At 44.6% G+C, this 72089-nt stretch overlaps 1 protein-coding gene across 1 annotated transcript; it reads left to right on the top strand.

Annotated features, from left to right (window-relative positions):
- Nucleotides 1–29454: 29454 nt before the first annotated feature.
- Nucleotides 29455–55084, top strand: cnga3a (cyclic nucleotide gated channel subunit alpha 3a; the record flags this gene model as incomplete). Its single annotated transcript, XM_084163920.1, has 6 exons — nucleotides 29455–29561; nucleotides 29769–29885; nucleotides 30277–30450; nucleotides 37353–37454; nucleotides 37603–37709; nucleotides 53694–55084. 6 exons carry the CDS (start codon nucleotides 29455–29457, stop codon nucleotides 55082–55084), a joined length of 1998 nt encoding a protein of 665 aa, XP_084020046.1.
- Between the last annotated feature and the right edge of the window lie 17005 nt (nucleotides 55085–72089).

Here is a 72089-nt window from a genome sequence, read left to right as displayed (position 1 = left end):
AACATTTGCGCATAGGCCTACCACTGTGCACATTGCTGCGCTTAAAATGTGAAGAAATAGGCTAATAGTTTATGAACATTTTAAGCTAAACATTCTGATCTATTCCATTAGCCTTATTACGGTTTAAAACGTTTTGGATGTAACAGTGGTTGTAAGAATTTTAGATCTATTGTCCCAGAACTGTCCCAGAGTCTGTTCTGAACCGTCCCAGACATATCTGATCGACGCCAGGGGAAATAATGTAATGTAATATTTTAAATTAGTTTTTAAAATAACTTAATTTTGAGCCCTGATTAGGAGGCTCAGATGGTGCTCGGTGCCTAATCTGGGATTAACAGGGCCGCTGTATCTGCAGATTGCCCGGGGATTTCTCTGGCCTCTCACAGCTGACTGGGGGTGCTGGGCTGATGTCAGGACAGGTGATACTTTGGGAACCTTGGGAACCAGGCCTTGGGAACCAGGCCTTGGGAACCAGGCCTTGGGAACCGGTGTGTCCTAATCACCTGGATTGCTGGCTCAGCAAATATCAGGCTTCCAACCCAGAAGTCTTGTGATAGTTACATGGATATTTTACATTTACATTTTAGTCATTTAGCAGACGCTCTTATCCAGAGCGACTTACAGTTAGTGAGTGCCTACATTATGTTTACTGGCCCCCAGTTGACAGAGTTCATTATCTACCTAAAAAGTGAGATATTAGATGCTGTTTACTTATGTATTTGAAAACTGCCGTAAAATCATTTCAAGAGATTTAGGGCTCAATTCAATCTGTATTGCGGAAGTTCAGCACTATAACGAGATTGAAATTGAAAGGCAATGTTCCCTCGTTCACAGAGACTGCATTCACGGTAAACTCTGCATATCTCAATCAGAAATGACCTTTACATTTAAATCCCGGATAGCGCTAAACTTCCGCGATACAAATCGAATCGAGCCCTTAAACCCTTTCATCCTAACTGTTTTGTTGTAGTTGAGGTTTCCTGGCTGTTCTCCACTTTCTGAGGTTGTATTGTCTCAATCAGTACCTCTGGCACATTGCTGCTGTCCCTATAGGATTTATGTCACAGGTACTGCCACACTGGAGGAGCCTAGCTCCTGGCTCCTGTCTGGTTTTTAAAGGCAATGTTCCCGTGTGTTTTATTTTTTTTAGTGAATTTTTTTAGTTATATGTCATTTAGCAGAAATTAGGGTTAAGTGTCTTGCTCAAGGGCACATCGACAGATTTTTCACCTAGTCGGCTCGGGGATTAGAAACAGCGACCTTTCGTTTACTGGCACAACGCTCTTAACCACTAAGCTACCTGCCGCGCCGTGTTCACAGAGATCCAATTGACGGTAAACAATGCATATGCCGGCTCAATCGGAAATTGCCTAATTGCCTTCAATTGCCTATAAGCCGCAATGCCTACAACCCGTGATCAGATTAATTGGTTACATCCATAGACACACTGTAAAAAATATGTTGCTTCAATGTACAATTGTAAGGCAACCAGCTGCAATAGGATTGTGACTGCTCAACATTATAGCTTACATACTGTACAGTCTCAACTTTGAATTGTAGGTTGAGTGAACATATAATTCAACTCGAGAATTTATTCTACCCTATTTGCATAAGATTTTATCTCAATGAGACAACCTGGATAAGTAGTTACTCAACAACACTGACCTAATTGACAGAGTGAAAAGAAGAAAGCCTGTACAGAATAAAAATATTTAATAAACATATTAGTTCAAATTCTTGTCCTTTTGAAGTCCACTCAACTCACAGAATAACTCTGATTAAGCAATTGGTTAAGTAGGCTTTTTTTTTTTTTTTTTTTTTTTACAGCGCATACATATTCAGTGTTTATATGAATCATTGGGTACAAATCAGTGGAGGCTCCTCAGAGGAGGAAGGGGAGGACCATCCTCCTCAGTGAAATTTCATGAACATAAAAATAGTGAAACACTAAAAAAGTTATCAATTTTAGATAAAACTATACTAAATATATTCATATGTCACCAAATAATTGATTAAAACACACTGTTTTGCATTGAAGGTCTATAGCAACTTCAACAGCACTCTCTGTGTACAGCACACTGTAGGGTAGCACCATGGTGTGACTGGAGGACAGCTAGCTTCTGTCCTCCTCTGGGTACATTGACTTCAATACAAAACCTAGGAGGCTCGTAGGCCTCACCCCCTTCCATAGACCTACATGGTAAATATGACCACTTACGGAGGATGTCCTCCAACCAAATCGAAGCTTTTTCAGTATGAACTGACATGTTGTCCATCCAATCATAGGATTAGGATCAGAGAATTAACCTAGTGTGTTGTATCGGGGTTGTGCCGCAGAGCATTATGGGGGGGTTCTATGTGTTTTGAAGCTTGGTGAGTTGGTGACATTATTGGATAGAGATTGAAAAGTGATAGTTGAGCATGTTTTGGATATTATACATTCAAATTAGTTTCTTCAAATTACAGGAGGAGGATGTAGGTTATAAATTGTTTTCTTCTTTTTGTGTCCAGTTAGTGCGATTTATTTCAATTTGCCTTGCTAACGTCAGTAGCAAGTAGTCAATAGCTAGCTAGCTACAAGTTCGAGTGTGCACCTTTCGCCGCCAATGCTACCACAAATGTTGTTTACTTTTTGTTGAAGAACCCGTTTCATTCGCTGGGGTACACGGAAAAGGTACGAATTACAGTGGCTTGCGAAAGTATTCACCCCCCTTGGCATTTTTCCTATTTTGTTGCCTTACAACCTGGAATTAAAATGGATTTTTGGGGGGTTTGTATCATTTGATTTACACAACATGCCTACCACTTTGAAGATGCAAAATACAATTTTTTGTGAAACAAACAAGAAATAAGAAAAAAAAAACAGAAAACTTGAGCGTGCATAACTACTCACCCCCCAAAGTCAATAATTTGTAAAGCCACCTTTTGCAGCAATTACAGCTGCAAGTCTCTTCGGGTATGTATTTATAAGCTTGGCACATCTAGCCACTGGGATTCTTGCCCATTCTTCAAGGCAAAACTGCTCCAGCTCCTTCAAGTTAGATGGGTTCCGCTGGTGTACAGCAATCTTTAAGTCATACCACAGATTCTCAATTGGATTGAGGTCTGGGCTTTGACTAGGCCATTTCAAGACATTTAAATGTTTCCTGTTAAACCACTCGAGTGTTGCTTTAGCAGTATGCTTAGGGTCATTGTCCTGCTGGAAGGTGAACCTCTGTCCCAGTCTCAAATCTCTGGAAGACTGAAACAGGTTTCCCTCAAGAATGCCCTGTATTTTGCGCCATCCATCATTCCTTCAATTCTGATCAGTTTCCCAGTCCCTGCCAATGAAAAACATCCCCACAGCATGATGCTGCCACCACCATGCTTCACTGTGTGAATGGTGTTCTCGGGGTGATGAGAGGTGTTGGGTTTGTGCCAGACATAGCGTTTTCCTTGATAGCCAAAAAGCTCAATTTTAGTCTCATCTGACCAGAGTACCTTCTTCCATATGTTTGGGGAGTCTCCCACATGCCTTTTGGCGAACACCAAACGTGTTTGCTTATTTTTCTCTGTAAGCAATGGCTTTTTTCTGGCCACTCTTCCATAAAGCCCAGCTCTGTGGAGTGTACGGCTTAAAGTGGTCCTATGGACAGATACTCCAATCTCCGCTGTGGAGCTTTGCAGCTCCTTCAGGGTTATTTGTGGTCTCTTTGTTGCCTCTCTGATTAATGCCCTCCTTGCCTGGTCATTGAGTTTTGGTGGGCGGCCCTGTCTTGGCAGGTTTGTTGTGGTGCCACATTCTTTCCATTTCACAGATCAGCGCAAACTGGCTCTAGTCCCCTGTAGCTTGCAACGCCAGGGTTGTGGGTTCGTTTCCCCCGGGGGGGCCAGTATGAAAATGTATGCACTCACTAACTGTAAGTCGCTCTGGATAAGAGCGTTTGCTAAATGACTAAAATGTCAATGTAACCAGAATAGAAAGAGGAGAGGGAGGCCCTGGTGCACAACTGAGCAAGAGGACAAATACATTAGAGTGTCTAGTTTGAGAAAAAGACGCCTCACAGGTCCTCAACTGGCAGCTTCATTAAATAGTACCCGCAAAACTCCAGTCTCAACGTCAACAGTGAAGAGGCGACTCCGCGATGCTGATCTTCTAGGCAGAGTTTCAAAGAAAAAGCCATATCTCAGACTGGCCAATAAAAATAAAAGATTAAGATGGGCAAAAGAACACAGACACTGGACAGAGGAAGATTGGAAAAAAGTTATGGACAGACAAATCGAAGTTTGAGGTGTTCGGATCACAAAGAAGAACATTTGCGAGACGCAAAAGATGCTGGAGGAGTGCTTGATGCCATCTGTCAAGCATGGTGGAGGCAATGTGATGGTCTGGGGGTGCTTTGGTGGTGGTAAAGTGGGAGATTTGTACAGGGTAAAAGGGATCTTGAAGAAGGAAGGCTATCACTCCATTTTGCAACGCCATGCCATACCCTGTGGACGGCACTTGATTGGAGCCAATTTCCTCCTACAACAGGACAATGACCCAAAGCATAGCTCCAAATGGCGCCAGAGAAGATGGCTGCCGTTTTACAGCCCTCTAACCAATTGTATTATTATGTGTGTTTTTTCGCATTATTTGTCATTTATTCTGTACATAATGTTTCTGCCACCGTCTCTTATGACCAAAAAGAGCTTCTGGATATCAGGACAGTGATTACTCACCATGTATTGGACAAAGATTTTTTCTTCAACGACTTCCATCAATCCTATTAGCCAATGTTTAATCATTTGAAAACAAATTAGATTACCTAATATTACGGTTATCCTACCAATGGGACATTAAAAACTGTAATTTCTTATGATTCACCGAGTCGTGGCTGGACAACGACATGGATAACATACAGCTGGCGGAATATACGCTACATCGGCAGGATACAACGGCTGACTCCGGTAAGACAAGGGGTGGCGGTCTGTGTATATTTGTAAACAACAGCTGGTGCATAAAATCGAATACTAAGGAAGTCTCAAGGTTTTGCTCGCCTGAGGTAGAGTATCTCACGATAAGCTGTAGACCACACTATTTACCTAGAGAGTTTTCATCTATATTTTTCATAGCTGTTTATCTACCACCACAAACTGATGCTGGCACTAAGACCGCACTCAATGAGCTGTATAAGGCCATAGGAGTGGGACTCTAACCCGGACGCTTATAAGAAATCCCGCTATGCCCTCAGACGAACCATCAAACAGGCAAAGCGTCAATATAGGACTAAGATTGAATCCTACTAAACTTGCTCTGATGCTCGTCGGATGTGGCAGGGTTTGAAAACTATTACAGACTACAAAGGGAAGCACAGCCGCGAGCTGCCCAGTTACACAAGCCTACCAGACGAGCTAAATCACTTCTATGCTCGCTTCGAGGCAAGCAACACTGAAGCATGCATGAGAGCATCAGCTGTTCTGGATGACTATGTGATCACGCTCTCCGTAGCCGATGCGAGTAAGACTTTTAAGCAGGTCAACATTCCGCAGAGCCAGACAGATTGCCAGGACGTGTACTCAGAGCATGCGCTGACCAACTGGCAAGTGTTTTAACTGACATTTTCAACATGTCCCTGACTGAGTCTGTAATACCAACATGTTTCAAGCAGACCACCATAGTCCCTGTGCCCAAGGACACTAAGATAACCTGCCTAAATGACTACTGACCTGTAGCACTCACATCTGTAGCCATGAAGTTCTTTGAAAGGCTGGTCATGGCTCACATCAACACCATTATCCCAGAAACCCTAGACCCACCAATATTTGCATACCGCCCCCAACAGATCCACAGATGATGCAATCTCTATTGCACTCCACACTGCCCTTTCCCACCTGGTCAAGAGGAACACTTACGTGAGAATGCTATTCATTGACTACAGCTCAGCGTTCAACACCATAGTGCCCTCAAAGCTCATCACTAAGCTAAGGATCCTGGGACTAAACACCTCCCTCTGCAACTGGATCCTGGACTTCCTGACGGGCCTTCCCCAGGTGGTAAGGGTAGGTAACAACACATCTGCCACGCTGATCCTCAACACGGGGGCCCCTCAGGGGTGTGTGCTCAGCCCTCTCCTGTACTCCCTGTTCACCCATGACTGTATGGCCAGGCACGACTCCAACACCATCATTAGGTTTGCCGACGACACAATAGCGGTAGGCCTGATCACCGACAACGATGAGACAGCCTATAGGGAGGTCAGAGACCTGGCCGTGTGGTGCCAGGATAACAACCTCTCCCTCAACGTGGTCAAGACAAAGGAGATGATTGTGGACTACAGGAAAAAAAAAGAGGACTGAGCACGGCCCCATTCTCATTGACGGGGCTGTAGTGGAACAGGTTGAGAGCTTCAAGTTCCTTGGTGTTCACATCACCAACAAACTTTTGTGGTCCAAACACACCATGACAGTCGTGAAGAGGGCACGACAAAGCCTATTTCCCCTCAGGAGACTGAAAAGATTTGGCATGGGTCCTCAGATCCTCAAAAAGTTATACAGCTGCACCATCGAGAGCATCCTGACTGGTTGCATCACCGCCTGGTATGGCAACTGCTCGGCCTCCGACCGCAAGGCACTACAGAGGGTAGTGCGTACGGCCCAGTACATCACTGGGGCCAAGCTTCCTGCCATCCAGGACCTCTAAACCAGGCGGTGTCAGAGGAAGGCCCTAAAAATTGTCAAAGACTCCAGCCACCCTAGTCATAGACTGTTCTCTCTGCTACCGCACGGCAAGCGGTACCTGAGCTCCAAGTCTAGGTCCAAAAGGCTTCTCAACACCTTCTACCCCCAAGCCATAAGACTCCTGAACAGCTAATCATGGCTACCTGGACTATTTGCACTGCCTCCCCACCCAACCCCATTCTCCTCTTTTACGCTGCTGCTACTCCCTGTTTATCATTTATGCATAGTCACTTTAACTCTACACACATGTACATATTACCTAAATTACCTCGACTAACTGGTGCCCCCGCACATTTACTCTGTACCAGTACCCCCCTGTATATAGCCTGCCTACTGTTATTGTATTTTACTGCTGCTCTTTATTTTTTTGCTTTTATTTTTTTACTTAACACTTTTTTTATTTTACTTTTTATTTAAAAAACTGCATTGTTGTAAGTAAGCATTTCACTGTAATGTCTACACCTGTTGTATTTGGTGCATGTGGCAAATAACATTTGATTTGATTTGATTTGAAACTATGCAATAACTATTTAGGGAAGAAGCAGTCAGCTGGTATTCTGTCTATAATGGAGTGGCCAGCACAGTCACCGGATCTCAACCCTATTGATCTGTTGTGGGAGCAGCTTGAACGTATGGTACGTAAGAAGTGCCCATCAAGCCAATCCAACTTGTGGGAGGTGCTTCAGGAAGCATGGGGTGAAATCTCTTCAGATTACCTCAACAAATTGACAACTAGAATGCCAAAGGTCTGCAAGGCTGTAATTGCTGCAAATGGAGGATTCTTTGACGAAAGCAAAATTTGAAGGACACAATTATTATTTCAATTAAAAATAATTATTTCTAACCTTGTCAATGACTACATTTCCTACTCGTTTTGCTATATTTCCTTTTCAAACTAATTTTATGTATGTTTTCATGGAAAACAAGGACATTTCTAAGTGACCCCAAACTTTTGAACGGTAGTGTATATATAAAGTTATTTGTTTCTGGACATTTTGATTCTGTAATCGAACCCACAATTGCTGACGCTCCAGATACTAGTCTCAAGAAGACCAGTTTTATTGTTTCTTTAATCAGCACAACAGTTTTCAGGAGGTGATGTGTACGCGGCGAGTGAAGTCAGACGCAGGACACAGAGAATCAGGTTGACTACTTTACTGAGCGTTACGCACAAAACAAACGTCTCCAACACTGGAGGGAAAAACACCATATGCGTAATCCGAAGTAGTAGCTAGGCCGAACATCAACAAGACAATGAACAATAACACACAAAGCCCAAACGTAAAACAAGGGAATTTATATGCTACACAATCAACACTAATATGCAACAGGTGTACTAACTAGACAACACAAGACAAACACCGAAAACATCGATCGGCAGTAGCTAGTACTCCGGGGACGACGAACGCCGAAGCCTGCCCGAGCAAGGAGGAGGAACAGCCTCGGCAGAATCCGTGACAGTACCCCCCCTTGATGCGCGGCTTCAGCCGTGCGCCGACCCCGGCCTCAGGGACGGCCAGGAGGACGCGGAGAAGGGCAAGTGGGATGACTCCGGTGGAACTCCGTCAAGAGGGAGGGATCTAAGATGTCCGTCCTAGGCACCCAGCACCGTTCCTCCGGACCGTACCCCTCCCACTCCACGAGATACTGCAGACCCCCCATCCAACGTCTCGAATCCACGATGGACCGGACTGAGTACGCCGGAGCCCCCTCGATGTCCAGTGGGGGCGGAGGAGCCTCTCGTATCTCATTCTCCTGGAGTGGACCAGCTACCACCGGCCTGAGGAGAGACACATGGAACGAGGGGTTAATGCGATAATCATTGGGCAGTTGTAACCTATAACATACCTCGTTCAATCTCCTCAGGACTTTAAATGGCCCCACAAACCGCCGAACCAGCTTCCGGTAGGGCAGGCGAAGGGGTAGGTTTCGAGTCGAGAGCCAGACTCGATCTCCAGGTGCATACACTGGACCCTCACTGCGGTGGCGATCGGCGCTCGCCTTACGGATAGCCCGCTGCAGATGGACATGCGCAGCGTTCCATGTTTCCTCCGAGCGCCGAAACCATTCATCCACCGCAGGAGCCTCGATCTGGCTCTGATGCCAGGGTGCCAGAACCGGCTGATACCCTAACACACACTGAAAAGGGGTCAGGTTAGTAGAGGAGTGGCGAAGTGAGTTCTGGGCAATCTCTGCCCAGGGGATATACCCAGACCACTCCTCCTGCCGGTCCTGGCAATAGGACCTCAGAAACCTACCCACATCCTGGTTTACTCTCTCCACCTGCCCATTACTCTCAGGGTGGAAACCCGAGGTAAGGCTAATCGAGACCCCCAAGCGTTCCATAAACGCCCTCCAGACTCTAGAGGTGAACTGGGGACCCCGATCAGACACTATATCCTCAGGTACCCCGTAGTGCCGGAAGACGTGAGTAAACAGGGCCTCAGCAGTTTGTAGGGCAGTAGGGAGACCCGGCATTGGAATGAGACGGCAGGCCTTAGAAAACCGATTCACAACGACCAAAATAGTGGTATTCCCCTGGGAGGGGGGAAAGTCCGTGACAAAGTCCACCGATAGGTGAGACCACGGCCGTTGTGGAACGGGTAGGGGTTGTAACTTCCCCCTGGGCAGGTGTCTAGGCGCCTTACTCTGAGCGCACACCGAGCAGGAGGAGACATAAACCCTCATGTCCCTTTGCCAATGTTGGCCACCAGTACTTTTCACTAAGGCAGTGCACTGTCCGGCCAATACCAGGATGACCAGAGGAGGGTGACGTGTGAGCCCAATAAATCAGTCGATCACGGATCTCGAGCGGCACGTACTTCCGCCCCTCCGGACACTCTGGAGGAGTAGGGTCGGTACGTAACGCCCGCTCGATCTCCGCATCGACCTCCCACACCACCGGTGCCACCAGACAAGACTCCGGAAGTATGGGAGTGGGCTCAATGGACCTCTCCTCTGTGTCATATCGCCGGGACAGGGCGTCTGCCTTAACGTTCTGTGACCCTGGTATATAGGTGAGCTTAAAGACAAACCGAGCCAGAAACATGGCCCACCTAGCCTGACGAGGGTTCAGTCTCCTAGCTGCCCGGATGTACTCTAGGTTACGATGGTCAGTCAGAATGAGAAAAGGGTGTTGAGCCCCCTCAAGCCAATGCCTCCACACCTTTAGGGCTTGGACCACAGCTAGCAGCTCCCTGTCCCCCACGTCGTAATTACGTTCCGCCGGGCTGAGCTTCTTAGAGTAAAAGGCACAGGGACGGAGTTTAGGAGGCGTGCCCGAGCGTTGAGACAGTACAGCCCCAATACCCGCCTCTGACGCGTCCACCTCCACTTGGAACGCCAAAGAGGGGTCCGGATGTGCCAGCACCGGAACCGAGGTGAACAGGTCCTTCAGATGTCTAAACGCCCTGTCCGCCTCGGCCGACCACTGCAAACGCACCGGGCCCCCCTTTAGCAGGGAGGTGATGGGAGCTGCTACCTGTCCAAAACCCCGGATAAACCTCCGGTAGTAATTGGCAAAACCCAAAAACCGCTGCACCTCCTTAACCGTGGTGGGAGTCTGCCAATTACGCACGGCTGAAACGCGGTCAATCTCCATCTCCACCCCTGACGCGGACAACCGATGTCCCAGGAAGGAGATGGACTCCTGGAAAAACAGGCATTTCTCAGCCTTCACATACAAGTCATGCTCCAACAGCCTACCCAACACACGATGCACCAGGGCCACATGCTCGGCTCGTGTAGCAGAGTATATTAGAATATCGTCAATATACACCACTACACCCTGCCCATGCAAATCCCGGAAAATCTCGTCCACAAATGATTGGAAGACTGAAGGAGCATTCATTAACCCGTATGGCATGACGAGATACTCATAGTGACCCGAGGTGGTACTAAATGCTGTTTTCCATTCATCTCCCTCCCTAATGCGCACCAGGTTGTAAGCGCTCCTGAGATCCAATTTTGTGAAGAATCGCGCTCCGTGTAATGACTCCGTCATACTCGCAATCAGAGGGAGAGGATAACTGTATTTAATAGTAATCTGATTGAGACTACGGTAATCTATAAACGGGCGCAACCCTCCATCCTTCTTCTTCACAAAAAAGAAACTCGAGGACACAGGAGAAGTGGAGGGCCGTATGTATCCCTGTCCCAGAGATTCGGCGATGTATGTTTCCATAGCCGCCGTCTCCTCTTGAGACAGAGGATACACATGACTACGTGGAAGTGCAGCGCCTGCCTGGAGGTCTATTGCATAATCCCCCTCTCTATGCGGTGGTAATTGAGTCGCCCTCTTCTTACTGAAGACGAGTGCCAAATCATTATACTCAGGAGGAATGTGCAGTGCGGGCACTTGGTTCGGTCTCTCCACCGTTGTCGCCCCTATGGAAAGACCTACACACCGCCCGACACATTGATCAGACCACTCCCTGAGAGCCCTCTGTTGCCACGAAATGTTGGGGTCATGAGATATTAACCAAGGAAGCCCCAGCACCACGGGAAACGCAGGAGAGTCGATCAGATACAACTGTATAATTTCCTCATGACCCCCCTGCGTCTTCATCTTAAGTGGCGCCGTGACCTCCCTAATCAATCCTGACCCCAAAGGATGGCTGTCTAGGGCATGGATAGGGAAAGGCACATCTACTGGTAGGAGGGGAATCCCTAACTTAACACAGAAATTACGATCAATAAAATTCCCAGCTGCGCCTGAATCGACTAGCGCCTTATGCTGGGAATGAGATGAAACCTGGGGAAATTCAACTTGAATACACAAGTGGACAACAGAGAGCTCTGGGTGAGTTGGGCGCCTACTCACCTGAAATGACTCATCAGTGCGTGACCTGTTGCCTCGATTCCTAGGAGACCCTCCCCAGCACCGAACCGCAGTGTGTCCTCTACGGCCACAGCTGGTGCAGGGGACGGCCTCTCTCCGGGTCTCTCTCCTCCTCTCTCTAGCACCATAGTGCTCGGCTCGGAGGTGCTGGGGGATGGAATGGACGGCCCCAACTCCGGACGTCCGCGGGTAGCCAGCAGGGTATCCAGACGGATCGACATGTCCACCAACTGATCGAAGCTCAAGTTGGTGTCCCTGCAGGCCAACTCTCGGCGAACGTCCTCCCGTAGGCTGCACCTATAGTGGTCGATGAGGGCCCTCTCATTCCATCCCGCATTGGCCACCAGAGTCCGGAAATCCAGGGCGAAATCTTGCGCGCTCCTCTTCCTCTGTCGGAGGTGGAACAGACGCTCCCCCGCCGCTTTCCCCTCTGGGGGATGATCGAAAACCGCCCTGAAGCGGCGGGAGAACTCCACATAACTGATGGTGGCGGCGTCTATTCCCCTCCATTCGGCATTGGCCCACTCCAATGCCTTGCCGGATAGACAGGAGATGAGGGCGGAAACGCTCTCGTATCCCGAGGGCGCCGGGTGAATGGTTGCCAGGTAGAGTTCTACTTGAAGCAGGAAACCCTGACACCCGGCTGCGGTGCCATCATAAGCCCTCGGGAGCGAGAGCCGAATCCCACTGGACTCCGGAGATGGAACGATGGGTCTGGCCGATGGTGGTGGTATTGTAGGAGGAGGTGTGGGCAAACCTCCTCTTTCCCATCGGCTCAAAGTGTCCATCACATCCTGCATGGCGGTGCCGAGTCTTCGGATCATGGCGTCTTGGCTGCTGATGCGCTCCTCTAAAGACTCCGTTGGTACCGCTGGTCCTGCTGACTCCATGGTGGTGTGTTATTCTGTCAGGAGGTGATGTGTACGCGGCGAGTGAAGTCAGACGCAGGACACAGAGAATCAGGTTGACTACTTTACTGAGCGTTACGCACAAAACAAACGTCTCCAACACTGGAGGGAAAAACACCATATGCGTAATCCGAAGTAGTAGCTAGGCCGAACATCAACAAGACAATGAACAATAACACACAAAGCCCAAACGTAAAACAAGGGAACTTATATGCTACACAATCAACACTAATATGCAACAGGTGTACTAACTAGACAACACAAGACAAACACCGAAAACATCGATCGGCAGTAGCTAGTACTCCGGGGACGACGAATGCCGAAGCCTGCCTGAGCAAGGAGTAGGAGCAGCCTCGGCAAAATCCGTGACAACGTGCCATTGGAACACAGGACTGATGGTTGCTGATAATGGGCCTCTGTACGCCTATGTAGATATTCCATAAAAAATCAGCTGTTTCAAGCTACAATAGCCATTTACAACATTAACACTGTATTTCTGATCAATTTGATGTTATTTTAATGGACAAAAAAATTAGCTTTTCTTTCGAAAACAAGGACATTTGTAAGTGACCCTAAACCTTTGAACGGTAGTGTATATAAACGGTAAACACCTGCTTTAATCCAGCCCGGTCTATGCGGATGTTGGCTAAAGCGGATCTGATTGAATTGAGCCCTTTATCAACAGGTAATCCCAGCCAGCTGCAAGGTGGAGTGATGGAAGCAGAGGAGGAAGAGAATAATGATGAAGAAGAGGTGAGGAAGAGGAGGTGGAACTGAAGCGGAAAAGGATGAAATAGAAGAGGAACTAGAGCAGCTTCCCTTCTTCTCTGATACCAGTTCTAGAGCAGCTTCCCTTCTTCTCTGATACCAGTTCTAGAGCAGCTTGCCTTCTTCTCTGATACCAGTTCTAGAGCAGCTTCCCTTCTTCTCTGATACCAGTTCTAGAGCAGCTTGCCTTCTTCTCTGATACCAGTTCTAGAGCAGCTTCCCTTCTTCTCTGATACCAGTTCTAGAGCAGCTTCCCTTCTTCTCTGATACCAGTTCTAGAGCAGCTTCCCTTCTTCTCTGATACCAGTTCTAGAGCAGCTTCCCTTCTTCTCTGATACCAGTTCTAGAGCAGCTTCCCTTCTTCTCTGATACCAGTTCTAGAGCAGCTTGCCTTCTTCTCTGATACCAGTTCTAGAGCAGCTTGCCTTCTTCTCTGATACCAGTTCTAGAGCAGCTTGCCTTCTTCTCTGATACCAGTTCTAGAGCAGCTTGCCTTCTTCTCTGATACCAGTTCTAGAGCAGCTTGCCTTCTTCTCTGATACCAGTTCTAGAGCAGCTTGCCTTCTTCTCTGATACCAGTTCTAGAGCAGCTTGCCTTCTTCTCTGATACCAGTTCTAGAGCAGCTTGCCTTCTTCTCTGATACCAGTTCTAGAGCAGCTTGCCTTCTTCTCTGATACCAGTTCTAGAGCAGCTTCCCTTCTTCTCTGATACCAGTTCTAGAGCAGCTTGCCTTCTTCTCTGATACCAGTTCTAGAGCAGCTTGCCTTCTTCTCTGATACCAGTTCTAGAGCAGCTTCCCTTCTTCTCTGATACCAGTTCTAGAGCAGCTTGCCTTCTTCTCTGATACCAGTTCTAGAGCAGCTTCCCTTCTTCTCTGATACCAGTTCTAGAGCAGCTTCCCTTCTTCTCTGATACCAGTTCTAGAGCAGCTTGCCTTCTTCTCTGATACCAGTTCTAGAGCAGCTTGCCTTCTTCTCTGATACCAGTTCTAGAGCAGCTTGCCTTCTTCTCTGATACCAGTTCTAGAGCAGCTTGCCTTCTTCTCTGATACCAGTTCTAGAGCAGCTTGCCTTCTTCTCTGATACCAGTTCTAGAGCAGCTTCCCTTCTGCTCTGATACCAGTTTTAGAGCAGCTTCCCTTCTTCTCTGATACCAGTTCTAGAGCAGCTTGCCTTCTTCTCTGATACCAGTTTTAGAGCAGCTTGCCTTCTTCTCTGATACCAGTTCTAGAGCAGCTTGCCTTCTTCTCTGATACCAGTTCTAGAGCAGCTTCCCTTCTTCTCTGATACCAGTTCTAGAGCAGCTTCCCTTCTTCTCTGATACCAGTTCTAGAGCAGCTTGCCTTCTTCTCTGATACCAGTTCTAGAGCAGCTTCCCTTCTCTCTGATACCAGTTCTAGAGCAGCTTGCCTTCTTCTCTGATACCAGTTCTAGAGCAGCTTCCCTTCTCTCTGATACCAGTTCTAGAGCAGCTTGCCAGTTCTCTGATACCAGTTCTAGAGCAGCTTCCCTTCTTCTCTGATACCAGTTCTAGAGCAGCTTGCCTTCTTCTCTGATACCAGTTCTAGAGCAGCTTCCCTTCTTCTCTGATACCAGTTCTAGAGCAGCTTGCCTTCTTCTCTGATACCAGTTCTAGAGCAGCTTCCCTTCTCTCTGATACCAGTTCTAGAGCAGCTTGCCTTCTTCTCTGATACCAGTTCTAGAGCAGCTTGCCTTCTTCTCTGATACCAGTTCTAGAGCAGCTTGCCTTCTTCTCTGATACCAGTTCTAGAGCAGCTTGCCTTCTTCTCTGATACCAGTTCTAGAGCAGCTTGCCTTCTTCTCTGATACCAGTTCTAGAGCAGCTTGCCTTCTTCTCTGATACCAGTTCTAGAGCAGCTTGCCTTCTTCTCTGATACCAGTTCTAGAGCAGCTTCCCTTCTTCTCTGATACCAGTTCTAGAGCAGCTTGCCTTCTTCTCTGATACCAGTTCTAGAGCAGCTTGCCTTCTTCTCTGATACCAGTTCTAGAGCAGCTTCCCTTCTTCTCTGATACCAGTTCTAGAGCAGCTTGCCTTCTTCTCTGATACCAGTTCTAGAGCAGCTTCCCTTCTTCTCTGATACCAGTTCTAGAGCAGCTTGCCTTCTTCTCTGATACCAGTTCTAGAGCAGCTTGCCTTCTTCTCTGATACCAGTTCTAGAGCAGCTTGCCTTCTTCTCTGATACCAGTTCTAGAGCAGCTTGCCTTCTTCTCTGATACCAGTTCTAGAGCAGCTTGCCTTCTTCTCTGATACCAGTTCTAGAGCAGCTTCCCTTCTGCTCTGATACCAGTTCTAGAGCAGCTTCCCTTCTTCTCTGATACCAGTTCTAGAGCAGCTTGCCTTCTTCTCTGATACCAGTTTTAGAGCAGCTTGCCTTCTTCTCTGATACCAGTTCTAGAGCAGCTTGCCTTCTTCTCTGATACCAGTTCTAGAGCAGCTTCCCTTCTTCTCTGATACCAGTTCTAGAGCAGCTTCCCTTCTTCTCTGATACCAGTTCTAGAGCAGCTTGCCTTCTTCTCTGATACCAGTTCTAGAGCAGCTTCCCTTCTCTCTGATACCAGTTCTAGAGCAGCTTGCCTTCTTCTCTGATACCAGTTCTAGAGCAGCTTCCCTTCTCTCTGATACCAGTTCTAGAGCAGCTTGCCAGTTCTCTGATACCAGTTCTAGAGCAGCTTCCCTTCTTCTCTGATACCAGTTCTAGAGCAGCTTGCCTTCTTCTCTGATACCAGTTCTAGAGCAGCTTCCCTTCTTCTCTGATACCAGTTCTAGAGCAGCTTGCCTTCTTCTCTGATACCAGTTCTAGAGCAGCTTCCCTTCTCTCTGATACCAGTTCTAGAGCAGCTTGCCTTCTTCTCTGATACCAGTTCTAGAGCAGCTTGCCTTCTTCTCTGATACCAGTTCTAGAGCAGCTTCCCTTCTCTCTGATACCAGTTCTAGAGCAGCTTGCCTTCTTCTCTGATACCAGTTCTAGAGCAGCTTCCCTTCTTCTCTGATACCAGTTCTAGAGCAGCTTCCCTTCTTCTCTGATACCAGTTCTAGAGCAGCTTCCCTTCTTCTCTGATACCAGTTCTAGAGCAGCTTCCCTTCTTCTCTGATACCAGTTCTAGAGCAGCTTGCCTTCTTCTCTGATACCAGTTCTAGAGCAGCTTGCCTTCTTCTCTGATACCAGTTCTAGAGCAGCTTGCCTTCTTCTCTGATACCAGTTCTAGAGCAGCTTCCCTTCTTCTCTGATACCAGTTCTAGAGCAGCTTCCCTTCTTCTCTGATACCAGTTCTAGAGCAGCTTCCCTTCTTCTCTGATACCAGTTCTAGAGCAGCTTCCCTTCTTCTCTGATACCAGTTCTAGAGCAGCTTGCCAGTTCTTCAGGATTGAGCCAGTAGCTCATCAGAATGTCAAGCTGGTGTCAGCAATTATGGAAAATATATGTTCACTATCATAACTGTAATTTTAACTTTATGTACAGTTTATTGTTTTCTCTTGATCTGCCTTGTCGGTAAAAATGCATAGACCTTTGTATTGTGAGCACCAAAAAGGAAAAGGTCAGGATGGATCTAATGCTTGGGGTAGTAGGCTACATTCATAAACCATGAGAAGAGGTACCATGAGTAGGAGTAGAGGTACCATGAGTAGGAGTAGAGGTACCATGAGTAGGAGTAGAGGTACCATGAGTAGAGGTACCATGAGTAGGAGTAGAGGTACCATGAGTAGAGGTACCATGAGTAGGAGTAGAGGTACCATGAGTAGGAGTAGAGGTACCATGAGTAGGAGTAGAGGTACCATGAGTAGGAGTAGAGGTACCATGAGTAGGAGTAGAGGCACCATGAGTAGAGGTACCATGAGTAGGAGTAGAGGTACCATGAGTAGGAGTAGAGGTACCATGAGTAGGAGTAGAGGTACCATGAGTAGGAGTAGTGGTACCATGAGTAGGAGTAGAGGTACCATGAGTAGAGGTACCATGAGTAGGAGTAGAGGTACCATGAGTAGGAGTAGAGGTACCATGAGTAGGAGTAGCAGTACCATGAGTAGGAGCAGAGGTACCATGAGTAGGAGTAGAGGTACCATGAGTAGGAGTAGAGGTACCATGAGTAGGAGTAGAGGTAGCATGAGTAGGAGTAGAGGTACCATGAGTAGGAGTAGAGGTACCATGAGTAGAGGTACCATGAGTAGGAGTAGAGGTACCATGAGTAGAGGTACCATTATTAGGAGTAGAGGTACCATGAGTAGGAGTAGAGGTACCATGAATAGGAGTGGAGGTACCATGAGTAGGAGTAGCGGTACCATGAGTAGGAGTAGAGGTACCATGAGTAGGAGTAGAGATACCATGAGTAGAGGTACCATGAGTAGGAGTAGAGGTACCATGATTAGAGGTACCATGAGTAGAGGTACCATGAGTAGGAGTAGAGGTACCATGAGTAGAGGTACCATGAGTAGGAGTAGAGGTACCATGAGTAGGAGTAGAGGCACCATGAGTAGAGGTACCATGAGTAGGAGTAGAGGTACCATGAGTAGGAGTAGAGGCACCATGAGCAGAGGTACCATGAGTAGGAGTAGAGGTACCATGAGTAGGAGTAGAGGTACCATGAGTAGAGGTACCATGAGTAGAGGTACCATGAGTAGGAGTAGAGGTACCATGAGTAGGAGAAGAGGTACCATGAGTAGGAGTAGAGGCACCATGAGTAGGAGTAGAGGCACCATGAGTAGGAGTAGAGGTACCATGAGCAGAGGTACCATGAGTAGGAGTAGAGGTACCATGAGCAGAGGTACCATGAGTAGGAGTAGAGGTACCATGAGTAGAGGTACCATGAGTAGGAGTAAAGGTACCAAGAGTAGGAGTAGAGGTACCATGAGTAGGAGTAGAGGTACCATGAGTAGGAGTAGAGGTACCATGAGTAGGAGTAGAGGCACCATGAGTAGGAGTAGAGGCACCATGAGTAGGAGTAGAGGCACCATGAGTAGAGGTACCATGAGTAGGAGTAGAGGTACCATGAGTAGGAGTAGAGGTACCATGAGTAGAGGTACCATGAGTAGGAGTAGAGGTACCATGAGTAGGAGCGGCACCATGAGTAGGAGTAGAGGTACCATGAGTAGAGGTACCATGAGTAGGAGTAGAGGTACCATGAGTAGAGGTACCATGAGTAGGAGTAGAGGTACCATGAGTAGGAGTAGAGGTACCATGAGTAGAGGTACCATGAGTAGAGGTACCATTATTAGGAGTAGAGGTACCATGAGTAGGAGTAGAGGTACCATGAATAGGAGTAGAGGCACCATTTGTAGGAGTAGTGGTACCGTGAGTAGGAGTAGAGGTACCAAGAGTAGGAGTAGAGGTACCATGAGTAGGAGTAGAGGTACCATGAGTAGAGGTACCATGAGTAGGAGTAGAGGTACCATGAGTAGGAGTAGAGGTACCATGAGTAGAGGTACCATGAGTAGAGGTACCATGAGTAGAGGTACCATGAGTAGGAGTAGAGGTACCATGAGTAGGAGTAGAGGTACCATGAGTAGGAGTAGAGGTACCATGAGTAGGAGTAGAGGAACCATGAGTAGAGGTACCATGAGTAAGAGTAGATGTACCATGAGTAGAGGTACCATGAGTAGGAGTAGAGGTACCATGAGTAGGAGTAGAGGCACCATAAGTAGGAGTAGAGGCACCATGAGTAGGAGTAGAGGCACCATGAGTAGGAGTAGAGGTACCATGAGTAGAGGTACCATGAGTAGGAGTAGAGGTACCATGAGTAGAGGTACCATGAGTAGGAGTAGAGGTACCATGAGTAGAGGTACCATGAGTAGGAGTAGAGGTACCATGAGTAGGAGTAGAGGTACCATGAGTAGAGGTACCATGAGTAGGAGTAGAGGTACCATGAGTAGGAGTAGAGGTACCATGAGTAGAGGTACCATGAGTAGGAGTAGAGGTACCATGAGTAGGAGTAGAGGTACCATGAGTAGGAGTAGAGGTACCATGAGTAGAGGTACCATGAGTAGAGGTACCATTATTAGGAGTAGAGGTACCATGAGTAGGAGTAGAGGTACCATGAATAGGAGTAGAGGCACCATGAGTAGGAGTAGCGGTACCATGAGTAGAGGTACCATGAGTAGGAGTAGAGGTACCATGAGTAGAGGTACCATGAGTAGGAGTAGAGGTACCATGAGTAGGAGTAGAGGTACCATGAGTAGGAGTAGAGGTACCATGAGTAGAGGTACCATGAGTAGAGGTACCATTATTAGGAGTAGAGGTACCATGAGTAGGAGTAGAGGTACCATGAATAGGAGTAGAGGCACCATGAGTAGGAGTAGCGGTACCATGAGTAGAGGTACCATGAGTAGGAGTAGAGGTACCATGAGTAGAAGTACCATGAGTAGAGGTACCATGAGTAGAGGTACCATGAGTAGGAGTAGAGGTACCATGAGTAGAGGTACCATGAGTAGGAGTAGAGGTACCATGAGTAGAGACACCATGAGTAGGAGTAGAGGTACCATGAGTAGGAGTAGAGGTACCATGAGTAGGAGTAGAGGTACCATGAGTAGAGGTACCATGAGTAGGAGTAGAGGTACCATGAGTAGGAGTAGAGGCACCATAAGAAGGAGTAGAGGCTCCATGAGTAGGAGTAGAGGCACCATGAATAGGAGTAGAGGTACCATGAGTAGAGGTACCATGAGTAGGAGTAGAGGTACCATGAGTAGAGGTACCATGAGTAGGAGTAGAGGTACCATGTGTAGAGGTACCATGAGTAGGAGTAGAGGTACCATGAGTAGGAGTAGAGGTACCATGAGTAGAGGTACCATGAGTAGGAGTAGAGGTACCATGAGTAGGAGTAGAGGTACCATGAGTAGGAGTAGAGGTACCATGAGTAGGAGTAGAGGTACCATGAGTAGAGGTACCATGAGTAGGAGTAGAGGTACCATGAGTAGGAGTAGAGGTACCATGAGTAGGAGTAGAGGTACCATGAGTAGGAGTAGAGGTACCATGAGTAGAGGTACCATGAATAGGAGTAGAGGTACCATGAGTAGGAGTAGAGGTACCATGAGTAGGAGTAGAGGTACCATGAGTAGGAGTAGAGGTACCATATGTAGAGGTACCATGAGTAGGAGTAGAGGTACCATGAGTAGGAGTAGAGGCACCATGAGTAGGAGTAGAGGTACCATGAGTAGGAGTAGAGGCACCATGAGTAGGAGTAGAGGCACCATGAGTAGGAGTAGATGTACCATGAGTAGGTGTAGAGGCACCATGAGTAGGAGTAGAGGTACCATGAGTAGGAGTAGAGGTACCATGAGTAGAGGTACCATGAGTAGGAGTAGAGGTACCATGAGAGGTACCATGAGTAGGAGTAGAGGTACCATGAGTAGGAGTAGAGGTACCATGAGTAGGAGTAGAGATACCATGAGTAGGAGTAGAGGTACCATGAGTAGGAGTAGAGGCACCATGAGTAGGAGTAGAGGTACCATGAGTAGGAGTAGAGGCACCATGAGTAGGAGTAGAGGTACCATGAGTAGGAGTAGAGGTACCATGAGTAGGAGTAGAGGTACCATGAGTAGGAGTATAGGTACCATGAGTAGGAGTAGAGGTACCATGAGTAGTAGTAGAGGCACCATGAGTAGGAGTAGAGGTACCATGAGTAGGAGTAGAGGTACCATGAGTAGGAGTAGAGGCACCATGAGTAAGAGTAGAGGCACCATGAGTAGCAGTAGAGGTACCATGAGTAGGAGTAGAGGCACCATGAGTAGGAGTAGAGGTACCATGAGTAGGAGTAGAGGTACCATGAGTAGTAGTAGAGGCACCATGAGTAGGAGTAGAGGTACCATGAGTAGGAGTAGAGGTACCATGAATAGGAGTAGAGGCACCATGAGTAGGAGTAGCGGTACCATGAGTAGAGGTACCATGAGTAGGAGTAGAGGTACCATGAGTAGAAGTACCATGAGTAGAGGTACCATGAGTAGAGGTACCATGAGTAGGAGTAGAGGTACCATGAGTAGGAGTAGAGGTACCATGAGTAGGAGTAGAGGTACCATGAGTAGGAGTAGAGGTACCATGAGTAGAGGTACCATGAGTAGGAGTAGAGGTACCATGAGTAGGAGTAGAGGCACCATAAGTAGGAGTAGAGGCACCATGAGTAGGAGTAGAGGCACCATGAATAGGAGTAGAGGTACCATGAGTAGAGGTACCATGAGTAGGAGTAGAGGTACCATGAGTAGAGGTACCATGAGTAGGAGTAGAGGTACCATGTGTAGAGGTACCATGAGTAGGAGTAGAGGTACCATGAGTAGGAGTAGAGGTACCATGAGTAGAGGTACCATGAGTAGGAGTAGAGGTACCATGAGTAGGAGTAGAGGTACCATGAGTAGGAGTAGAGGTACCATGAGTAGGAGTAGAGGACCCATTAGTAGAGGTACCATGAGTAGGAGTAGAGGTACCATGAGTAGGAGTAGAGGTACCATGAGTAGGAGTAGAGGTACCATGAGTAGGAGTAGAGGTACCATGAGTAGAGGTACCATGAATAGGAGTAGAGGTACCATGAGTAGGAGTAGAGGTACCATGAGTAGGAGTAGAGGTACCATGAGTAGGAGTAGAGGTACCATATGTAGAGGTACCATGAGTAGGAGTAGAGGTACCATGAGTAGGAGTAGAGGCACCATGAGTAGGAGTAGAGGTACCATGAGTAGGAGTAGAGGCACCATGAGTAGGAGTAGAGGCACCATGAGTAGGAGTAGATGTACCATGAGTAGGTGTAGAGGCACCATGAGTAGGAGTAGAGGTACCATGAGTAGGAGTAGAGGTACCATGAGTAGAGGTACCATGAGTAGGAGTAGAGGTACCATGAGAGGTACCATGAGTAGGAGTAGAGGTACCATGAGTAGGAGTAGAGGTACCATGAGTAGGAGTAGAGATACCATGAGTAGGAGTAGAGGTACCATGAGTAGGAGTAGAGGTACCATGAGTAGGAGTAGAGGTACCATGAGTAGGAGTAGAGGCACCATGAGTAGGAGTAGAGGTACCATGAGTAGGAGTAGAGGTACCATGAGTAGAGGTACCATGAATAGGAGTAGAGGTACCATGAGTAGGAGTAGAGGTACCATGAGTAGGAGTAGAGGTACCATGAGTAGGAGTAGAGGTACCATATGTAGAGGTACCATGAGTAGGAGTAGAGGTACCATGAGTAGGAGTAGAGGTACCATGAGTAGGAGTAGAGGTACCATGAGTAGGAGTAGAGGACCCATTAGTAGAGGTACCATGAGTAGGAGTAGAGGTACCATGAGTAGGAGTAGAGGTACCATGAGTAGGAGTAGAGGTACCATGAGTAGGAGTAGAGGTACCATGAGTAGAGGTACCATGAATAGGAGTAGAGGTACCATGAGTAGGAGTAGGGGTACCATGAGTAGGAGTAGAGGTACCATGAGTAGGAGTAGAGGTACCATATGTAGAGGTACCATGAGTAGGAGTAGAGGTACCATGAGTAGGAGTAGAGGCACCATGAGTAGGAGTAGAGGTACCATGAGTAGGAGTAGAGGCACCATGAGTAGGAGTAGAGGCACCATGAGTAGGAGTAGATGTACCATGAGTAGGTGTAGAGGCACCATGAGTAGGAGTAGAGGTACCATGAGTAGGAGTAGAGGTACCATGAGTAGAGGTACCATGAGTAGGAGTAGAGGTACCATGAGAGGTACCATGAGTAGGAGTAGAGGTACCATGAGTAGGAGTAGAGGTACCATGAGTAGGAGTAGAGATACCATGAGTAGGAGTAGAGGTACCATGAGTAGGAGTAGAGGTACCATGAGTAGGAGTAGAGGTACCATGAGTAGGAGTAGAGGCACCATGAGTAGGAGTAGAGGTACCATGAGTAGGAGTAGAGGCACCATGAGTAGAGGTACCATGAGTAGGAGTAGAGGTACCATGAGTAGGAGTAGAGGTACCATGAGTAGGAGTAGAGGTACCATGAGTAGGAGTATAGGTACCATGAGTAGGAGTAGAGGTACCATGAGTAGTAGTAGAGGCACCATGAGTAGGAGTAGAGGTACCATGAGTAGGAGTAGAGGTACCATGAGTAGGAGTAGAGGCACCATGAGTAGGAGTAGAGGCACCATGAGTAGGAGTAGAGGACCCATTAGTAGAGGTACCATGAGTAGGAGTAGAGGCACCATGAGTAGGAGTAGAGGTACCATGAGTAGAGGTACCATGAGTAGAGGCACCATGAGTAGGAGTAGAGGCACCATTAGTAGGAGTAGAGGTACCATGAGTAGGAGTAGAGGCACCATGAGTAGGAGTAGAGGTACCATGAGTAGAGGTACCATGAGTAGAGGTACCATGAGTAGGAGTAGAGGTACCATGAGTAGGAGTAGAGGTACCATGAGTAGGAGTAGAGGTACCATGTTGACACGGATATTCATGCATTTATGTGTGACAAACATCTTAAATTGATGTAGTGACAAACATCTTAAATTGACAATACATGCAATTGAATCTGTGGATTTATAAAGCTTAAATTTGTTTTTGGATGATCAGTGAGAATTTTGATGTCTCAAAATCAAAACTCCAAATCAAAACTACTTGAAGGATATCTTGACATTGAAATGAAGCTTTAGGGCCAATAATACCCAGTATTAAATTATGAAATGATTTGGAAATAAGTATACCGTTGATCTGGGTGCATTGTTTTTGTTCACTATTTGTACTGAATACATGACAGGAAACTAAAATCTGAAATTAAACTCATTTTTATGTTTAAAATGACACCATAATGACACATTGCCTGTTGAATATTCATAAGTTGAGCACCATGTGGCTCCACCCGCTGGCAGACAGCACGCCTGATTATCTCCCGTTAGTGTGTCCATGATGCTGAAGATACCACAGAAAGGGGCTTCCAAAAGTCACTCACAAAATGCTCTAATATTTGGATTACAATTGGGATTATGATTTTTTATTTTTTTGTCAAAGAAGAAAGAAACCAAACGAAGTAGGATTACAATTATTTTCTAAAAAAAAATGAATTATCCAATGTCAACTTGAGAGGAATTATTTCCTGCTGTCGCAGTGTAAGGAGAGGACGCAATACGGGCTACATTCAGGTGGGTACAGTTGCTTTAGTGGACTACGCGGGATAGATAGTTTTAGTATTATCTATCACTAATCAGATCTGGTGCACGCTTTAACAGTAGTGGTCTCCACACCACAGATCAGATCAGACAAAGACACTCCATCAGTAAATAAATGAACACCAGGATTGGGGTTGATTCCATTTGAAATCCAGTCAACTCAGGAAGTACACAGACATTTGGAATTTGGTTTACTCTCTGAATTTACTGTAATTTAAATGGAATTGACCATCAACCCTGATAAACATGTAAAGATAGTGTCACTTGAGGTAAACAGAAATGTCGAACTCAATAAGGGGGAATTCCGTCCCGAGTTAAGCGTGTTTAAACGGAATTCCCTTTTTGATGCACTGTTCTCTCTCTGTGTATTCTGACCTTGAACTGAAACAAGAGAATAGCATGCTATTCACCCCACTATTGGTTTGGAGTGGAGATCAAATTAAATGAAGGTGTGTTGGAGATTCTGATCTTGACTTAATTAATTCCCTCATAATTCCACCACCTTTAAGCGCGATGGAACACTGAATAATGTCGAGCAACCTGTTGGTTCCAAGTGGAACAACATCTACTTTCTTTTCCTGATAAAAATAACACCATTCTCCACGCACTGTAATTTACAAATTGATAAGAGCTATTGATAAGAGCTATTGATAAGAGCTATTGATAAGAGCTAGGTAAATGAGTAAGGCATTTGGATAAGGGGAATGTAAATATAAATGACAATTGTTTTACCTTATGAGACAAATGTGAAACCAGTCATATGGCAGCAAACTGAAGCATCAACATGTCACCTTTTCCACAGTGAAGTTTATGAAATGCTGGCCTTATAACTTGGGATGAAATGTGGAGACCCAAGCAATAGGCTTCTGTAGCCATGCACAAATGACAGTAGAGCGACAAACCTACCGAGTTGATTTATGATTTCTAGAACGTTTTAATTATATGCCCAGACATTTCACTGAATTTTTTTTAACAATTTATATATTGTTAAATATTAGCCACTATCAGTAGCCACCATCAGTTATACTCACATACACTTATAACGGTCACTGACTTTAGTGTTAGTTTCCTTACGTTGCATTATTATTACATCATTAGTTTACATTTCTTTCTTATTTTACGTTCGTGTGATTGTTCCTGAGGATCGCTAGCAATAGTGTATCATATTAGGCTAACGTATTACAAGTTGTGCAATAATTTGGGACATGTAGCCTATTTGAATCATTATGGAACACAGACCATACGTAGAAGTTTAAACCTGGAGCCTGGCGCCCGGTTCAAGATGACTGGACCGTTGTCGTCACAGTTCCATGATTAGTGAGGATTGTTAGGGTAGATTTATAGGACAACTTCTCAACCGCTATTGTACACTTTTCTCACCCTTCCAATATTTCATGGATTGAACAATTGAATATGGCAACTTTCAGGACGAATCAAACCACTGTATCTTTCATCCACCAATATATTTTGTGTGTAAAGGTTCTCCAAACCTGTATTTTTTAAAATCATTCATAAATACTTTCCTAACCCTAAATAATGTACAAGATCAGGGCATTTTTTTAAATCTACCAACTGCTGCTGAAAAGGAGACAAATATGCATGTATTTCCATGGCTTTCTGTCATTGGGGATGGCATAGATTGCTTTCTGTCATTGATCCCTAATATTCTGAACCGTTCTCTCCATATATTCTAGGGAGTCTGTTGATACAGTTCTAATTAAAGGTACACCAAATTTAAAGTGATGGCTTTAGATAAATGTACTGAAAACCCTTTTGAATGAAAACTCAACAAGAAAATCTGTTGGCCAGCAAGTGGGAGGGTTTTCAGCGGTTTAATTAAATGTGTTCATCGCGCAACGGAACCACACCTGCAAAGCCTGTTATGCACCTGCATAAGATACGTCTGAATACCAACTACTGAGACGGGAGTAGGAAAGGCGTACATTTCCTAAGTCTGAATCAGGCCCATATGAATTATGACCTACCTATAATGTAGAATACAGTGCATTCGAAAAGTATTCAGACCCCTTGACTTTACAGCCTTATTCGAAAATGGATTAAATAGTTTTTTCCCCCCTTGGCGTTTTTCCTATTTTGTTGCATTACAACCTGTTATTTAAATTGATTTTTATTTGGATTTCATGTAATGGACAGACACAAAATAGTTGAAATTGGTGAAGTGAAATTAAAAAAATAACTTGTTGCAAAAAATTCTAAAAAATTAACGAAAATGGTGCGTGCATATGTATTCACCCCCTTTGCTATGAAGCCCCTAAATAAGATCTGGTGCAACCAATTACCTTCAGAAGTCACATAATTAGTTAAATAAAGTCCACCTGTGTGCAATCTAAGTGTCACATGATCTGTCACATGATCTCAGTATATCTACACCTGTTCTGAAAGGCCCCAGAGTCTGCAACACCACTAACCAAGGTGCACCACCAAGCAAGCGGCACCACGAAGACCAAGGAGCTCTCCAAACAGGTCAGGGACAAAGTTGTGGAGAAGTACAGATCATGGTTGGGTTATAAAAAAATATCCGAAACTGCTCCCACGGAGCACCATTAAATCCATTATTAAAAAATGGAAAGAATATGGCACCACAACAATCCTGCCAAGAGAGGGCTGCCCACCAAAACTCACGGACCAGGCAAGGAGGGCATTAATCAGAGAGGCAACAAAGAGACCAAAGATAACCCTGAAGGAGCTGCAAAGCTCCACAGCGGAGATTGGAGTATCTGTCCATAGGACCACTTTAAGCCGTACACTCCACAGAGCTGGCCAGAAAAAAAGCCATTGCGTTTGGTGTTCGCCAAAAGCCATATGGGAGACTCCCCAAACATATGGAAGAAGGTACTCTGGTCAAATTAGACTAAAATTGAGCTTTTTGGCCATCAAGGAAAACGCTATGTCTGGCGCAAACCCAACACCTCTCATCACCCTGAGAACACCATTGTGGTGGCAGCATCATGCTGTGGGGATGTTATTCATCGGCAGGGACTGGGAAACTGGTCAGAATTGAAGGAATGATGGATGGTGCTAAATACAGGGAAATTCTTGAGGGAAACCTGTTTCAGTCTTCCAGAGATTTGAATAGTAATGCACGCTCAAGTTTTCCGTTTTTTTGTCTTATTTCTTGTTTGTTTCTCAATAAAACATATTTTGCATCTTCAAAGTGGTAGGCATGTTGTGTAAATCAAATGATACAAACCCCCCCAAAATCCATTTTAATTCCAGGTTGTAAGGCAACAAAATAGGAAAAATGCCAAGGGGGGTGAATAATTTAGCAAGCCACTGTTGTGCACTACTTTTGACCCTTAGGGCTCTGGTCAAAAGTAGGGCACTAAATACTTTAACGAATGGGATGCCACTTGGGACCATTCAAATGACTAGAAATATCCCCTTCTACATGTCCTTTACGGTGGGCTGCTCACATAGGCTATACTGAACTAGAATGGTTCTAATTTAATGGAAGTGATCTTTAGACGTGAGGAAACACAAGGCCTCACATACATCAGGCCTACCCACCAGGGCCTACCAACAGGGTCTACCCACAGGGTCTCCTCACAGGGCCTAAAGCTGTGGTGATCTTTCAAACATTTATAGAAATATCTACTTGTTCACCCCACTACATATCCTTTAAGGTGACCACAGAACTAGATTGTGTCACGCCCTGGCTCGGGGGACTCTCGTATGTTGAGCCAGGGTGTTAGTTTCTATGTTTTGTTGTGGGTCTAGGTTATTGTATTTCTTTGTTTGAGTGACTCCCAATCAGAGGTAACGAGTGTCAGCTGTTGGCTCGTTGTCTCTGATTGGGAGCCATATTTAAACTGTCTGTTTTCACTTTGTGTTTTGTGGTTTCTTGTTCTAGTTGGGTTGTGTTAAACTGTAGACGTCACGTTTTCGTTTATTATTTTGATCGTGTGATCATTTATATAATAAAAGATGTTCGCATTCAACGCTGCGCATTGGTCCTCATCCTTAGACGATCGGTTCTATATTTACATTTATATTTTAGTTATTTACCAGACGCTCTTATCCAGAGCGACTTCCTGTTAATGAGTGCATACATATTTATTTATTTTCATACTGGCCCCCCGTGGGAATCGAACCCACAACCCTGGCGTTGCAAGCGCCATGCTCTACCAACTGAGCTACATAGCAGTTACTGTATAGACAGACACACTGCTTGTCCTTGATACTATGGGATTTATAGAAAAGACCATTGAAAGACTGATGAATGAATGGAACCATACACAGACATATCTATGGTAGTGACCTGTCGACCTGAGGAAACACAGAGCCTCACATACAGCAGGCCTACTGGTTATTTTAAAACTGCAGTAGGTGATCTCTCAGAGGGCCGGGGGGGACTGATCCTGTTTAGTGTTTAAAATATAATCGGAATGTATTTATTTTTTTAGGAGCCTCCTGGAGTCCCACTCCACTCTCAAAATAGCGGGCCTGGCAGCATTGTCACAGTTAAAATTGGTTGTCAGTCAGTACAACCCCTCGTCATGTCAACAACCCGTTATGCGTCCCAAATTGTCATGTCCCCTATTCCCTTTATAGTGCACTACTTTCTACCAGAGCACTATTCCCCTATGGGCTCTGGTCTAAAGTAGTGCACTATTAAGGGAATAGGGTGCCATTTGGGACGCATGACGGGTCTCCTTTCATTTCCAATCTAATTTCTTCCCATCACATCACATTGTCTACAGCCTAGCATCTGATTGAATCTCATGATGGAGTGATTGGATAGTAGTAACTACACAGCTTCCAAAACCTATACAGGCCTTTCTTTCATTACAACCGGCAGTCAGACGCACCGCTTGTCCTTGATACTGTGGGCTCATGGGATTTATAGAAAAGACAGTTGAAAGACTGATGACTGAATGGAACCATACACAGACGTAAGATAACGTTACTTTCAGATGCAGGGTTAGGGTTGCAAAATGACGGTAATTTTTTCCAAAATGTCCAGGTCTTCCAGAAATCCTGGTTGGAAGATGCCTATGCAGGGGTACACATTTTTAAGGGCCTATATCCTGATCAGTGATTGGCTAACCTCTGACCTCTACAGTCTTTTGTTTGGAGGCTGGAGGCCCCTGGCCAGCAGAGCCTGAGGAGTCAGCATGGCAAAGATCTGCACAGACCAGTCCGACCCGGCAACGACCCGGCAACGGCCGTTTCTCTGCACGCCTGATGATGATCTGGACTCCATCGAGAACGGAACCTCCAGGTCAGAAGTCAAGACTCCATTGCTTATTGTTTGGCATTGACAATGAGTAACACGGCTTTGGCATGATAGCACAAACAGACTGTCATTCAGGCTAGGAGCATGTTGTCTAGCAGCCACAAAAGGCAGCGTCCTTGTGGATTAACATAGCCACATTGTGTTCAGTAGTTAACCTCTCTCTATTTCTCTCTCTCTCTCTCTCTCTCTCAGGGCCAACTCAGAGTGTGAGGACAACTCGTCAGAGGTTCAGGGTGCTGTCTCTGTGTTAACCAGCAGATACACAGAGTCTCACAGAGATTCCTTTACAGAGTCAGGAGCCCTGGCCAGGTATCCCCACCTCACAGCATTGCACCATCTCACCCATGTCATTCAGTCATTCATGTTCATTCAGTCATTCAGTCATTCAGTCATTCATGTTCATTCAGTGTTTCACTTGTCCATCGTCGCTTGTTGCTTGTCTATTGTCATTTTCAGATCATGCAAAGTCATCCTCTCTTGATTCTGTTGGTCACCAAACTCAGCAGCCATAATATAACCCAGTCCATACATACAGTGGTTTTGTCCCAAATGACACCCTATTCCCTACAGAGTTCACTACCTTTGACCAGAGTCCTATATATCCCTGGTCAACAGTAGTGCACTATATAGGGAATAGGGTGCCATTTGAAACGTAGCCAGTAGCCAGACACAGACGGTGTTGTTTTACCTGATCGTCTAGGCTCTCTCGCTTCCTGTTCATGCTGCGGACCTGGGCCTCTCACAGGATGCACCACGAGGTGGAGAGACCGGACTCCTTCCTGGAGCGCTTCAGGGGCCCTGAGCTCAAAGAGGCCTCCAGCAGAGAGAGCAATGCACAGTCACTGGGACACCCCGACAGAGTCCGCAAGAGGAAGTAAGTCTAGACTAGAGATGGGGATGGTCAACTGGGGTTGCAAAATACCCTGAATGTTTTCAAAATATCCCAGGTTTTTGCAAAAATCCCAATTGGAGGAATTCTGGATTTCCTGCTTATTCTGGGAATCTTCCAACCCAACCCATTATTTATGGGAAACTTGGGAATTTGGGGGAAATTCCCAGAATTCTGCAACTCTATGCTCAACGAAAAATGCTGTCTTGAAGAGTGAACCCTAACAAAAGATTGGACAGGTCTCTCTTCTTCATTTTTTTTTTTTTTTTTTTTTTTTTTTTTTTGGGGGGGGGGATGGGGGGTGGATCAGCTTAATATTGCAGATAGATTGTATCTTCTATCAATGTAATTGTCTGCATCACTTCCAATCCCCCATGTTTTTTATATATATACTCTTCTTTCAAAAGAGACGTTCTGATCTCAGGTTCAATGAAAAGAAAGCTAAAAGCTGTAACTTAATACCCTTTAATAGACCTGTGATTTAATATCTTAACTTAATACCCTTTAATAGACCTGCGATTTAATATCTTAACTTAATACCCTTTAATAGACCTGTGATTTAATATCTTAACTTAATACCCTTTAATAGACCTGCGATTTAATATCTTAACTTAATACCCTTTAATAGACCTGTGATTTAATATCTTAATTTAATACCCTTTAATAAACCTGTGATTTAATATCTTAACTTAATATCCTTTAATAGACCTGCGATTTAATATCTTAACTTAATACCCTTTAATAGACCTGCGATTTAATATCTTAACTTAATACCCTTTAATAGACCTGCGATTTAATATCTTAACTTAATACCCTTTAATATACCTGAAATTTAATATCTTAACTTAATACCCTTTAATATACCTGTGATTTAATATCTTAACTTAATACCCTTTAATATACCTGTGATTTAATATCTTAACTTAATACCCTTTAATATACCTGTGATTTAATATCTTAACTTAATACCCTTTAATATACCTGTGATTTAATATCTTAAGATGACTCAGAAACATTCTAATATATCACCTGAGCACACTGGATTAATTTATGCTCAATTTGGTTTAAATCATGCTAGATTTGGATTAAATTATGCTCAATTTGAGCCATAAAGAGGTAAGTAGCGGTTCCTCCTCAAGCCAAGTCAGTACCACAATTAACCCTGCCAACCTGTCCCTGCCCTGTCCCTGTCCTTGTCCCTGTCCCTGTCTCTGCCCCTGAACCTGCCCTTGTCCCTGTCCCTGTCCTGTCCCTGCCCAGTCCCTTTCCCTGCCCTTGTCCCTGCCCTTGTCCCTGTCCCTGTCCCTGTCTCTGTCTCTGTCTCTGTCTCTGTCTCTGTCTCTGTCTCTGTCTCTGTCTCTGTCTCTGTCTCTGTCCCTGTCCCTGTCCCTGTTGGTAGACTGGAACTCTTGGAGGTCTTAACCTGTTGGTAGACTGGAACTCTTGGAGGTCTTAACCTATTGGTAGACTGGAACTCTTGGAGGTCTTAACCTATTGGTAGACTGGAACTCTTGGAGGTCTTAACCTGTTGGTAGACTGGAACTCTTGGAGGTCTTAACCTGTTGGTAGATTGGAACACTTGGAGGTCTTAACCTGTTGGTAGACTGGAACTATGGGAGGTCTTAACCTGTTGGTAGACTGGAACTATGGGAGGTCTTAACCTGTTGGTAGACTGGAACTCTTGGAGGTCTTAACCTGTTGGTAGACTGGAACTCTTGGAGGTCTTAACCTGTTGGTAGACTGGAACTCTTGGAGGTCTTAACCTGTTGGTAGACTGGAACTCTTGGAGGTCTTAACCTGGTGGTAGACTGGAACTCTTGGAGGTCTTAACCTGTCGGTAGACTGGAACTCTTGGAGGTCTTAACCTGTTGGTAGACTGGAACTCTTGGAGGTCTTAACCTGGTGGTAGACTGGAACTCTTGGAGGTCTTAACCTGTTGGTAGACTGGAACTCTTGGAGGTCTTAACCTGTCGGTAGACTGGAACTCTTGGAGGTCTTAACCTGTTGGTAGACTGGAACTCTTGGAGGTCTTAACCTGTTGGTAGACTGGAACTCTTGGAGGTCTTAACCTGTTGGTAGACTGTACAGCCTGATACAGTGAGGGAAAAAAGTATTTGATCCCCTGCTGATTTTGTACATTTGCCCACTGACAAAGACATGATCAGTCTATAATTATAATGGTAGGTTTATTTGAACAGTGAGAGACAGAATAACAACAAAAAAATCCAGAAAAACGTATGTCAAAAATGTTATAAATTGATTTGCATTTTAATAAGGGAAATAACTATTTGACCCCTCTGCAAAACATCACTTAGCACTTGGTGGCAAAACCCTTGTTGGCAATCACAGAGGTCAGACGTTTCTTGTAGTTGGCCACCAGGTTTGCACACATCTCAGGAGAGATTTTGTCCCACTCCTCTTTGCAGATCTTCTCCAAGTCATTAAGGTTTCGAGCCTGACGTTTGGCAACTCGAACCTTCAGCTCCCTCCACAGATTTTCTATGGGATTAAGGTCTGGAGACTGTCTAGGCCACTCCAGGACCTTAATGTGCTTCTTCTTGAGCCACTCCTTTGTTGCCTTGGCAGTGTGTTTTGGGTAATTGTCATGCTGGAATACGCATCCATGACCCATTTTCAATGCCCTGGCTGAGGGAAGGAGGTTCTCACCAAAGATTTGACGGTACATGGCACCGTCCATCGTCCCTTTGATGTGGTGAAGTTGTCCTGTCCCCTTAGCAGAAAAACACCCCCAAAGCATAATGTTTCCACCTCCATGTTTGACGGTGGGGATGGTGTTCTTGGGGTCATAGGCAACATTCCTCCTCCTCCAAACATGGCGAGTTGAGTTGATGCCAAAGAGCTCCATTTTGGTCTCATCTGACCACAACACATTCACTCAGTTCTCCTCTGAATCATTCAGATGTTCATTGGCAAACTTCAGACGGCCCTGTATATGTGCTTTCTTGAGCAGGGGGACCTTGCGGCCGCTGCAGGATTTCAGTCCTTCACAGCGTAGTGTGTTACCAATTGTTTTCTTGGTGACTATGATCCCAGCTGCCTTGAGATCATTGACAAGATCCTCCTGTGTAGTTCTGGGCTGATTCCTCACCGTTCTCATGATCATTGCAACTCCACGAGGTGAGGTCTTGCATGGAGCCCCAGGCCGAGGGAGATAGACAGTTATTTTGTGTTTCTTCCATTTGCGAATAATCGCACCAACTGTTGTCACCTTCTCACCAAGCTGCTTGGCGATGGTCTTGTAGCCCATTCCAGCCTTGTGTAGGTCTACAATCTTGTCCCTGACATCCTTGGAGAGCTCTTTGGTCTTGGCCATGGTGGAGAGTTTGGCATCTGATTGATTGATTTCTTCTGTGGACAGGTGTCTTTTATACAGGTAACAAACTGAGATTAGGAGCACTCCCTTTAAGAGTGTGCTCTAATCTCAGCTTGTTTTTATAAAAGACACATGGGAGCCAGAAATCTTTCTGATTGAGAGGGGGTCAAATACTTATTTCCCTCATTAAAATGCAAATAAATGTATAACATTTTTGACATGCGTCTTTCTGGATTTTTGTTGTTGTTATTCTGTCTCTCACTGTTCAAATAAACCTACCATTACAATTATAGACTGATCATTTCTTTGTCAGTGGGCAAATGTACAAAATCAGCAGGGGATCAAATACTTTTTTCCCTCACTGTACGTATATAGCTGTTGTAGAGCCATAGAAGCATGTTTGACCACAGACAATAATATCCTCTGTCAACAGTATCGTCGGTATCTACATTTGCCCTGTAGTTAGGTATGATCAGTGTGTAGTCTTAAGGATACTGTAGATGCACCTATTACTCTCCGGTAGTATAGTAGTTCTATAGACATTACATAAGCATGTATGACTGTGGATGGAAAGACCTGCTATGTCAATAGCAGCCTTGGTATGTATTTGCTCTAGTTGGATTTTAGTATCAGTGCAGCTATTGAATGATAAGACACCTTATTGTGTGAGAGGTCCTTATTGTTATTAAATGATTGTATGGATCACATATAGTATGGTAGTATGGTGTAATAGTCAACTGTAAACGTATCCATATTTAGAATGATTTGTTGAAAGTACTGATGCTGATTATAGTGGTTGTACCACTGATGATACTGTATCTTAAAAAGATACATCTAAGAATAATAAAAAAAAAATGATTAAATTAAGAATAATACTTCTACTTCAGTGAATGGTTGAATTATAAAATTTTATATTTATGTAAATCTAAAGTTGAAGTTAGTCTCATGAGGAGTGGTGCTGCCACCAAGAGGGCTGTCGTATCACCTGCACTTCCATACTTCAGCATCCATTTTACATTTAAAGTCGTTTAGCAGACGCTCTTATCCAGAGCGACTTACAAATTGGTGCATTCAACTAAGGATAGCCAGTGGGACAACCACCCTTTTTTGTATTTTTTTTAAATGGGGGGGTGGGGGAGGGGGGGGTAAGGATTACTACCTCTTCGCGACTGAGCCGTTGTTGCGCCTAGATGTTTCCACTTCACAATAACAGCACTACACTACATATACACTACATGACCAGGATATACACTACATGACACTACAATAGTCCACTGATAGTCCACAAATAGTCCACCGGTAGTCCACTAATAGTCCGCTAATAGTCCATCGGTAGTCCACTAATAGTCCGCTAATGGTCCACTGGTAGTCCACCAATAGTCTACTGGTAGTCCACCAATAGTCCACTGGTTGTCCACCAATAGTCCATTGGTGGTCCACCAATAGTTCACTGGTTGTCCACCAATAGTCCATTGGTGGTCCACCAATAGTCCACTGGTAGTCCACTAATAGTCCACTAATAGTCCGTTAATAGTCCACCGGCAGTCCACTAATAGTCCGCTAATAGTCCACCATTAGTCTACTGGTAGTCCACCAATAGTTCACTAATAGTCCATTAATAGTCCACTAATATTCCACTGGTAGTCCACTATTAGTCCACTAATAGTCCACTAATAGTCCACTAATAGTCCACTGGTAGCCCACTAATAGCCCACTAATAGTCCACTAATAGTCCACTAATAGTCCACCGATAGTCCGCTAATAGTCCACTGGTAGTCCACCAATAGTCTACTGGTAGTCCACCAATAGTCCACTGGTAGTCCGTTAATAGTCCACTGGTGGTCCACTAATAGTCCACTGGTAGTCCACTTATAGTCCATTAATAGTCCACTAATAGTCCACTGGTAGTCCACTAATAGTCCACTAATAGTCCACTAATAGTCCACTAATAGTCCACTAATAGTCCACTGGTAGTCCACTGATAGTTCATTAATTGTCAACTAATTGTTCACTGGTAGTCCACTAATAGTCCACTAATAGTCCACTAATAGTCCACTGGTAGTCCACTAATAGCCCACTAATAGCCCACTGGTTGTCCACTAATAGTCCACTAATAGTCCACTGGTACTCCACTAATTGTCCACTGGTAGTCCACTAATTGTCCACTAATAGTCCATCTGTGGGCCACTAATAGTCCACTAATAGTCCACTAATAGTCCACTGGTAGTCCACTAATTGTCCACTGGTAGTCCACTAATAGTTCACTAATAGTCCACTAATAGTCCACTGGTAGTCCACTAATAGCCACTAATAGTCCACTGGTAGTCCACCAATAGTCCACTAATAGTCCACCGATAGTCCACTGGTAGTTCACTAATAGTCCACTAATAGTCCACTAATAGTCCACTGGTAGCCCACTAATAGTCCACTAATAGTTCACCAATAGTCCACTGATAGTCCACTGGTAGTCCAGTAATAGTCCAGTAATAGTCCACTAACAGTCCATCAATAGTCCACCAATAGTCCACTGATAGTCCACTGGTAGTCCACTAATAGCTCACTAATAGCCCACTAATAGTCCACTGGTAGTCCACTAATAGCCCACTAATAGTCCACTAATAGTCCACTGGTAGCCCACTAATAGTCCACTAATAGTCCACTAATGGTCCACTAATAGTCCACTGGTAGTCCACTAATAGTCCACTAATAGTCCACTAATAGCCCACTGGTAGTCCACTAATAGTCCACTAATAGTCCACTGGTAGTCCACTAATAGCCCACTAATAGCCCACTAATAGTCCACTGGTAGTCCACTAATAGTCCTCTAATAGTCCACTGGTAGTCCACTAATAGTCCACTAATAGTCCACTAATAGGCCACTAATAGGCCACTAATAGTCCACTGGTAGTCCACTGGTAGTCCAGTAATAGTCCACTAATAGTCCACTAATAGTCCATCAATAGTCCACCGATATTCCACTGATAGTCCACTGGTAGTCCACTAATAGCCCACTAATAGCCCACTAATAGTCCACTGGTAGTCCACTAATGGTCCACTGGTAGTCCACTAATAGTCCACTAATAGTCCACTTATAGTCCACTTATAGTCCTTAACAACAACATGGCGAAGTAAAGAAAGAGGAGAAAAAAGATGTGTAATGTATTCTGCCTCGAGATGTGAAGGGTAAGGAGGAGCTCCAGTAAGTAGGATGGTAGTCCATAATGTAGTCTGCCCCAACATCACTAACATGAGAAATAGCTCTACTCTGGTTGGAGAGTAACACTATGTGGGTGTCGGTAAGAACACACACAGGATAAAAGGGTTACCAATCCCAGGGGTTTGGCACCATGAACATTGAACATTGTGGCCATTGATTGTACAATGTCAAAACACACATCAACAATGTGTTCATTGTAATGAACAGTATATGCAAGATGGTGGTCATTTTGTTACTAGATCATAATTAAATACTAGCCCTTTTTTGATGACTGAACAATCTGTGAAAAATATTTTTAAAAGCATGCTTAAAAATAAATCCAAAGTCATGTTTCAGGAAAGAGATTTGGATCATGGACCCATCAGCAGACAAATACTACAGATGGCTCACCATCATCGCAGCACCATGTTTCTACAACCTGATGATGCTAGTGACCAGGTCTGTTCTCATACAGTACAGCTCAGTTCTTCATTTAAGCTCATATCTTGTTGTTGCTGAATGTTTGTGGTCTTTATTTAGAAAGTCTGTTGTGTTTATTGTTTAATGTTGTTTGTATATTGGTTGTTGACTATTTGTCGTCCCACAGGGCATGTTTTAACGAACTCCAGAGCACGTACATGACTCTGTGGATTGTCCTGGACTACACTTCAGACTTAATCTACTACACAGACACATTCGTCAGGTGTAGAACAGGTGAGGTTCTATGGTTCTACTACTCAGACATTCTAAAACAGGTGAGGTTCTACTACTCAGACATATTCTAGAACAGGTGAGGTTCTACTACTCAGACATATTCTAGAACAGGTGAGGTTCTACTACTCAGACATATTCTAGAACAGGTGAGGTTCTACTACTCAGACATATTCTAGAACAGGTGAGGTTCTACTACTCAGACATATTCTAGAACAGGTGAGGTTCTACTACACAGACATATTCTAGAACAGGTGAGGTTCTACTACTCAGACACATTCTAGAACAGGTGAGGTTCTACTACTCAGACACATTCTAGAACAGGTGAGGTTCTACTACTCAGACATATTCTAGAACAGGTGAGGTTCTACTACTCAGACACATTCTAGAACAGGTGAGGTTCTACTACTCAGACAAATTCTAGAACAGATTAAGTTATATGGTTCTACTACTCAGACACATTGTCAGGTTTAGAACAGGTGAGGTTTTGCTATTCAGACACATTCTAGAACAGCTGAGGTTCGACTACTCAGACATATTCGAGAACAGATGAGTTTCTATGGTTCTAGTATTCAGGCACATTCTAGAACAGATTAAGTTCTATGGTTCTACTACTCAGACACATTGTCAGGTCTAGAACAGCTGAGGTTCTTCAACTGTATTTGATAATTTGTGATTTGTCAAGGAAGAGAGGCAGGCTTATCCCCCCCCCCCCCTTTGTACTGTAAAAACATTTGCACACCCTCCCCCTTTATAGAATCAAATGAAAATAACGTTTACAACCACAAATAAATAAAATGAAATATTGAGATGTTTCTACAACTTGATTGGAGTTCACCTGTGGTAAGTTTATTTGATTAGACATGATTTGGAAAGTCACACACCTGTCTATATAAGGTCCCACAGTTGACAGTGCATGTCAGAGAAAAAACCAAGCCATGAGGTCGTAGGAATTGTCCGTAGAGCTCCGAGACAGGATTTTGTCGAGGCACAGATCTGGGGAAGAGTGCCAAAACATTTCTGCAGCATTGAAGGTCACCAAGAACACAGTGGCTTCCATCATTCTTAAATGGAAGAAGTTGGGAACCACCAAGACTCTTCCTAGAGCTGGCCGCCCGGCCAAACTGAGCAATCGGTGGAGAAGGGTCTTGGTCAGGGAGGTGACCAAGAACCCAATGGTCACTCTGACAGAACTCTAGAGTTCATCTGTGGAGAAGGGTGAACCTTCCAGAAGGACAACCATCTCTGCAGCACTCCACCAATCAGGCCTTGATGGTAGAGTGGCCAGACGGAAGCCACTCCTCAGTAAAAGGCACATGACAGTCCACTTGGAGTTTTCCAAAAGGCACCTAAAGGACTCTCAGACCATGAGAAACAAGATTCTCTGGTCTGATGAAACCAAGATTGAACTCTTTGGCCTGAATGCCAAGCTTCACGTCTGGAGGAAACCTGGCACCATCCCTATGGTGAAGCATGGTGGTGGCAGCATCATGCTGTGGGGATGTTTTTCAGCGGCAGGGACTGGGTGACTAGTCAGGATGGAGGCAAAGATGAACGGAGCAAAGTACAGAGACATCCTTGATGAAAACCTGCTCCAGAGCACTCAGGACCTCAGACTGGGGCGAAGGTTCACCCTCCAACAGGACAACGACCCTAAGCACACAGCCAAGACAATGCAGGAGTGGCTTCGGGACAAGTCTCTGAATGTCCTTGAGTGGCCCAGCCAGAGCACGGACTTGAACCCGATTGAACATCTCTGGAGAGACCTGAAAATAGCTGTGCAGCGACGCTCCCCATCCAACCTGACAGAGCTTGACAGGATCTGCAGAGAAGAATGGGAGAAACTCACCAAATCCATGTGCGCCAAGCTTGTAGCGTCATACCCAAGAAGACTCAAGGCTGTAATTGCTGCCAAATGTGCTTCAATTAAGTACTGAGTAAAGGGTCTGAATACTTATGTAAATGTAATTGTAATATTTGCTATTTTAATTTTTTACTCATCTGTTTTTTACTTAACACTTATTTTTTCTTCTTAAAACAGCATTGTTGGTTAAGGGCTTGTAAGTAAGCATTTCACTTACACCTGTTGTATTCGGTCTATGTGGCAAATAAAATTTGATTTGATTTGATAACAAGATTTTTGAATAACTACCCAATCTCTGTACCCCACACATACAATTTTCTGTAAGGCCCCTCAATCGAGTAGTGAATTTAATTCCTAAATTAAACCACAAAGACCAGGGAGGTTTTTCAATGCCTCGCAAAGATGGGAACCGATTGGTAGATGTGTAATTAAAAATAAAAAAAATAGCAGATGCTGAATATCCCTTTGAGCATGGTGAAGTTATTAATTAGACTTTGGATGGTGTATCAATACACCCAGTCACTACAAAGATACAGGCGTCCTTCCTAACTCAGTTGCCGGAGAGGGAGGAAACTGCTCAGGGATTTCAACATGAGGCCAATGGTGATTTTGAAACAGTTGAATGGTTGTGATATGAGAAAACTGAGGATGGATCAACAACATTGTAGTTACTTCACAATAATAACCTAAATGACAGAGTAAAAAGGAAGCCTGTACAGAATAAAAAATATTCCAAAACATGCATCCTGTTTGCAACAATGTAGTTAAGTAATACTGCAGTAAATGTGGCAAAGAAATGTAGTCCTGAATGTCCTGAATACAAAGCGTTATGTTTGGGGCAAATCCAACACAACACATCACTGAGTACCACTCTTCATATTTTCAGGGCATTGTGGAGGCTGAATCATGTTATGGGTATGATTGTCATTGTCAAGGACTAGGAAGTTTTAGTAGGATAAAAATAAACAGAATGCAGCTATAAGCACAGGCAAAATCCTAGAGGAAAACCTGCGTCACTCTGCTTTTTCCAACAGACATTCGCCTTTCAGCAGGACAATAACCTAAAACACAAGGCCAAATCTACACTGGAGTTGTTTACCAAGACGACATTCAATGTTCCTGAGTGGCCTAGTTACAGTTTTGACTTAAATCTGCTTGAGAATCTATGTCAAGACTAGAACATGGCTGTCTAGCAATGATCATCAACCAACTTGAGAGAGCTTTAAGAATTTTAAAAAATAATCATGGCAAATATTGTACAATCCAGGTGTGCAAAGCTCTTAGAGACTTACCCAAAAAGACTCACAGCTGTAATCGTTGCCAAAGGTGCTTCTACAAAGTATTGACTCAAGGGTGTGAATACTTATTTAAATTAGATATTTCTGTATTTAATTTTCAATAAATGTGCAAACATTTCTAAAAACATGTTTTCACTTTGTCATTATGAGGTAGTGTGTGTAGATTATTTTATTTTTTTAATCTATTTTGAATTCAGGCTGTAAATGTGGAAAAATTGTAAATGTAAATTGTAGATGTGGATCAAAATGTGGAAAAGGTCCAGGTGTATGAATACTTTCTGAAGGCACTATATATATTCCATGTCCTTGCCACGACTCTGAGTAACATAGAATATTTGCATGAAAATCTGTCGCCAATTGGATATTCTAACGTAGCAATAACTGTAGCGACCCTGTGTTTTGTGGATATCGACTCTGCCACTTCAGCATGCTTTTGTGGCAAAGGGCTATGGGCCAGAAGGTTGAGGATTCGCCGACCACCGCGGACGAGCTCTTCTCTCTTCACTCTTCCTGCCTGTTTCACTAGGCCTACACTACGATCAGAGTCGGCTGCAGACAAAGATCAGCTAGGGGGAAATCAGATTATCAACATTTTGATTCCATATTTATAATTTTATAAAATATATGCAACGAATTTCCCAAACAGGTTTTTGTGCCACCACACAACCAATAAACAAAGCATATCGACTTTGGACGCTTCAATATCATGGTCTGCATTTTCAATACCACAATAAATAGACTATGTCAATCTCGACAAACAGAAAACACACACCTCCCTACCTTGTAGGCTTACCCAGTATCGAAGGATTGGTGAAGGCTTTTTGGTCTTTTGTAACAGATGTTTCTTTCCATTCATCAAATGGCTTCTGCACAGTTTGGATTGATATATTTTTTGATTGTATTTGTCAGTAAAATAATTTATGAAATGCTTATAAATGCTTATTAATCCTTCATAAGATGCACTTCAAATAAAGCGTCACCCCAAAAAATACATACAGTACCAGTCAAAAGTTTGGACACACCTACTCATTCCAGGGTTTTTCTTTCTAAGTTGTAGAATAATAGTGAAGAAGTCAAAACTATGAAATAACACATATGGAATCATGTGGTAACAAAAAAATGTTAAACAAATAAAATATATTTTATATTTGAGATTCTTCAAAGTAGCCACCCTTTGCCTTGATGATAGCTTGGCATTCTCTCAACCAGCTTCATGAGGTAGTCACCTGAAATGTATTTCAATTAACAGGTGTGCCTTGTTAAAATTAATTTGTGGAATTTCTTTCCTTCTTAATGCGTTTGAGCCAATCAGTTGTGTTGTGACAAGGTAAGGGTGGTATACAGAAGATAGCCCTATTTGGTAAAAGACCAAGTCCATATTATGGCAAGAACCACTCAAATAAGCAAAGAGAAACAACAGGCCATCATTACTTTTAGACATTAGGTCAGTCAATCCAGAACATTTCAAGAACTTTGAAAGTTTCTTCAAGTGCAGTCGCGAAAACCATCAAGCACTATGATGAAACTGGCTCTGATGAGGACCGCCACAGGAATGGAAGACCCAGAGTTACCTCTGCTGCAGAGGATACATTCATTAGAGTTAACTGCACCTCAGATTGCAGCCTAAATAAATGCTTCAAAGTTAAAGTAACAGACACATCTCAACATCATCTGTTCAGAGGAGACTGCATGAATCAGGCCTTCATGGTCGAATTGTTGCAAAGAAACCACTACTAAAGGACACCAATAATAAGAAGAGACTTGCTTGGGCCAAGAAACACGAGCAATGGACATTAGACCGGTGGAAATCTGTCCTATGGTCTGATGAGTCCAAATTTGAGATTTTTGGTTCCAACCGCCGTGTCTTTGTGAGACTCAGAGTAGGTGAACGGATGATCTCTGCATGTGTAGTTCCCACCGTGAAGCATGGAGGAGGAGGTGTGATGGTGTGGGGGTGCTTTGCTGATGACATTGTCAGTGATTTATTTAGAATTCAAGGCACACTTAACCAGCATGGCTCCCACAGCATTCTGTAGCAATTTGCCATCCTATATGGTTTGTGCTTAGTGGGACTATCATTTGTTTTTCAACAGGACAATGACCCAACACACCTCAAGGCTGTGTAAGGGCTATTTTACCAAGAAGGAGAGTGATGCAGTGCTGCATCAGATGACCTGGCCTCCACAATCCCCCGACCTCAACCCAATTGAAATGGTTTGGTATGAGTTGGACAGCATAGTGAAGGAAAAGCAGCCAACAAGTGCTCAGCATATGTGTGAACTCCTTCAAGACTGTTGGAAAAGCATTCCTCATGAAGCTGGTTGAGAGAATGCCAAGAGTGTGCAAAGCTGTCATCAAGGCAAAGTGTGGCTACTTTGAAGAATCTAAAATATATTTTGATTTGTTTAACACTTTTTTGGTTACTACATGACTCCATATGTGTTATTTCATAGTTTTGATGTCTTCACTATTATTCTACAATGTAGAAAATAGTAAAAATAAAGAAAAACCCTTGAATGAGCAGGTGTGTCCAATCTTTCGACTGGTCCTGTATATACACAGTACAAAGATTTTAAAAAGTGACACAATAAAGTGGGGGTTTTATTTAAATTGTGGTCCTTCTTTTTTTTTCAGATAAATATACATACAATTACATAGATACAGACACATTCCATAAATACAGACAAAAAAAAGGTTATACGATCACACATTAGCCAGATTTTGACATTTAAAAAAGTGGTTATGTTTGGTATGGCTTAGAGTTGCCGTGGTAGCTTGTTCCACTCGCCGGGATACAAAAAAATGTTCTTACCAGATTGACTCATATTTAAAACGGAATATTAGTCTCTGGCTCTGGTATGATGCTTGTGGACAACTCTAACAAATTAAACATTGTTGAATAGGTACCTGGGGTCTGAGTCCGTGATAATTCTGTCGACCAGACCAAGTTGAATGAATACTACTCTTTTCTTTCCACAGATAGCCAAGCCTAGCTGATTAAAATGGTACTCTGTAGCTCAGCTGGTAGAGCACGGCGCTTGTAACGCCAAGGGTAGTGGCTTCGATCCCAGGGACCACCCATACACTAAAATGTATGCACGCGTGACTGTAAGTCGCTTTGGATAAAAGCGTCTGCTAAATGGCATATTATTATTATTATTATTATTTATTATAAAATGATCGACCTCCAGATGAGTAATGAGTATGAGGGGGGAGTTTAAGTACCATTTTTAGTAGCTTGTTTTAGCTGGTCTGTAGCTTATTCTTTAGATGTTTTGGGGCTGCTGGTGAACCATGATGTGCAGGCATAATCAAAGTGTCACTGGACTAGCGCACTTTCCAGAGTCTCCAGGTTGTCTATAGCTAGGATTCTGTCCAACTGGCGACAGATTTTCATGCGAATATTCTAAAATCTGCATAAAAACATTATGCACATTTCCCCAGAGTTGTTCCAGAGTTGTTCCCATCAAAATTGACTTGTTTCGGATAAAAGTCTGTGCGTAAATACATATTGCACAGAAATAATTAACTTTTGCGGTTAAATTCCCATGTAAAGAATAAAAAATACAAGTTCAATTGGTTTCCTTGGCAATTTCAACTCTAGGCCTACTGATGGTTTTATCACTAAAATGTTGTGTAGTTATAGTGAATGTTCCCACTCTGGTCATGGCACGTGCGCTCTAGCTAACAGCTCACAGATATACAGTCTAGCCAGCAGCTCACAGATATACAGTCTAGCTAACAGCTCACAGATATACAGTCTAGCTAACAGCTCACAGATATACAGTCTAGCTAACAGCTCACAGATATACAGTCTAGCTTAACAGCTCACAGATATACAGTCTAGCCAGCAGCTCACAGATATACAGTCTAGCTAACAGCTCACAGATATACAGTCTAGCTAACAGCTCACAGATATACAGTCTAGCCAGCAGCTCACAGATATACAGTCTAGCTAACAGCTCACAGATATACAGTCTAGCTAACAGCTCACAGATATACAGTCTAGCTAACAGCTCACAGATATACAGTCTAGCCAGCAGCTCACAGATATACAGTCTAGCCAGCAGCTCACAGATATACAGTCTAGCTAACAGCTCACAGATATACAGTCTAGCTTAACAGCTCACAGATATACAGTCTAGCTAACAGCTCACAGATATACAGTCTAGCTAACAGCTCACAGATATACAGTCTAGCCAGCAGCTCACAGATATACAGTCTAGCTTAACAGCTCACAGATATACAGTCTAGCTAACAGCTCACAGATATACAGTCTAGCTAACAGCTCACAGATATACAGTCTAGCTTAACAGCTCACAGATATACAGTCTAGCTAACAGCTCACAGATATACAGTTTAGCTAACAGCTCACAGATATACAGTCTAGCTAACAGCAGTCTAGCTAACAGCTCACAGATATACAGTCTAGCTAACAGCTCACAGATACAGTCTAGCTAACAGCTCACAGATATACAGTCTAGCCAACAGCTCACAGATATACAGTCTAGCCAACAGCTCACAGATATACAGTCTAGCTAACAGCAGTCTAGCTAACAGCTCACAGATATACAGTCTAGCTAACAGCTCACAGATACAGTCTAGCTAACAGCTCACAGATATACAGTCTAGCTAACAGCTCACAGATATACAGTCTAGCTAACAGCTCACAGATATACAGTCTAGCTAACAGCTCACAGATATACAGTCTAGCCAACAGCTCACAGATATACAGTCTAGCTAACAGCTCACAGATATACAGTCTAGCTAACAGCTCACAGATATACAGTCTAGCTAACAGCTCACAGATATACAGTCTAGCCAACAGCTCACAGATATACAGTCTAGCTAACAGCTCACAGATATACAGTCTAGCTTAACAGCTCACAGATATACAGTCTAGCTTAACAGCTCGCAGATATACAGTCTAGCTTAACAGCTTACAGATATACAGTCTAGCTAACAGCTCACAGATATGCAGTCTAGCTAACAGCTCACAGATATACAGTCTAGCTAACAGCTATTTTTAATATAGCCTAATAAACTGCATTCTTTCCCATGATGTCATGAAAAATAAAATTCCCAACGTACTTTACCCGCATAAAAAGGTTAAAAGCAAACCTGTTTAACGTCATGCCATTTTGAGGATGCTGGAATTACATTTTGGACCAACGTGAGCATGCCTACAGAAGACTTTTGAAGTAGCCTAATCAGATTAAAACATTGTGGTTGGTTGTGTTTATGGCACATTTAAAAGGTAATACATTTAAAAAGTTAAATGACAAATATTTAGGCTACATTGAAGCGGTTAGGTTGTAGGTGCGCGAGGAATAGCCTCTCGGATTGGAGAGAGTCAGAGTGATGGTTAATCTTTCCTGATTAACTGGGCCTGCCGGGAGCAGATATAGCTACATTATTATAGGAGGACTTGGGAGAATGATGATCTGCAACAGACAGCGCATTCAGTATCAGAAGTAAGAAAATACAGTCAGACTGGCCTGTTACTGACCCTTCTAGACCTTATAAACTGTCCAGAGTAGACCCACTACTGATCCAAATGGAATGAAACATTCAAATCATGGGGCTTCTGCGCCATTATTCAAATTACATTTTCAATGCAGTGTAGAGTAGAATTTTTACTCACTAGAAAACAATAATGCAATTATTCATTGCATTGTGGTGTTGTAGGTAGTGTCTTCACTTGTTCTTTAATGTGCAGTGATGCACCTGACCTCTCCGCTGCATAGCAGCTAGTCCTATTTGTTCTTGTGGATTCATATTGAAAATTGATTCAGCTTTCAATGCTTTTATGTGTGGTATGATTGCCAGTTAGCCTATTGCAGATCTGGACAAACAATCCACCCACCACTATTGTCACTATGAATGGTGGATAGAGGGCAGGGTAGACAGACTGGTAGACTATATTATCACTATGAATGGTGGATAGAGGGCAGGGTAGACAGTTAGACTGGTAGACTATATTATCACTATGAATGGTGGATAGAGGGCAGGATAGACAGTTAGACTGGTAGACTATATTATCACTATGAATGGTGGATAGAGGGCAGGGTAGACAGTTAGACTGGTAGACTATATTATCACTATGAATGGTGGATAGAGGGCAGGGTAGACAGTTAGACTGGTAGACTATATTATCACTATGAATGGTGGATAGAGGGCAGGATAGACAGACTGGTAGACTATATTATCACTATGAATGGTGGATAGAGGGCAGGGTAGACAGTTAGACTGGTAGACTATATTATCACTATGAATGGTGGATAGAGGGCAGGGTAGACAGTTAGACTGGTAGACTATATTATCACTATGAATGGTGGATAGAGGGCAGGATAGACAGACTGGTAGACTATATTATCACTATGAATGGTGGATAGAGGGCAGGGTAGACAGTTAGACTGGTAGACTATATTATCACTATGAATGGTGGATAGAGGACAGGGTAGACAGTTAGACTGGTAGACTATATTATCACTATGAATGGTGGATAGAGGGCAGGGTAGACAGTTAGACTGGTAGACTATATTATCACTATGAATGGTGGATAGAGGGCAGGATAGACAGTTAGACTGGTAGACTATATTGTCACTATGAATGGTGGATAGAGGGCAGGATAGACAGTTAGACTGGTAGACTATATTGTCACTATGAATGGTGGATAGAGGGCAGGGTAGACAGACTGGTAGACTATATTATCACTATTACATTTACATTTTAGTCATTTAGCAGACGCTCTTAACCAGAGCGACTTACAGGAGCAATTAGGGTTAAGTGCCTTGCTCAAGGGCACATTAACGTCATTTAGCAGACGCTCTTAGCCAGAGCGACTCACAAATTGGTGCGTTCACCCTATAGCCAGTGGGATAACCACTTTACAATTTGGGGGGGGGGGGGTTAGAAGGAATACTTTAGCCTATCCCAGGTATTCCTTAAAGAGGTGGGGTTTCAAATGTCTCCGGAAGGTGGTGAGTGACTCCGCTGTCCTGGCGTCGTGAGGGAGCTTGTTCCACCATTGGGGTGCCAGAGCAGCGAACAGTTTTGACTGGGCTGAGCGGGAGCTGTGCTTCCGCAGAGGAAGGGGAGCCAGCAGGCCAGAGGTGGATGAACGCAATGTCCTCGTTTGGGTGTAGGGACTGATCAGAGCCTGAAGGTACAGGGGTGCCGTTCCCCTCACTGCTCCAAAGGCAAGCACCATGGTCTTGTAGCGGATGCGAGCTTCAATTGGAAGCCAGTGGAGTGTGCGGAGGAGGGGGGTGACGTGAGAGAACTTGGGAAGGTTGAACACCAGACGGGCTGCGGCATTCTGGATGAGTTGTAGGGGTTTAATGGCACAGGCAGGGAGCCCAGCCAACAGCGAGTTGCAGTAGTCCAGACGGGAGATGACAAGTGCCTGGACCAGGACCTGCGCCGCTTCCTGTGTAAGGCAGGGTCGCACTCTCCGAATGTTGTAGAGCATGAACCTGCAGGAGCGGGTCAACGCCTTGATGTTGGCGGAGAACGACAGGGTGTTGTCCAGGGTCACGCCAAGGCTCTTCGCACTCTGGGAGGAGGACACAGCGGAGTTGTCTACCGTGATGGCGAGATCATGGAACGGGCAGTCCTTCCCCGGGAGGAAGAGCAGCTCCGTCTTGCCAGGGTTCAGCTTGAGGTGGTGATCCGTCATCCATACTGATATGTCTGCCAGACATGCAGAGATGCGATTCGCCACCTGGTTATCAGAAGGGGGAAAGGAGAAGATTAGTTGTGTATCGTCAGCGTAGCAATGATAGGAGAGGCCATGTGAGGATATGACAGAGCCAAGTGACTTGGTGTATAGGGAGAAAAGGAGAGGGCCCAAAACCGATCCCTGGGGGACACCAGTGGTGAGAGCACGTGGTGCGGAGACAGCTTCCCGCCACGCCACTTGGTAGGAGCGACCGGTCAGGTAGGACGCAATCCAGGAGTGAGCCGCGCCGGAGATGCCCATTTCGGAGAGGGTGGAGAGGAGGATCTGATGGTTCACAGTATCAAAGGCAGCAGACAGGTCTAGAAGGACAAGAGCAGAGGAGAGAGAGTTAGCTTTAGCAGTGCGGAGAGTCTCTGTGACACAGAGAAGAGCAGTCTCAGTTGAATGACCAGTCCTGAAACCTGATTGGTTTGGATCAAGAAGGTCATTCTGAGAGAGATAGCAAGAGAGTTGGCTAAAGACGGCACGCTCAATAGTTTTGGAAAGAAAAGAAAGAAGGGATACTGGTCTGTAGTTGTTGACATCAGTGGGGTCGAGTGTTGGTTTTTTGAGAAGGGGAGTAACTCTCGCTCTCTTGAAGACGGAAGGGACATGGCCAGCGGTCAAGGATGAGTTGATCAGCGAGGTGAGGTAGGGGAGAAGGTCACCGGAGATGGTCTGGAGAAGGGAGGAGGGGATGGGGTCAAGCGGGCAGGTTGTTGGGCGGCCTGCAGTCACAAGTCGCAGGATCTTATCTGGAGAGAGAGGGAAGAAAGAAGTCAAAGCATAGGGTAGGGCAGTGTGAGCAGGACCAGCAGTGTCATTAGACTTAACAAACAAGGATCGGATGTCGTCAACCTTCTTTTCAAAGTGGTTGACGAAGTCATCCACAGAGAGAGAGGAGGGGGGGGGGGGGGAGGGAGGATTCAGGAGGGAGGAAAATGTGGCAAAGAGCTTCCTAGGGTTAGAGGCAGATGCTTGGAATTTAGAGTGGTAGAAGGTGGCCTTAGCAGCAGAAACAGATGAAGAAAATGTAGAGAGGAGGGAGTGAAAAGATGCCAGGTCGGCAGGGAATTTAGTTTTCTTCCATTTCCGCTCCGCTGCCCGGAGCTCTGTTCTGTGAGCTCGCAATGAGTCATCAAGCCACGGAGCTGGAGGGGAGGACCGAGCCGGCCGGGAGGATAGGGGACACAGAGAGTCAAAGGATGCAGAAAGGGAGGAGAGGAGGGTTGAGGAGGCAGAATCAGGAGATTGGAGGGAGAAGGATTGAGCAGAGGGAAGAGATGATAGGATGGAAGAGGAGAGAGTAGTGGGAGAGAGAGAGCGAAGGTTGCGGCGGCGCATTACCATCTGTGTAGGGGCAGAGTGAGTAGTGTGGGAGGAGAGTGAGAGAGAAAAGGAAACAAAGTAGTGGTCGGAGACTTGGAGGGGAGTTGCAGTGAGATTAGTAGAGGAGCAGCATCTAGTGAAGATGAGGTCAAGCGTATTGCCTGCCTTGTGAGTAGGGGGGGACGGTGAGAGGGTGAGGTCAAAAGAGGAGAGGAGTGGAAAGAAGGAGGCAGAGAGAAATGAGTCAAATGTGGACATAGGGAGGTTGAAATCCCCCAAAACTGTGAGGGGTGAGCCATCCTCAGGGAAGGAACTTATCAAGGCGTCAAGCTCATTGATGAACTCTCCAAGGGAACCTGGAGGGCGATAGATGACAAGGATATTAAGCTTAAATGGGCTAGTGACTGTGACAGCATGGAATTCAAATGAGGAGATAGACAGATGGGTTAGGGGAAAAATTGAGAATGTCCACTTGGGAGAGATGAGGATTCCTGTACCACCACCCCTCTGACCAGATGCTCTCGGGGTATGCGAGAACACATGGTCAGACGAGGAGAGAGCAGTAGGAGTAGCGGTGTTTTCAGTGGTGATCCATGTTTCCGTCAGCGCCAGGAAGTCGAGGGACTGGAGGTTGGCATAGGCTGGGATGAAGTCAGCTTTGTTGGCAGCAGAACGGCAGTTCCAGAGGCTGCCTGCGACCTGGAACTCCACGTGGGTGGTGCGTGCAGGGACCACCAGATTGGAGAGGCAGCAGCCACGCGGTGTGGTGCGTTTGTGTAGCCTGTGCAGAGAGGAGAGAACAGGGATAGGCAGAGGCATAGTTGACAGGCTGTAGCAAATGGCTACAAAAATGCAGAGGAGATCGGAATGAAATGGGCTAAGCATCTGGGAGTGGAGAGAGCAGGGCCTCCCTCACCAAAACTTCTACCTCGGAAACTAAAATTGTTTCACTGAACCACCCGAAGAAAAAACTCTCCCAACTTCCGCCTTTGGAAATCAGAATTGTTGTGAACCACAGCGGTTCGATGTTTAAAGGAGTAGACTCAACCCACTTTGTTCAGCTAGCCAACTATGACTCCATAGCCAACTAGCAGACTAGCATCCAATAACAATAACACACCGTTTAGCGCCAACACTTGGTCACAACAAACCACCAATATTGTGATAACACACTAAACAGATCATTCGTGTCTGTGTCAAGTTCCTTACATGACGCAGCAATGATTAGACGTTGGCTAGCTAGGACAAGTAAATTGTGGTTAGCTACTTCAGTACAGCCAAATGGTCATGTTGGGTAGCTAGCAATGGCCACTGTGTCGACTCTGTTTGAAGAACGGCTAGCTAGCTAGCTTCGTGCTACAGCTGGCACGGCCGAGGACACTGCCAAGACACAGTAACTACCCACAACAACCCACGAAGCCTAGCTATGACGCCGTAGCCAACCTGCAAGCTAGCATCCATTAACACACAACTTAGCATCAACACCTGGCCACAACAAACTGCCAAGAGTGTGTCAGCACACCAAACAGACAATTCAAGTCCGTGTCGAGTTCCCTTCACAACGCAGCAAAAAAATAAATAATAATAATAATAATTAAACGTTGGAACCAGCTCTCCAGCGTTGCTAATCGTTACCAATAGCTACCCGCTAGCTAGCTAGCTTCGTGCCTCAATTCTAACCCACAATTACCCACGGAAAGCTACAATAACAACAATACTAACCTACAATAAATACAATACCTAACTACAGCTAACTACCTACCTACGATCTAGTACATGGTTAAGCAAAAGTTAAACGTTGGGTAGGACTACATTACCGTTGGAGCCAGCTCTCCAGCGTTGCTAATCATTACCAATAGCTACCCGCTAGCTAGCTAGCCTCGTGCCTCGATACTAATCCACAATTACCTATGGAAAGCTACTACAACCACAATACTAACCTACAATAAATTCAATACCTAACTACAGCTAGCTACCTACCTACGATCTAATACATGGTTAAGCAAAAGTTAAACGTTGGGTAGGAGTACATTACCGTTGGAACCAGCTCTCCAGCGTTGCTAATCGTTACCAATAGCTACCCGCTAGCTAGCTAGCCTCATGCCTCGATACTAACCCACAAATTACCCACGGAAAGCTACAATAACAACAATACTAACCTACAATAAATACAATACCTAACTACAGCTAACTACCTACCTACGATCTAATACATGGTTAAGCTTTACTCAACACTACATGTAGCTTACCCCTACTTACCTCCAGCCAGAGAAAAACACGTCCTCTCCCGTCAGCACTCAAGCACTATGCATACACCGTTTATAAGCACATTATAGTGTATAATATAGCTTGGGCAACACTTTGCTGATAATAACGATAACTGCCATTAAACTCCAAAGAAGAATGGAATGAATAACTAACTGCTCTTTATAAACCACCACAGACCTCCCTTTACCTAAGCATAGACCTGGCTGTAGATCAGGCGTCCTCGACTCCCTTTGACCTGCAGGCGGCGCTGCGTTTACAGATGGCATGCGCAAACAGAAACAGGAAGTAGCTGTGCGGTATGAATGGTGGATAGAGGGCAGGGTAGACAGTTAGACTGGTAGACTATATTATCACTATGAATGGTGGATAGAGGGCAGGGTAGACAGACTGGTAGACTATATTATCACTATGAATGGTGGATAGAGGGCAGGATAGACAGTTAGACTGGTAGACTATATTATCACTATGAATGGTGGATAGAGGGCAGGGTAGACAGACTGGTAGACTATATTATCACTATGAATGGTGGATAGAGGGCAGGGTAGACAGACTGGTAGACTATATTATCACTATGAATGGTGGATAGAGGGCAGGATAGACAGTTAGACTGGTAGACTATATTATCACTATGAATGGTGGATAGAGGGCAGGATAGACAGACTGGTAGACTATATTATCACTATGAATGGTGGATAGAGGGCAGGGTAGACAGTTAGACTGGTAGACTATATTATCACTATGAATGGTGGATAGAGGGCAGGGTAGACAGACTGGTAGACTATATTATCACTATGAATGGTGGATAGAGGGCAGGGTAGACAGACTGGTAGACTATATTATCACTATGAATGGTGGATAGAGGGCAGGGTAGACAGTTAGACTGGTAGACTATATTATCACTATGAATGGTGGATAGAGGGCAGGATAGACAGTTAGACTGGTAGACTATATTATCACTATGAATGGTGGATAGAGGGCAGGATAGACAGTTAGACTGGTAGACTATATTATCACTATGAATGGTGGATAGAGGGCAGGGTAGACAGTTAGACTGGTAGACTATATTGACCTGTGGTATAGTAATAGTTAGCGTGTGGAAAAGCGTAGTGCATAAAGGAAGTACCAAAACACCTTGATATAGGGCAGGTGCGCATGCAAGCAGATATATAGTAAAACCTGCAAAAGTGGAATTTAAACCAGGGAAAAAATGCACTGCCCCCCCCTGTGCCCAATAAAACACCACACTGCCCTCCCCTGTGCCCAATAAAACACCACACTGCCCTCCCCTGTGCCCAATAAAACACCACACTGCCCTCCCCTGTGCCCAATAAAACACCACACTGCCCTCCCCTGTGCCCAATAAAACAAACACACAACCCCCCCAAAGCCAAAAAAATGTAATAAAGTTAGACAACCCTCCCCTATTTTAGCCCCCCCCCGCCCCGAGTAAATTTAAAACGGTCCCTTATTTGGTATCACTAATTTCTCTTGAATTATTTCAACAGGTTTTCTGGAACAGGGACTGCTTGTGAAAGACGACAAGAAGCTTAGAGACAAATATAAATCAACGACACAGTTCAAATGGGACATGATTTCAATGATACCCACAGACCTGCTGTTTCTGAAAGTGGGTTTCAACAACCCCGAGCTCCGACTGAACCGACTCGCGAAGATGAACCGCCTCTTCGAGTTCTTTGACCGCACAGAAACCAGGACCAGCTTCCCCAACGTTTTCCGAATCAGTAACCTGGTACTTTACATCCTGATCATCATCCACTGGAACGCCTGCATCTTCTTCGCCATCTCCAAGACCATCGGGTTCGGCTCCGACACCTGGGTGTACCCCAACATCAGTCACCCTGAGCATGGCCGCCTTGCCAGGAAGTACATCTACTGTCTCTATTGGTCGACCCTGACCCTGACCACCATCGGAGAAACCCCGCCACCCGTTAGGGACTTTGAGTACCTCTTTGTGGTCACCGACTTCCTCATCGGTGTGCTGATTTTTGCCACCATCGTTGGTAACGTTGGCGCCATGATCTCAAACATGAACAAAACCCGTGCGGAATTCCAGGCCAAGATCGATTCCATCAAGCAGTACATGCATTTCCGTAAGGTCTCCAAGGATCTGGAAGCCAGGGTCATCAAGTGGTTTGACTACCTCTGGACAGAGAAGAAGACCTGCGATGAGAAGGAGGTGCTGAAGAACCTGCCAGACAAGCTGAAGGCCGAGATCGCCATCAACGTCCATCTGGACACCCTGAAGAAGGTACGTATCTTCCAGGACTGTGAGGCCGGTCTTCTGATTGAGTTGGTGCTGAAGCTGCAGCCTCAGGTGTTCTCCCCAGGAGATTACATCTGTAAGAAGGGAGACATCGGCAGAGAGATGTACATCATTAAGGAAGGGAAGCTGGCTGTGGTGGCGGACGACGGGGTGACACAGTTCGTGGTGCTCAGCGACGGCGCGTACTTCGGAGAGATCAGTATCCTGGGCATCAAGGGTTCCAAAGCTGGCAACAGGAGAACGGCCAACATCAGGAGCGTGGGTTACTCGGACCTCTTCGCCCTGTCGAAAGACGATCTCATGGAGGCCCTCACTGAGTACCCCGACGCCAAGAAGGCTCTGGAAGAAAAGGGAAAAGCTATGCTGATGAAAGACAACATGATCGACGAGGACATCGCTAACGCGAGAGCCGACCCCAAGGACATGGAGGAGAAGATCCAGAGGCTGGAGAGCAATATGGAAACCATGATGACCAAGTTCGCCAAGATCATGGCTGAGTTCACATCCAGCCAGAGAAAGATTAAACAGAGGATCACCAACATAGAGTCAACAGTCAAGTCAGTCCGGCCCGAGGATATATCTGAAGTGGTGGCCGACAACAAGACTCAGTAGTCCCACAACGCAACGTATTTAACCAGAGACTTGTTCTATTTAACCTTTATTATGACAGGGAGCCATGCTGAGACCAATGTCTGAGATGTCTCTTTTAACTTAAAAAATATACACATAATATGCGAAAAGCGAAACAGAGATACAAAACACAATCATACAAAACACAATCATACAAAACACAATCATACAAAACAAACACATTCTTCAGTAAAAAGGTCCTCAATCAGCCATCTGAATTGCCCAAGAGGCACCAAATGATCAACATTTTAGAAAGTAGGCTGGCCTAAACTAAAGCAGATTTACCTAACTCAGTGGAGATTGAAGGGATCTCCAGAGTAAGCCATCGAATGAGATCGGGTCTGGCATCTCGTACGTCTGTAGGTTAACAATTAAGTAAGGTACTGCGGAAGTGCAATGCATCGATCTACGAGACTTCAAAAGAGGGCCAGCCTACTTTAAGCTGATGGTACACTACAAAAAATGTTTGGGCAATATTGCAGAGCAATGCTGCTAGCAATGGTTGCTGCAACTTTTTTTCCATTGAAAATGAGCAACTTTTTGTTATCTGGGGAGTTTTGATTGGCAGTGCCACATAGTAGGCAATTTTTTTTAAATTCTCCAATCAGTGCGCAGATATTGATCATTCTAAACTATTTTGGAAAACATGGCGGACATTTTGAGCTGAAGTGAAAGAAAATCCACTCCCGTTTTGAAGTGATCCTCTGTGTGGTCCTCTGTAGCTCAGCTGGTAGAGCACGGCGCTTGTAACGCCAAGGTAGTGGGTTCGATCCCCGGGACCACTAAGTCGCTTTGGATAAAAGTGTCTGCTAAATGGCATATTAAAAGTGAAACGTTTCCTCACTGCAATGTCCATGATACATGCATACTGTGTTCATTTTGTCATGTTTAACGGTGGGGTGCATGCTAATCGATTAGCATGTTAATCGAAGCCCATGTAAAGTCAATGGGACAAACTGGCTAAATTACCTAGCTACCTAGCCACATAGATTGTTAGCAAGCTATAGCCATTTACATTTCATTTTTTTTGTATGTTTAGCTAGCTGGCTAGCTAGCTTAATACCATTCACATCTTTCTAGCTTATGAAGTTAAGAGTTTGCTAAATGTAGATATCTTTATGTCTGCACTGCCATTGACTGGCAGCAGGTTGAGTGGATGAACGGGGAAGGGGCCTTAGCTCTTTATTGCTTGTTTGTTAGCTGATTAATTTCAGTCTGGCTCTGGCAGTCAACAGACATTAACAAGATATAGGAGATTAGCAAATAAATGGGGAAATTACGTTTTGAATTGATCTATGCTTCATATGGCATCTATTATTCATGTCCATGCTTCTCATCATTGCTCCAGTGTCTCATACCCCGTTCTCTTACTACATTTACATTTACATTTACGTCATTTAGCAGATGCTCTTATCCAGAGCGACTTACAAATAGGTGCATTCACCTTATAGCCCGTGGGATAACCACTTTACAATATTTTTGTTTGTTTTTTTTGTTTCGTTATATTTTTGTATTTTTTTTTTTTTTAATTTGGGGGGGGGGGGGGGGGGGGGTAGAAGGATTATTTTGTCCTATCCCAGGTATTCCTTAAAGAGGTGGGGTTTCAAATGTCTCCGGAGGTGGTGAGTGACTCTAGCAACATTGCGCGGCAATATTGCCTCAAACATTTTTCAATATATCATGAACTTAACACAGATGTTTTTGGGTTTTCAAAAAATACATAGAAGGGTAGATTTAAGTAATAATACATGAGAGGCCTGTGTTAAGACATTTTTATCATGGCTGTGACGTGGTCATGGCCACGGGGCAAAGCAACACACCCCATGACAGACAATTCATAACACATGGACTCCAGTGTGTTTTGCTTTTATACAATGGATTACCAGCAGTAAGAAGCACAATTCTTTCCCAAAACATCAATTGCTCAACATAACCTGACGCTACATTCACTAACACTGGTTGTCAAATACAATTTTAGGCGTTCTATGGTCGTTAGCTCTATTCGTATTATACATTTTTTGCAAGATTTAATTAGATTTTTTATAAACAATACAAAACATATGAACGCCATCATACAAACATCAACTACATCACACATACCCAGACCCACTAGCACGTGTCCACCATTTTGTTTCTCTCCGTAGCCCACGCACTTTAAATATTTAAATAATAAATCATTAGATTTTTCCATTGTGTTAATGATGGCGGATTGATTGATTTCCACGTTTTTAGTATATGTTTTTTTCAAGATGAGAAGAGAATCATCCAACCCATCGGGTATCTCACTACACCCCCATATGCCATGTCTTGAAATATGCAGACAGACGGATTAAAAGTATGTTTACATTGTAATATTTCTGACAGCCAACTTTCTAACTCCGCCCATAACTTCCAGACTTCATAGCATTCCCAGAAGGCATGGATTACTGAGTCATTATTAGTTTTACAATTAAGAAATGACACTGCTGTTGTGCTGTAGAATTTGTGAACTTTGTCTCTTGTATAATAAATGTAAATGTATTTGAAACTATCTACATTGGTCAGTCCAAAATTACACTGAACAAAAATAAACACAACATGCGAAAATGTCAAAGACTTTACTGAGTTACAGTTCATATTAAGGAAATCAGTCAATTGAAATAAATTAGGCTCTAATCTATGGACTTCACATGACTGGGAATACAGATATGCATCTGTTGGTCACAGGTACAGTTGAGGTCGGAAGTTTACATACACCTTAGCCAAATACATTTAAACTCAGTTTTTCACAATTCCTGACATTTAATCCTAGTAAAAATTCACTGTCTTAGGTCAGTTAGGATCACCACTTTATTCTAAGAATGTGAAATGTCAGAATAATAGTAGAGAGAATGATTTATTTCAGCTTTTATTTCTTTCATCACATTCCCAGTGGGTCAGAAGTTTACATACACTCAATTAGTATTTGGTAGCATTGTCTTTAAATTGTTTAACTTGGGTCAAACGTTTCGGGTAGCCTTCCACAAGCTTCCCACAATAAGTTGGGTGAATTTTGGCCCATTCCTCCTGACAGAGCTGGTGTAACTGAGTCAGGTTTGTAGGCCTCCTTGCTCGCACACACTTTTTCAGTTCTGCCCATACATTTTCTATAGGATTGAGGTCAGGGCTTTGTGATGGCTACTCCAATACCTTGACTTTGTTGTCCTTAAGCCATTTTGCCACAACTTTGGAAGTGTGCTTGGGTCATTGTCCATTTGGAAGACCCATTTGCGACCAAGCTTTAACTTCCTGACTGATGTCTTGAGATGTTGCTTCAATATATCCACATAATTTTCCTTCCTCATGATGCCATCTATTTTGTGAAGTGCACCAGTCCCTCCTGCAGCAAAGCACCCCCACAGCATGATGCTGCCACCCCCGTGCTTCACAGTTGGGATGGTGTTCTTCGGCTTGCAAGCATCCCCTATTTTCCTCCAAACATAACAATGGTAATTATGGCCAAACAGTTCTATTTTGTTTCATCAGACCAGAGGACATTTCTCAAAAAAGTAGAGGTCTACAATTTATTTTCTGAGGTCTTGGCTGATTTTATTTTATTTTCCCATGATGTCAAGCAAAGAGACACTGAGTTTGAAGGTAGGCCTTGAAATACATCCACAGGTACACCTCCAATTGACTCAAATGATGTCAGTTAGCCTATCAGAAGCTTCTAAAGGCTTGACATCATTTTCTGGAATTTTCCAAGCTGTTTAAAGGCACAGTCAACTTAGTGTATGTAAACTTCTGACCCGTTGGAATTGTGATACAGTGAATTATAAGTGAAATAATCTGTCTGTAAACAATTGTTGGAAAAATTACTTGTGTCATGCACAAAGTAGATGTCCTAACCGACTTGCCAAAACTATAGTTCGTTAACAATACATTTGTGGAGTGGTTGAAAAACAAGTTTTAATGACTCCAACCTAAGTGAATGTAAACTTCCGACTTCAAGTGTACCTTAAAAAAAAAAGGTAGGGCCATGGATCAGAAAACCAGTCAGTATCTGGTGTGACCACCATTTGCCTCATGCAGAGCGACACATATCCTTCGCATTGAGTTTAACAGGCTGTTGATTGTGGCCTGTGGAATGTTGTCCCACTCCTCTTCAATGGCTGTGCGAAGTTGCTGGATATTGGCGGGAACTGGAACACACTGTCGTACACGTCGATCCAGAGCATCCCAAACATGCTCAATGGGTGACGTCTAGTGAGTAGGCAGGCCATGGAAGAACTGGGACATTTTCAGCTTCCAGGAATTGTGTACAGATCCTTGCGACATGGGGCCGTGCGTTATCATGCTGAAACATGAGGTGATGGCGGCGGATAAATGGCACGACAATGGGCCTCAGGATGTCGTCACGGTATCTCTGTGCATTCAAATTTCCATCGATAAAATGCAATTGTACATCCTTTTCTTCGTTCGTTGTCCATAGTTTATGTTTGCCCATAACATAACCCCACCGCCACCAACGGGCACTCTGTTCACAATGCTGACATCAGCAAACCACTGGCCCAAATGATATCTTACACGCTATCTGCAATCTGCCCAGTACAGTTGAAACCGGGATTCATCTGTGAACGGCACACTTCTCCAGCGTAACAGTGGCCATCGAGGTGAGCATTTTCCCACTGAAGTCAGTTACGAGGCCAAACTGTAGTCAGGTCAAGACCCTGCTGAGGACGACGAGCACGCAGATGAGCTTCTCTGAGACGGTTTCTGACAGTTTGTGCAGAGATTCTTCAGTTGTGCAAACCCACAGTTTCATCAGCTGTCTGGGTGGCTGATCTCAGACAATCCCGCAGGTGAAGAAGCTGGATGTGGAGGTCCTGGGCTGGCGTTGTGAGGCCGGTTGGACGTACTGCCAAATTCTCTAAAACGACGTTGGAGGCAGTTTATGGTAAAGAAATTAACATTCAATTCTCTGGCAACAGCTCTGTTGGACATTACTGCAGTCAGCATGCCAATTGCATGCTCCCTCAAAACTTGAGAAATCTGTGGTATTGTGTTCTGTGACAAAACTGCACATGCTGGAGTGGCCTTTTATTGTCCTCAGCACAAGGTGCACCTGTGTAATGATCATGCTGTTTAATCAGCTTCTTGATATGCCACACCTGTCAGGTGGATGGATTATCTTGGCAAAGTTGAAATGCTCACTAACAGGGATGTAAACAAATTTGTGTACAAAATTTGAGAGAAAAACACTCTTTGTTTGTATGAAACATTTCTGGGATCTTTTATTTCAGCTCATGAAACATGGGACCAACACTTTACAGTTGCTTTTATATTTCTGTTCAGTGTAGTAATGGCTGGCGAGAAGTGCACAATATCCATCTTATCTCCATGTTTCTGGCTTGTAATGCTCTTACTTTCAACAACTATCAGCCATAATGTCATGTTTGTGGCTGTAGGCTATAGGTTCAATATTTATGAAAATAAACCGTCACAATATTTTGGATCACATAATAGCTATATTAACTGTAATTTCCTCATATCACTTTCATGGTAATGTATATGGTCTTTCACCATTTTCAATTACTATTCATGCTTAGCCTTACCAATGTTAATTCCGACCCTACCCCTCTCTCCTGTAACTTCTCCCTGGCTAGCATCCAACAAGATAAAGTATTTAAAAGTATTTAAAACCTATGGTGTCAGCCACTGGTGGTTAAGAAAATAACATACACTACATGGTATACAAAAGTTGTGGACACCTGCTCGTCGAACATCTCATTCCAAAATTATGGGCATTAACATGGAGTTGGTCCCCACTTTGCTGCTATAACAGCCTCCACTCTTCTGGGAAGGCTTTCCACTAGATGTTGGAACATTGCTGCGGTGACTTGCTTCCATTCAGCCACAAGAGCATTAGTGAGTTTGGGCACTGATGTTGGACGATTAGGCCTGGCTTGCTGTCGGTGTTCCAATTGAACCCAAAGGTGTTCGATGGGGTTGAGGTCAGGGCTCTGTACAGGCCAGTCAAGTTCTTCCACACGGATCTCGACAAACCATTTCTGTATGGACCTCGCTTAGTGCACGGGGGCATTGTCATGCTGAAACAGGGCCTTACCCAAACTGTTGCCAAATTGTTGACACAAAGTTGGAAGCACAGAATTGTCTAGAATGTTATTGTATGCTGTAGTGTTAAGATTTCCTTTCACTGGAACTAAGGGGCCTATCCCTAACCATGAAAAACAGCCCCAGACCATTATTCCTCCTCCACCAAACTTTACAGTTGGCACTATAATAATAATAATATAATGCCATTTAGCAGACGCTTTTATCCAAAGCAACTTACAGTCGTGCGTGCATACATTTTTGTGTATGGGTGGTCCCGGGGATCGAACCCACTACCTTGGCGTTACAAGCGCCGTGCTCTACCAGCTGAGCTACCGAGGACCACTATGCATTCGGCAGGTAGCGTTCTCCTGGCATCTGCCAAACCCAGATTTGCCCGTCAGACTGCCAGATGGTGAAGCGTGATTCATCACTCCAGAGAACGCGTTTCCACTGCTCCAGAGTCCAATGGCGGCGAGCTTTACACCACTCCAGCAGACGCTTGGCATTGCGCATGGTGATCTTAGGCTTGTGAGCGGCTGCTCGGCCATGGAAAACTATTTCATGAAGCTCCCGACGAACAGTTCTTGTGCTGACGTTGCTTCCAGAGGCAGTTTGGATCTCGGTAGTGAGTGTTGCAACCAAGGACAGAATTTTTACTTCAGCACTCAGCGGTCCCGTTCTGTGAGCTTGTGTGACCTACCACTTCGCAGCTGAGCCGTTGTTGCTCCTAGATGTTTCCACTTCACAATAACAGCACTTACAGTTGACCGGGGCAGCTCTAGCAGGGCAGAAATTTGACGAACTGACTTGTTGGAAAGGTGGCATCCTATGACGGTGCCACGTTGAAAGTCACTGAGCTCTTCAGTACGGCCATTCTACTGCCAATGTTTGTCTATGGAGACATTTGGCGTTACATCATTGTAGCTTGTTATTGAGAAAATGGCCGTGTTCTCCCCTATATTATCAACAACATTATGTACTTTGTGTAAATATGCACCTCTAAATGTGTCAAAATGTTCATATCCAGTGTATGCAGTGTATATACTGTACCTTTCTACATGCAGTGACTGTGAAGTTACAGACATGTGCATCTCCAGAATCATTATATAAATCCAGATCAGAGACACTTGTTGAGGCAGTAGCGAGCAGGTTAGATTCCATTTCAACTCCAGGCAATTCAGGAAGTAGGCCTACACAGACATTTTTATTCAAATTATTATTTATTATTATATTTATTATTACGGACTTTCAGCTCCCTCCAAAGATTTTCTATTGGGTTCAGGTCTGGAGACTGGCTAGGCCACTCCAGGACCTTGAGATGCTTCTTACGGAGCCACTCCTTAGTTGCCCTGGCTGTGTATTTCGGGTCATTGTCATGCTGGAAGACCCAGCCATGACCCATCTTCAATGCTCTTACTGAGGGAAGGAGGTTGTTGGCCAAGATCTCGCGATACATGGCCGACATCCATCCTCCCCTCAATACGGTGCAGTCGTCCTGTCCCTTTTGCAGAAAAGCATCCCCAAAGAATGATGTTTCCACCTCCATGCTTCACGGTTGGGATGGTGTCCTTGGGGTTGTACTCATCCTTCTTCTTCCTCCAAACACGGCGAGTGGAGTTTAGACCAAAAAGCTCTATTTTTGTCTCATCAGACCACATGACCTTCTCCCATTCCTCCTCTGGATCATCCAGATGGTCATTGGCAAAGTTCAGACGGGCCTGGATATGTGCTGGCTTGAGCAGGGGGACCTTGCGTGCGCTGCAGGATTTTAATCCATGACGGCGTAGTGTGTTACTAATGGTTTTCTTTGAGACTGTGGTCCCAGCTCTCTTCAGGTCATTGACCAGATCCTGCTGTGTAGTTCTGGGCTGATCCCTCACCTTCCTCATGATCATTGATGCCCCACGAGGTGAGATCTTGCATGGAGCCCCAGACCGAGGGTGATTGACCGTCATCTTGAACTTCTTCCATTTTCTAATAATTGCGCCAACAGTTGTTGCCTTCTCACCAAGCTGCTTGCCTATTGTCCTGTAGCCCATCCCAGCCTTGTGCAGGTCTACAATTTTATCCCTGATGTCCTTACACAGCTCTCTGGTCTTGGCCATTGTGGAGAGGTTGGAGTCTGTTTGATTGAGTGTGTGGACAGGTGTCTTTTATACAGGTAACGAGTTCAAACAGGTGCAGTTAATACAGGTAATGAGTGGAGAACAGGAGGGCTTCTTAAAGAAAAACTAACAGGTCTGTGAGAGCCGGAATTCTTACTGGTTGGTAGGTGATCAAATACTTATGTCATGCAATAAAATGCAAATTAATTAATTAAAAATCATACAATGTGATTTTCTGGATTTTTGTTTTAGATTCCGTCTCTCACAGTTGAAGTGTACCTATGATAAAAATTACAGACCTCTACATGCTTTGTAAGTAGGAAAACCTGCAAAATCGGCAGTGTATCAAATACTTGTTCTCCCCAGTGTATATATATATATATATATATATATATATATATATATATATATATATATTTACACACACATACACATACACACACAAACACACACATATACATACATACATACATATATACATCCATCCATACACACACACATATCCTTTTTTCGTTTTAGAAATAGTGATATTTGGGAGATTATTTCCTTTTCAAATAATTTAAAGTGAGAGGTTGTAATCTGAATAAAGGGAAAAAGGCCATTCTTGAACATTGGGTGAGACAATCTTACTAATTTGCTAGAGAACCAGTTCGGATTTAAGTATAACTTTTGAATGACTGAATTCATATTCTTTATATAAATAGGCCCATTTAATTTTGTCTGGCTTGCCGTTCCAAATAAAATGGAATCTTTTTTTCTCATATAATTAAAAAAACTGTTCGCTAGGCGTAGGCAAGACCATAAGCAAATAGGTAAACTGGGATAATACTAAAGAGTTAATCAGGGTGATTTTTCCACAAATTGACAGGTATTTCCCTTTCCATGGTAGCAAGATCTTTTCTATTTTTGCTAACTTTCTATTAAAATGTGTTGGAGTGAGATCATTTATTTCATTTGGGATATGTATTCCGAGTATATCCACATCACCATCAGACCATTTTATTGGTAAACTACATGATAATGTAAAAATTGTATTTTTTTGTGATCCAATACGTAATATAGTACATTTAACATAATTTGGTTTTAATCCAGAGAGGTTAGAAAATGTATCTAGATCCTCTATGAGGCTGTGGAGGGATTCAAGTTGTGGATTTAAAAGAAAATATGAATCATCAGCGTACAATGACACCTTTGTTTTTAAGCCCTGGATTTCTAATCCCTTGATATTATTGTTGGATCTGTTTTTAATAGCTAACATCTCAATGGCAATAATAAATAGATATGCTGGAGGAAAAAAATCTCATTTTGTCTGTCATAGTTGACGTGTACCTATGATGAAACTTACAGGCCTCTCTCATCTTTTTAAGTGGGAGAACATGCACAATTGGTGGCTGACTAAATACTTTTTTCCCCCACTGTAGCTATTTAAAAACATATATCTTTAAAATATCTTGCATATCTTATTTTCCATCATTATCGATTCATATGCGTAATAATGTCGGCAGTTCATGCGTAGGATTTTAACCTATAACCCGGATTGCCATTGTATTACATTACATTTTTGACAAGCAATTATTATTTTAGCAAACAATTATTGTGGTTCATCCTATATTCTCCCTAACATCCTTACCCCCTTGCAACAGATGTGGGATAAACACACACGCACATACTCTAACACACTCAACCCCTTTCCTCCACAATCAACCATAAGATCAGATGCTCAAAGGTTGTTACATCCCAGAGCCCAACTCAAGAAATGACCTGATTTACGAATACATATACAGTTACAGCTGTTTGAGAAAGCATGCAAGATTTAGCAAAAATGGACAACAATGTGAGATTTGATTAATCTATTTAATCTATGTCAAGTCCTAGGTGATGGAGATCAGATCCACCCTCTTCCCCTGAAACACAAACACTCTGGTCCCCCGTTGTAACCATTTTTCCCAAGCATCTCCGTGCAGTCAGACCTTTGATTATTTTGTGCCACTTGGGCCACAGTGATAAACCCCCTCTCTGATTGTCCGAGTGTGACCCCCTCCCCATGGGTTACTGCAGCCAGTGTTGCCAGCACTGCCACTACCTGGGTGGGGGTACCCCACCGGAATCCCCACCGGCTAGGTACAAGGTCGTCAAGGTTCTCATTAGCAGCTTTGAGAATTTCCTTGTATATTATGCCAGTTCTTTGACTTTGTGCAATTAAATTTACCAGCTAGGAAACAGAAACAGCACAAATAATTTGGAAACAGCTAATGCAGCATTTCTTTTACTACACTGAACAAAAATATAAACAAACATGTAAAGTGTTGGTCCCATATTTAATGAGCTGAAATAAAAGATCCCAGAAATGTTCCATACACACGAAAAGCTTATTGCTCTCAAATTGTGTGCACATATTTGTTTACATCCCTGTTAGTGAGCATTTCTCCTTTGCCAAGATAATCCATCCACCTGAAAGGTGTGGCATATCAAGAAGCTGATTAAACAGCATGATCATTACACAGGTGCACCTTGTGCTGAGGACAATAAAAGCCCACTCTAAAATCCTCTGTAGCTCAATTGGTAGAGCATGGCGCTTGTAACGCCAGGGTAGAGAGAGGGGAGAAAGAAGTCATTTTCACTCAGCTGCTCTTCCGTCAAGGGACTGAAGGGCAGCATAGGCTGAAATTAACTCGGCGTTCTTGACCGCAGATCGGCAGTTCCAAACGCTGCCAGAGACCCGGAATTCCACATGGGTTGTGCGCGCAGGGAACACTAAATTAGAAGGGTTGAAACCACGGGGTGGGGAGCGTCTGTAAAGCCAAGGGGTGGGGAGCGTCTGTAAAGCCAAGGGGAGAGGAGCGTCTGTAAAGCCAAGGGGTTGGGGAGCGTCTGTAAAGCCAAGTGGTGGGGAGCGTCTGTAAAGCCAAGGGGTTGGGGAGCGTCTGTAAAGCCAAGGGGTTGGGGAGCGTCTGTAAAGCCAAGGGGTGGGGAGCGTCTGTAAAGCCAAGGGGTGGGGAGCGTCTGTAAAGCCAAGGGGTGGGGAGCGTCTGTAAAGCCAAGGGGTGGGGAGCGTCTGTAAAGCCAAGGGGTGGGGAGCGTCTGTAAAGCCAAGGGGTGGGGAGCGTCTGTAAAGCCAAGGGGTTGGGGAGTGAACAGATATAGAAACACACATTGTTGCCAAAGCTACAAAAGAGCAAAATGATATAATCAGAAAATAACTAGGTAAGATACTAAAGTGAGAGAGTGTTGTGGAACCTTCCTCTCTTTCCTTCCTTGAGGAACTCGGCAGAACTGTCTTTGTTTCGGCGATGGTCTTAGTTTTGCCAACGCGACCACCATTGACACAACCACCGCTTCCACCTGCCGCTCAGACACCAGGGGAGACTGAAGTACTAACACTGATTGCCTATTAGAGGTGAAGAGCACACCTCCCTGTACTAATTGCTGATTGCCTAGGAGAGGAGAAACCACTTCCCCCTCCAATACAGCCACTGATTACCAAAACAAGTCCCAAATTGCCCCTTGATCCTGGTTGATGTGTCAACAATCATCTGCAAGTTATGAGCAGTCAGCAGTTCACACACCAAGTAGGCTATGGGAACACAGGCAGCACTTAAAGCAGAAAGACAGTACTATTCAACAGATAAAGACAATGTTGTGTATGTGTGCAATTCAGAGGGTGAATGGGTGAATTGGCAAGACAAAATATTAAAGTGCCTTTGAACAGGGTATGGTAGTAGGTGCCAGGCGCACCGGTTTAAGTGTGTCCAAGAACTGCAACGCTGCTGGGTTTTTCACGCTCAACAGTTTCCTGTGTGTATCAAGAATGGTCCACCACCCAAAAGGACATCCAGCCAACTTGACACAACTTTAGGAAGCATTGGAGTCAACATGGGCCACTATCCCTGTGGAACGCTTTCGACACCTTGTAGTCCATGGCAAGAAGAATTTCCTAATGTTTTGTACATTCACTGTAGGTTTTCAGTAAGACACATACAGTAGGTCTTTATACTCTCTACTGGTCTTATGACACAAGTAACGATTCAATGAGTTGAATTCATTAATTGAATGAGTCAACTAAATTATTGAATTGCACGTGTTCCCAATCACCAGCAGATTACAACTGTGTGTGTGTGTGTGTGTGTGTGTGTGTGTGTGTGTGTGTGTGTGTGTGTGTGTGTGAGTGAGTGAGTGTGTGTGTGTGTGTGTGTGTGTGTGTGTGTGTGTGTGTGTGTGTGTGTGTGTGTGTGAGTGTGTGTGTGAGTGTGTGTGTGTGTGTGTGTGAGTGTGTGTGTGTGTGTGTGAGTGTGTGTGTGTGTGTGTGTGTGTGTGTGTGTGTGTGTGTGTGTGTGTGAGTGTGTGTGAGTGTGTGTGTGTGTGTGTGTGTGTGAGTGTGTGTCTATAAGAGAGGCTTGTGATACTCTGCTTGATTACAGATTGGATTTCCAACCTCTTCACCAATAGAAAGCTTTCAATCTCAGCCAAGAAGAGCAGAGTAATTATTACACAGGAGTTTATCAACCACTATTTCAAAATCCCTACAACAATATCTGCAATCATATTGGAGCAGCTTCATGTAATCACATTTTAGATTTACATTTTAGTCATTTAGCAGACGCTCTTATTTTTTTTCATACTGGCCCCACGTGGGAATCGAACCCACAACCCTGGCGTTGCAAGCGCCATGCTCTAACAAACTGAGCTACACGGGGCCCCCGTGAAAAAAAAAACTATATTTTGCCATTTTTAAATAAACACACTGTGACACTACTTCAATCGCAAATTGGGAAAATGGCAGGGGCGGAAAGAGTACTGAAATATCTTACTCAGAAAAAGTCAAAAGAGGACTGACCAGAGGACTGACCAGAGGACTGACCAGAGGACTGACAAGAGAATTAACCAGAGGACTGACCAGAGGACTGACCAGAGGACTAACCAGAGGACTGACCAGAGGACTGACCAGAGGACTGACCAGAGGACTGACCAGAGTCAGAAGCATACTGTACAGTGTCCTGCTACTGATGTGGACCAGGGGAAGAACACACACAGACATCCAGTTATCACATTACCCATGCTGTGGAGCACCTGGAGGTGGGTATGTTTTATCACATTACCCATGCTGTGGAGCACCTGGAGGTGGGTATGTTTTATCACATTACCCATGCTGTGGAGCACCTGGAGGGGGGTATGTTTTATCACATGACCCATGCTGTGGAGCACCTGGAGGGGGGTATGTTTTATCACATGACCCATGCTGTGGAGCACCTGGAGGGGGGTATGTTTTATCACATTACCCATGCTGTGGAGCACCTGGAGGGGGGTATGTTTTATCACATGACCCATGCTGTGGAGCACCTGGAGGTGGGTATGTTTTATCACATGACCCATGCTGTGGAGCACCTGGAGGTGGGTATGTTTTATCACATGACCCATGCTGTGGAGCACCTGGAGGTGGGTATGTTTTATCACATGACCCATGCTGTGGAGCACCTGGAGGTGGGTATGTTTTATCACATGACCCATGCTGTGGAGCACCTGGAGGTGGGTATGTTTTATCACATGACCCATGCTGTGGAGCACCTGGAGGGGGGTATGTTTTATCACATGACCCATGCTGTGGAACACCTGGAGGTGGGTATGTTTTATCACATGACCCATGCTGTGGAGCACCTGGAGGTGGGTATGTTTTATCACATGACCCAAGCTGTGGAGCACCTGGAGGTGGGTATGTTTTATCACATGACCCATGCTGTGGAGCACCTGGAGGTGGGTATGTTTTATCACATGACCCAAGCTGTGGAGCACCTGGAGGTGGGTATGTTTTATCACATGACCCATGCTGTGGAGCACCTGGAGGTGGGTATGTTTTATCACATGACCCATGCTGTGGAGCACCTGGAGGTGGGTATGTTTTATCACATGACCCAAGCTGTGGAGCACCTGGAGGTGGGTATGTTTTATCACATGACCCATGCTGTGGAGCACCTGGAGGTGGGTATGTTTTATCACATGACCCATGCTGTGGAGCACCTGGAGGGGGGTATGTTTTATCACATGACCCATGCTGTGGAGCACCTGGAGGTGGGTATGTTTTATCACATGACCCATGCTGTGGAGCACCTGGAGGTGGGTATGTTTTATCACATGACCCAAGCTGTGGAGCACCTGGAGGTGGGTATGTTTTATCACATGACCCATGCTGTGGAGCACCTGGAGGTGGGTATGTTTTATCACATGACCCAAGCTGTGGAGCACCTGGAGGTGGGTATGTTTTATCACATGACCCATGCTGTGGAGCACCTGGAGGTGGGTATGTTTTATCACATGACCCATGCTGTGGAGCACCTGGAGGTGGGTATGTTTTATCACATGACCCAAGCTGTGGAGCACCTGGAGGTGGGTATGTTTTATCACATGACCCATGCTGTGGAGCACCTGGAGGTGGGTATGTTTTATCACATGACCCATGCTGTGGAGCACCTGGAGGGGGGTATGTTTTATCACATGACCCATGCTGTGGAGCACCTGGAGGTGGGTATGTTTTATCACATGACCCATGCTGTGGAGCACCTGGAGGGGGGTATGTTTTACCTCTCCTGTTGTGTTCTCAGGAGAACAACAGAAATTAATTCAGTGCTTATTACTGCTGAGTTACCATGGCAGCATCTTTTGTCATCTCTCCAATCCGTTGAGGATAGAGTGGTGTGTGCTCCAACCCACACGGCCATCAGCTCTCAACATACTCATGTATTGTTTAAACACGCCTCTGGCCTCTGCTCCGTTTCTGCCCGAGCTGAATGAGAGGTCTGCAGTAGTTACACTATATATACAGCAGTATGTGGACACCCCTAGAAATCAGTGGATTCGGCGATTTCAGCCGCACCCGTTGCTGACAGGTGTATAAAATCAAGCACACAGCCATGGAATCTCCATAGACAAACATTGGCAGTAGAATGGCCTTACTGAAGAGCTCAGTGACTTTCAACGTGGCACCCGTCATAGGATGCCACCTTTCCAACAAGTCAGCTCGTCAAATTTCTGCCCTGCTAGAGCTTCCCCGGTCAACTGTAAGTGTTGTTCTTGTGAAGTGGTAGGCCACACAAGCTCACAGAACGGGACCGCTGAGTGCTGAAGCTCGTAGCGCGTACAAATCATCTGTCCTTGATTGCAACACTCAGAAAACAGGAGAGGACAGTCACCGTCATTCTGTTTGTAATCAACACAATTACACTTATAGCAAACTCATTAACGTTCAACAGGGTCTGCTAATCAAACATAAGCACTCTTAATAATCAGTACTAGGAGCCCCAACAGTGTTTTATAACCTGGACGTCATTCAGCTCATCTGTAAAGTCAGTATAGAAGACCAGTCTCATTACTGACAATGACTCTTCCCTGATTGGTCAGGGACTGTACTGTTCTCTTTAAACCCTCCTCCGGTCTCTCTAAATCTCTCCACTTGACATAAAAATAAAGTTGTGTAAGGTTTCCAGATGAGATTAAAGAGTTTCACGGGATCTTAAGCGCTTACAAATTCATAACATATTGTATGAACTGGGATTGGTAACATCATATGAAGGGGAACATATCATACGATATGGACGACGTTGTCCACGATTGGCTCGTGAGCGCTACGTTCAAAACTACTGGCTGAAATGATACAAAACCTTTCTAACGCATCTCTAAGTGAGAAACGGATGTATACTCTTTATGCACAATGGACAGACATGTCTGTATTTACACCCACTTTGGAGGATGTGGTTTTGCTTGTCGGTATTCGTCTGAAAGAGTTGCTGTGTCTCTGATCGCCTCCAGGACAGGGAGGGGAGGGGAGGGAGGGGGCTGGGTCCCTGAGGAGAGGTTCCTGGTCACGGGCAGTCACCTGCCTGGGCAGGACTCTCAGAAAGCTGGCCTTTGTGTGTCCTTCAGAAATAGCTGTGCTCTTGTGAATACACATTTGAAACTACATCGCCCTGTACACAGAAATGATCTGGTCTTTATGATAAAAAAATATAACATTGTGTCTGGTAATTACTGATTATGTGTAATGACCTGTATGTCTTGAGGATGGGGGTCAGGCCCCTGTTGCTTCAGGTTCAGGCTGGGTGTAGAGACAGGATGGGGGTCAGGCCCCTGCTGCTTCAGGTTCAGGCTGGGTCTAGAGACAGGATGGGGGTCAGGCCCCTGCTGCTTCAGGTTCAGGCTGGGTCTAGAGACAGGATGTGGTGTCAGGCCCCTGCTGCTGTGACTGGGGTCTCCAGGGACCCTGGTGGGGTCGGTCCCTCTCCAGGTCTCTCACCTCTCTGACACACTTCAGAAGATAAAGGTCATCACTCTTCAGGGGAAAGTCAGGAAGTGAATTTGGGAGAAAAAAAACATTTTTATGTACTATCTTGTGACTGCAGTGATACTGTGTGCACCAGTTTACCAGACTAGATTGAGCCTATCCCTGGACAAACACATGTCTAATAAACACCAGCCTAAAACTTACTATATATTTTTGAATAAAGTGGTCAATTGATCTGGGTGTGAGGAATTATCCATTGGTTAACCTCATAGTGTTGGGGGGGGGGGACAGAGGTCTCTGGGGATGATAGCAGTGGAACCTCCCTGCTGGTCCAGCTCATACAGGAAGGAGTCAGCTTCATGATGGGTACTAGAGCCCACAGGCTCATCTGCTCCAGAATGGTCCTGGTTGGCTGGCGGTGGTTCACAACAAACATCATCAGCACAGAGGTTAAACACCAGAGGTTAAACGCCAGAGGTTAAACGCCAGAGGTTAAACGCCAGAGGACAAACAATTAGGGACTCCTGTATACGTTGTT

This window comes from Coregonus lavaretus (assembly GCF_964263955.1).
Source record: "Coregonus lavaretus genome assembly, chromosome: 6".
Lineage (NCBI taxonomy): Eukaryota > Metazoa > Chordata > Actinopteri > Salmoniformes > Salmonidae > Coregonus > Coregonus lavaretus.
This window is presented reverse-complemented; position numbering and strand designations above follow the sequence as displayed.